Here is a 72,089-nt window from a genome sequence, read left to right as displayed (position 1 = left end):
CAGCTACCCACAAAGGGTTTCCCGGCGGTTTGGTCTTGGTGGATACTAGTACCCAGTACAGAGCGGAACCTATGTGCTAACACTTTGAATACCAGCTTGTAATCCATGTTAAGCAAAGAAATCGGGCACCAGTTCTGAAGAGATGTTTCATCTCCTTTCTTATAAAGGAGGTTGAGGAGTCCTAAGGAAAAATTTGTGGTAAATGTATCATGCTCAAAACTATGTGCAATCATGTCCATAAAATCTTTACAAAGCACACCCCAAAACGTTTTATAAAACTCCCACGGTAACCCATCCAAACCAGGACTAGAGCCCCTGGGTGCAGCTCCCAAAGCTGCGAGAAAGTCTTCTCCATCAAAAGGTTCCCCCAAAACCTTTATTTGTTCATCAGTAAGACGTTCTGGAAGTGCTTCGCAGTATAACTCTATGTCTTCTTTGGAAGGAGAAGTGCTTGGAGAGGCATATAACGCTTATTAGAATGTGTAGGCCACTTGTTTGCATTGTTCTACGCCTGTCACCTTTGTCATTTAAAAGCGTAGTGAGAAGTTTATGAGATGTTGCTGCTTTGCGGGGATAAAAACGCTGTACACTTTTCATCTTCTTGATAATGTTTCATTGTACAGTTATTGGCAAAAAAACATTCTCAACCAAAGGCCCTGCAAAGCATTATGGGATGAGATAAGCAGTGGGCAGTAAATATTATATAGTATCCAATATCATAACAATTCTACAAAGAGCTGCAGTTCAACTGGTGGTTACTAGATGTCCCTCACGAGTCAAATACAAATGCTTGATGAAAGGGTTTCAATGGTTTTGCATTTGACTCGTGAGGGACATCTAGTAACGACTAGTGGAACTGCAGCTTGATATAAGAATAATTTCAATGCTTTGCATTTTACTCGTGAGGGACATCTAGTAACGACTAAGTGAACTGCAGCTCTTTGCAGAATTATTTTGATAGTGGATGCTATAATATTCATTGCCCACTGCTAATCTTGTCCCATAATACTTTGCAGGGCCCCCCTCAAGCGCCTTGAGACCCTCTGGGTGAGTTGTGCGCTATACAAATTTTTACTTGACTTGACTTGACTTTTTTTTGCCAATGACTGTGCTTGGGGTGGCCCTAAGAGGATGGGAGCACCACTGAAGTTCAACAAAATGTGTTTATGCTCTTTGTGTTCAAGGCATCTGCTTGGCCCTCCCCCTAGGTTAGGGGGGACCCCAAAATCATCAGCTCTCTCATTGTCTAAGGTTTTCATTGTAAAAGTTAACTTTTGTGAATTAGTTAATGCTTATATGTATGTATAATTGCATTTTCAAAGCATTTAAGGTTTTAGTACATGCTACATGCAATTTCCAAACTTTGAATTCTCCAAAGAGTAGTATTATGCCCAGAATTAAATACAATACAGCAAAGGGATGATTTTTTCTGAGAGAGGAAGTGAAATTTGACTTCTCCTTGTCAGAGCACAGCTGTGTCAATAACAAATGGCTATTCTTACCCTTAAAGTTACAGATTAAGCCATGGGAAACATTGTAAGAAGGTGCAATAGAGACTGCTGATTTTAAAAGTTAGAAAAGACAGTTTCATTATTTTGGATAACAGAGACAAAAATAAAAGTAGGGATTTCATTCTTGTTGCCTTTTTACATAAGCACATCTGTGGTTCTGATGTTAAATAATTATTGTCCGTTAACCCCTCCCATGATCATGACGGGCTGAGCTCATCATGAACGTTGGAACACTCGCATGCGGGGCTAATTCCCCTGATGTGCTGAGCGTTCCATTAAACGGGCGTGGTCGTGACGATCTGAGCTCATCATGAGCACACGAGAACCGTAGCTCACGACGAGCTGAGCTCGTACTGAGCACCAGGGCGCTGTGCGCGCCCCCTCCCCCCAGCACAGCAGGGGAATGTGCTCTGCAGCCAAGGGGTTAAAAGTAATGCAGATTTTTCATGTTTCAGTAAAGCCTCTGGGGCAGATTTACAATAACTGGCGCATCCCCGGGGATGCGCCAGTTATTGTGCGCCGCAGCTCCGCCACCCATGGTGCGCCGCATTTACAATGCGGAGCACCATGGGGCAAAAACGGCACAGATGCGTGACGCAGCATTGGCCTAAAAGTGACTGAGTGAAATCTTGTAGATTTCACTCAGCCACTTTTAGGAGGCGTTCCTGCGCCGGAACGCCCCCCCCCCCCCTCTGCGCCGGAACACCTTCTTATGGTGCAGGGCTTTACAACGTGACGCATCACTTAGATGCGACACGTTGTAAATACCCCGCACCATGGCGCATCTTTTGCACTGCCGCTGCGTCACAAAAGTGATGCAAAGGTGGCGTTAAAGAGGCGCAAGGGGCTTGTAAATCTGCCCCTCTGTGCATAGGGTTATAAATGAATACATTTAAAGATGAAAGGGAAGGAATGAGGCTTGCTTTTCATATGTGGAACCATCAAAAGGGTTGGTGTTATTAAAAAAAAGGGAATTTTGACTATATGAAAAAAGTTTATTTAAAATAATTACACAAAAATCGTTTTTTGATCTCTATAATGTCTAATAATCATACTGTGAACTACTAGCACCTTTTTTATAAGGGTATACCTTATACATGTCTGATCCCCCATCCCTGAGATATCTAGAGGAGACCCTGGAGGTCCCTAATATGCCAAAACATTGTAGGTTATCCATTTTAAGTGCCCCTAGCACCAAAGTCGAATTTGGACAACATTTACTTTTTAAAAGTAGTTCTGCCAATCAGGAAAGTTTTCAAACTGATCTCAGGCTTCAGTAATGCACGGGGAACATACTTTTCAATGCGGATGTTACCCCGCAGTGCTTTTACGACGTGTCCTTTACAACGCAAGTCATAACCACGACTTGCGCTGGAGGGCGCTAAAGGATAAAGAATAGTATATTTACTATTCCAGCACCTTCCCTAGTATCCACGGGGACTGGTGTTAGAATAGTAAATTATACTATTTACTATCCGCGCCCAACAACGCAAGTCGTTGTAATGACTTGCGTTGTTAAAGACGCATTGTAAAGGCACGCGTTGAAACGGTACGCGTTGTACCATCATACTTCCGTAATGCACAAATGCAAGTATAGAACAAACAGCTGACCTCTATACTGCTAGAAAGCACACAAATGAAAATAAGTGTAAAGTGAACAGCAGAAGTTATTCTCCTACCTTTAAATGATTGACAAACAGGAACGGAAAAGGGCTGCCTTTCAGCTGTCAGTCTCCAGAGTTACTTTGAATAGGAAAAACTGCATGGAAAAGACTAGCACAAAATAGGACAACTGGTAAGGGTTAGAGGTTACGTTCTGCATTTAGCAGCCTAGCAGTGCTACGGGCAAGGTTTGCTTTGACACTTCAACCTCTGAAAAATTGTGAAAGACAAGATGAAAGCACAGGGAGAGAAAGAAAAGCTTTGCTTACTATTACAACAACAGTGGTACCATGCATAAATAATTTAAAGAGAACAATAAATATAAACACAATGGATACTATATTTGGTTATGACATGTCCAGCCGGACAGAGGTCCCAATCTTTTACTTTTTGAAAAAATCACGGAAAATACCTTCAGCCTGTACCCTACCACATACAGATTGGCATGGTGAAGAATTCACAGACAAACAGAACAGGGCTTTTAGGCAAAAGCTACGGATTTCTGTGATTAGAACTGTAACAGAAATTCAATGCACACCATTACAAGCATATAACACAAGGTATACTTTTTAAGTATATGGTGCTTAGAAAAGTCGATGGCGTTTCGATCCCTTTATAAAATCAGGGGGATCATCATCAGGGCAAAAATAATGCCTAAAAGTAATAAGCCTCAAAAGCCGGTTAGTTTGTTTTGTGTAAACAAGGGAAACCCCACAAAGTAGAACCTGGGGTGGAATGATATTTTTGGAACAATGGTTCAGGTTAGGCCTAATTAGGTCCTGAGAAAAGGGTAGAGTAGCGATTATTTAATAAACGCGGGGGAGCAAGAACTGTATGTACAGGTAGGAATTTTATTTTACTCTTTCTTTTTTATAGATATACATAAATATATATACTGTATTTCAGGTGCTCAAGCGAATAGTATGGTGCAGGACGTGACATAAGTGAACAAAGTGAACGGACTGTCACACAACAACAACAAGGTTAAAAACACAACAGTTATATACAATAGAGTGAGTAGAAATCCTTGGGTAGGTCGACGGCGTTTCGATCTATATAGCTTTAGATCATCATCAGGACTGATGAGCTTCCTGAAACTACAAGATTATTGTATTTTAGTTGTACGTTATTTTCCTACATGTATACTTGAACTTACATCGGTTGTGTGCTCCCCGGGATTGGTGACTTTTCATGCACATGTTTGTGTATTTTTACACGCGCATTTAATTGAATTTTTTGAGATCTAAAGGAGGCACATGATTTCCTCACCTCGGTATGCAGCATATATTAAGCAAAACGGTTTAGCCATATATAAACACAAAAGCCGGTTAAGCCCGAACCTTGGACAGGATAGTTGAGGGCATTTGACCTGGGGGGTGATTGCCCTATCCTGAAAGAAAGACTTTTTCTTATCAAACTGGGCCAATATTTTCTTTTCCTGAGTTGCGAGTTGTGCAGATCCACCGTGGGAACAACAAGAGCCTGCCTGTGATGCTCAAATGGACACAGGGAGAAGACTTCCCTCTGGCTGGGTGTACAGCGGCTTCAATTACCCAAGGACTTTTTTTTGTTAGTAATGTACCCTTTTGGTTATCCCATTTTTGAGGAGGAGCCACCCTTTGCGTCTCCTCGTCCTAATTCTCATGGGCCTGTGTGGTCCTCCTGGTCCCCTGCAGCCAAGATCGTTTTTTTAACAATATGTCTGACTGCTTTAATATTTACATTTGGAATAATGTTTATTCCGCAAGATAAACGTTCTTCTGAGCAGTTGACAAATGTTACTTTGCCGGTTCCTTGAGTATATTGATTGATACTCTAGCCCTCATAAAAGGAACACTGGAAAAGTCAATTGAAAATGTTTTTATTAGCTGTGAGCTGTTTACTATTCTGAAACTGAAATAGATATTCACTGAAATACATCAGAGCCCCAAAACATAGAATTGGACTGGATGGTTCTAGGATTTGCTTTCTGCTTGGGGTTGAAAAATATTGATAGTTCTGTTTGTAATAATAGCGATTACTCTCTCCTGCTATCTGTATGACCCAACGCTCTGTTCCCTTTGTACTTCTGTCTATACCTTATATATGACCGCTTAACAATATTTAGAATGTAAATGTCCACCTGGTAATAGATAGGATATTGATGAATTTATGAGAATAAACTTGCAGAATATTTTCTATGTTCCTTCTAGATCATAGCGGATGTCTTCAGCTAAGGCTAAAACAGCCGTCTCTGGAAACTAGCTGCAATGGCTGTTAGCCTCTGCCGAAGCCATTTGTTTTGTGGCAGCCATTATAGTTAGCCATGCTTTCTCCCTCTTCCAGAGCCTTGCACATGCTCATAAAGGCCTAGCTGGTAGAATGAACCAGCTCCTAGTGTAGAACTGCCAGGCTATTCCTACTGAGATAAGCAGTTTAGACCCTCCTCCCACTCTGTTGACTAAGCAGTTCTTATGCATCCATATATGTATCTGTGTGCACACTTGTACTGCCTCCTTTTGAGTCTTCATGCTAACTCAGCAATAAACTGGCCATAAAAGGCCCCTGTTCTCTGTACTCCTTAGACTTTCTCATACAGCTGCCTGTGGGTACTGTATGATGCAGTCTCCCTCATGTGAGGTTATTAAGAATGTTCCTTTCATATTACAGCTTTCGTGCCAATCTCTTCTTTGTTGGTTTAAGGATCAGTGAACCCCTTAGAAGGTTTCTATTTCTTCAGAACCATGAGCTGGTTTAGAGTACTGGTGGTGGCCCTCCCATTCCACCACTAACATTCACTGAATGGGAGGAGAAGGTGCTTGCCACACTGCACCCAGAGAGTCTCACAGGAATACCTGGTGGAGTGGAGGCTGGTAAGTACCAACACATGTCTCCCATTAGACTGCTATGTACTGTCTTGCACAACTAGAAAGCTACACTTCCTAGACCCAAATGCACTTATGCACAACACACTCTTCCCAACAAGTCTCACAGATCTAACATTTCCTTCCTCTGATTCACCTTAAAGGTAGCTAGCAATATTTCCATGGAGGCATGTGGACAGACAGCCATCACTACAACTCCCAGCAGGCCCCCTTCTCCCACAGGATGGAGCACTTCTCCCACCCACAACCATGTGGCAGTCATTGCATTACTCACCTCAAACTCACTGATAGGTAGCCATCTTAACAGGGAGGGGTATTTGTGGGTGGGAAGCCAGCACTACAACTCCCACCAGCCCTACTTGTCCCACAACTGAGCAGGATGGAGCACTCCCCCAACCCACAACCTTGTGGTAGGCATTGCATTGCTCACCTCCAACTCACTGGTAGGTAGCCATCTTAACAGGGAGGGGTGTTTGTGGGTAGGAAGCTAGCACTACACCTTGCACCAGGCCCCCTCGTCCCTCAGCTGACCGGGATGGTACACTCCTCCCACTCGTCATCGTGTGGCAGCCATTTCTCTCCACTGTGTCACTGAACAGGTAGGAAGACAGTGCATGGACCCAGCAATCCTTCTCAAAATGCATGGAGCTATTTTTTTTAATCAAATCGTATTTTAAACCCCTGTTACAAATAATAGTTTTTAATTATTGTTCTAGCTGTAATATGATGAGCATTTTTTACTGTATGATTTTAATTAATTTTACAGTTAATAAAAAAAAATGCATGGAGCTATATGACCACAACAGCCCTCACATGTCATCAAACTGGGCACAGAACCAAAAGCCACATCCAGTGTGCAGAAAGCTAAGTGTACGTAACTGTCAACTTTGACTCACCAAGTCACATGTGGAAGAAATTCAGGGCCCAATCATGCACAGCACAGAATGCAATGTGTAAATGCCATGGTGTGGGAGCATGAAGGCTGATATGAACACAAACATGCATGGTCAATCAGACAAACAAAGTAAAGTAAATGATATGAAAAAGGTATGTATAACATTACAATGGCTAGTTCTTAAAACTGCTGAAAGTGATTCCATGCAGAGCAAACCAAAAAGAAGCATCACATAAAGTTGATGTGCCGCAAGTCGTTAGATGACAACATGTCCTTGTAATCACACAATCTGTACGTGGCACATGGTTTCTTTTTACATGTCACACAATGTCTCTGTGCACTGCTGTTACTCAGCAAAGCTCCCAGCTCTGGCCCCTGTAATGGTTGCTCCCTGCTATGCTGGCTACTTCTTGTTGTGTTGACTGTGCTGTCGTCGCTTCACATCTGCTTTGCTAGTGCCATGCTCAGGCACCCTATAATCTGTGCCCTCGATGCTATTAGCCACGTCAATGCAGGGAGGCGGGCAGAGAGAAATGGAGGGAGCACTCTGTGTTAAACATAGAAGGGGCACGTGAGGGCAGAATAATGTGTAAGAGGATGATAACCATGTTTGAGGAGCAGGAGTTATACTGGGGGCATAACGGCTACCTCTGCAGGGACTAGTGCATGAGGGTTGTAAAACCCCAGCCCCTCCACCCACAACGCCCCAGTCGGGCCTCAGTTCTATACTGTACACTATGGTTAATGCTTAGAGCTCTGAGTCCACAAATTTAAAGAAACACTTCCTGAATCAAGCATTGGTAAACTAAGGAACAGAACATTTCTAATTGGAAAGTAAGGATAGTAATTAAAAAACACACATTAGCTTCTTTAACAAGTGTGAACTGCTCCAGTATGCAAAATACTTCAAACGGAAATATTTTAGTAAGATTTTAGAAACAGAGCCAGAGCAGAACTTCTCATTCTGACAAGACCGTGATTGATGGCTCCCATTCAGGAGGCTACATACTGAGCCGTACCTGATTTTAGAAGCGGGAGAGAGAAGAGGGAGCACGCACACAGAATACATTTAAATATGTCTAAGGGCTATAGGAATAAAACACGTACAATGCAAATTAAAGAGGGCTTGGCCAGCAATCCATTGAGATGGCTGAAAATCTGTAAGCTGCTCGCTGGCTGCCTTACAGCTCCAAACATCCTATCTAGTCAAGCGGCCTCTGGCATTAAGGGAGAGACAGCAGCAGAGACAGTGGGCCCGATTCACAGAATGAACTTAAGACTCAATCCTAAACTTACTACTATTTTGGTATTCACAGAATGCATTTACTACTTTTGGCATTCATAGAATGAACTTACTACTTATGGTATTCACAGAAGTTAGGATGTTGTCTTAAGTGTGTCTTAAGTCTGTCTTAAATTTGTCTTAAGACAAACTTAAGACAAAATCCTAACTTCTGTGAATACCAAAAGTAGTAAGTTCATTCTGTGAATATCAAAATAGTAGTAATGTAGTGTAGTTCCTATTTTCCCAATAGGCCCTGCGCATTGGAATAACATAAACAGTAGTATCTACGTAGAAGTGCGGATCTTCCAGGCCTCTACTGACTATGCTAAACTTAATTGGGTTTGTTACCAACTAGCTCAGAGGTCACTGGAAACTTTCTTGACTGAATAGGAAGTGATCAGCTTCCCTGGCACAGCCAAGAAGGGATTCAGTTTTTCAACAACCGTGCAACATGACAACTGTGCTCCTCAGATAAGAGTCAATCTCTAGAGTTGTGTGAAACAATACTCAGTCAGTTGTTGTGCAGATTACTTTCACAATATGTAGAGAATAGAGAGACGGGCGTTTTCAATAAAAGGTAACATTTATTGAACAGTATTTCTTCTCATACAAGAGAAATGAATTGCCACAATTGCCAGACTTGTTATTATAAAAAGTACGTACATTAAAATGAGTATTGCGAAGTAATACTGTAAAAGCATTGATATGGTTTCTTAGCCATACAATGGTTTAAAATGAATAAAAAATATATACATTCATATATACATTTGACTAACGTACTCAACTGGTGCTTCTAACTACGCCTACCCCAGTGTACCTGACCTAAGCCTAATACTTGGAAGGGGAGTAAGTAAGTAGCTTTAGTTAAGTTGGTTTTGCCAAGGTTTGCTTCAAGAATTCTCTCTAAGGGTTTAGTCAACACCATACCTCTGAAATAGAATGTTGGAGGTCTGGTATCTCCTTCCAGGGACTCGATATCCCAGTCACTCGCAAGAGTAGGCTGGAAACGCCGGAGCTGGATTTCTCGGCAGGAGAAAAGACAGCGTCTCTCTCAGCGCATCGAGGAAGAGGAGGGGCAGCGTCCGCGGGCGGCTTGCATCTGCTGGGCTCTTGCAGGGGACAGCTGTTCAGCTCCTAAGTTCACCACACCATCGTTCGCTTGTTAGCAGCGATAGCAGTAGCGATAGTAGCATCAGCGATGGTATCATCAGCAGCAGCTTCAGCGTTTGCTTAAGGCATCGTTTGTAATATTTATGCCTGAAAGGTGCCTTGTTTGATGTAAGTTTTTGGACATAAGACGTCAATAAAGATGTCACTAGGAAGTGATCGTCTATCAGTGCTCATTAGAGTTCTATTACTAATCAAAACATAGCAAGTGGGGCTTTCCCAGGTTGCTGAGTTTTTATCTTGTTGAATAACTCGGAGTGTTAATCTAGGAATCTTAGATAGTGTCTTCTGCTGTGTCATTTGCACTAATGAGCTGCAAAGGAAGTTGCAGAGGAAGCGATTCTGAAATGTGGCTCTGTTTGTGTGAGGCTAGAGATGAGTTTCTGAATATTGCATTTGATCGGTTATGCCAATATAGGGGTACAAGGGGATTATAGCCGTATAGGGGTATAAGGTCACAGTATTGATCAGGGTCCTAGATTAGAACGCAACACCCACTCCACGAATTTATGTCCATCAAATTACTAAAACTAGAGCAATAAGATGCATGTGTAACATTGCCCACCCCAAAATACATATTTGCATTTGAAATAGGCGTATTTGAAATACGTGAAAATATAGGTACTGTACGTCTTTAAGCATAGAAATCATTCAAAATTATAGCAGATGTAATCAATGAACGATTGTGCGAAAAAATTACACATGAAATATCTCTCAATACAGAAAAGAAGGGCGAGATAATTTCATCACATATAAATACATTTGTTGTAAAATGAGCTAGAGGCTGGTGTTAATTTATCATGTCTCCAGATTTACCTAAATAGAAGTAGAAGCTTCTGTTCTTTATGAATAGGTCTACTTTAAGCAAAGAATTTTCGTGCCAGAAAAAGGTGAATATCTTTTTTTTTTTAAAGTGTTCAATTCAAAAGAATTCTTGTTGAACGGGGGAATAGAGTTCCAACACTTTTAGCAGTTTTTGTTGTTCAAAACTGAAGGCCGAATTCAGAGTTCCTGGGAACGCTGTGTGTCGGAATGCTTCTCTATAGTTATTGTTTCTGTTCGGGTGAGAACATCTTATCAGACAGGCTCTCAAAGAATTGGTCTACAAAATCAGGTGACAGTTCGACCAAATTCGATAGTGCTGTAACTTGGCAGGTGTGAGAATGATTGCTGTCATCAAAGTCTGGATCAGCAATGCTCACAGAAGGTCGTACCTGGGTGATGTTGCTTTTGTCACTTGCTCCACTGTTACCACCTAGTCGTAGTACAGGAGTCTCAACGAATGCCGTCATCAGAATTGGTAGCCGCTGGGGACAACACAATGCGTGAGCCGTTATAGGACTGAGCAAAGTATCGATATCCATTGGTACTGCTGATGGAAGTGAAAGACAGGTGTCCAACACACATTCATCTCCGCATAGCATACATCGAAGCACAGGTAAGATGCAGGATTGCCATATCGGTCTGAATGAAAGGAACCAGGTCATGTTTAGATCTCTCAGCCTGGCCAATCCAAGGACTCTAGTTATTCTGTCCCGGTAGCGGATTACTAGGATTGTTTCTTCCATCCTCGTAGGAGTCATGTCTGAGCTTTGGCTTGCCATAACGGAGCAGGAGGGTCAAAAATAAAATGCCTGCTACAAGTCCCAAAAATAGGGGTATGCCACCAAAGACTGAATGGATAAAATTGGGAATGATTCCCAGAATTGCTTGAAATGGTGTTAGCAGTCCCGTAAAAATCGTCTTAAATATGCCTGGGATGCCTATGGCACTAGACATGTTAAGAAGTTGGCTAAGCATTTCTGTGAAATGCACGGGGCAATTTGTTGATAAAAGGTCATGAATCTCTGTAGCTGTCATTGCAACTAGGAGATCATACGTCTCTTTTGATGACGTGATGGGCACTGTTGTCTGCAAAAGCACAGGCTTCATTCTGCTTAAAGTATCAATTCGTATAGAAGAGAAATTCAGACGAGGCCAGATGGGAGTCTCTATGTCTCCAGGCCCGCTCAGAAACAATGCTTGCATACAGCATTTGACCATGGAAGTTACGCTTATGAGATAGGTTTTCCCTGGCAAAAGGCCACAACAGCTGTGATCCGTTATTAGAATGTAACTCCCATTTGCGAGTTGCATAAAGAAAGGCTCTATCTGCGTTGCAGGTGTGACAAGTTGGTGGCATGAAAGGTTGTTAGAATTACCTTCACAGGCTCCGTGTAAATTAATACCCTGGCACAAAAGTATACCGCTTAGTGAACGTTTACAGTTTTCACCACTAAGAAATACATTTTTGTTGCTTTCACTATAGCATGAATGTTTGTATGGTAATTTCCATGTTGACTTAACGTATCCTTTACCCAATCGTTCATACTGGACAGTAGGTATGTATTCAAGGCAATTTTTAAATTGGAAAGTTGTTATCGGAATTGTGATAATCCCGTGTATTATCCATTCAATGACAGGACTTTCTGACATTGTCAAAGGTAATCTCTCAAGTTTTTCGATGCTCAGGATTGTATAGTCTGCTCCTTTCTGTGCCAAGCTGATTTGTTTATCAGTAAGGTTAAAAATGGAAAACAATGACGTTGTGTTGATTAAACGCCAAGGCACATAGCCTGAACGAAGATTTTGCAGCGTCCAGCCTAACTGTACAATAGAACGTAATTGTGACTGGCCATGCTGTAACATTAGCAAGTCTCTGTCTATTATATCAAAGGCAGATGATACAATATTGTCCAATGAATATATTCTGGAGGACAGAGTCATTAACCCATTGTCCACTACAGAAAGTGATTTTTCCAAATTAATACGATCAACTCGTATTTTTTCAGCTGTTTCAATTTGTGTGACTTTCCAAGCCTCGTTGTATACCGCATAGATACTGGTCGCTATGAAACGCTTTTGACGCTGTTTGCGTGGTCCCATAATAAAATCGCGCAAATCAGCACCATCTTTAAGTAAAGACAAGTGTTGCTTAATTTCAGCCAGTGTGGATGATCCTAGCCATTCGAGGCAGAGTTTCCCTACACTGTATGTTGTTACTATCCCTGGATGTTGTCTCTGGGAGTATCTAGGGTCTTGTCTGGTCATAGTTAACCCCTGTGTTTTATTCAGGAATCTATCTTGACAGTTGTTTGTGTCAGTAGGCCAGATTAACCACTTTTTCCAATCAGGTTGCGTTCTGTTTAAATGTAAAATTTTAGTTACGTCTATCTCAATATCTGTTGTTGCATTCTCAGGTATTGGCTTCGGAATAGACGGTTTGTTAAGGTCTTTAATCTTAGCTAGGCCAAGACAGGATGTTTGGTGAATTGTGTCATTTAAAAACATCATTTGTTCTGGTATCATGCAGGTTCTGAATAATGCTTCTAGGCCTTGTACCTGCCACTCTTTTGTACCCCAGATGGTTTTTGTTTCAATGTTATTTTTCCAATAATCTAAACCAAATGACATCATTTTTTCATAAAATGCTTCTGAATATATCAATTTAGTATTTGTCAGCATTGTTTTCAATCCTGTTTTATCTAACAGTTTGTAATAAAACGTTTCTGCATCACTGGTGTTAAACCCTGAGAAGTACTTGAATTTCTCAAAGAATGTTTTAGAACTGCTTTTAGGTGGTGTAGCACAATGTTCCCATTGGTTATACTTAAAAACATTTCTAGGCTGTGCAGATTTATGCAAGTAATGGTCACCATAATGTGTGAAGCAGAACATCTGTTCATAACTAGACAAACCTTGTAAATAATCATGATCTGTGAATCTAGCTGACATTACCAAATCAGACATCATATTATTAATATTTTCAAAGTCCCAATCATCAGAGAATGTACTAGGTTTTACAAAGTCACTTAATGAAACCTTGAATTGATGAGGATACTTCAGGATCTCGACCGGACCATAGATCTCATAGTCAGTTTTCTCCCATACTACCCCACCGGGTATTGGAATGGCTGTGACATTTACTGTTGACAGTTCTTTTTTCTTCACGTGGGATGATCTGTGTGGTTTGAGGACTAAGTTGATGTTCTGACTTGCTGTGCCCATTGTATTGTAATAAACCTTCCTGAAATTAAAACTAAAATTAGGCATAGTAGGAGTATGAATACCCCTGAAATAATCCAATGCTCAATCAATGGTGCATCCAGATATACTTCTTTGATTTGATGAAAGAGTTCTGTTGCTTTTTCTTTAAAAGTCTTTTTTGTTTCTGGCATCACTTCGGGGTTGCTTTGATCCTCGGAAAAGTTGTCGAAGTTGATGAAGTAGCCAGAGGTAGTTCTGTCAATTGTTGGAATTGTTCTTTCAATTTGTCTTTCGGTAGCACATTCAGATGCCACATTGTAATTGTAATTGTAATTGTAATTGTAACAGTTTTTATTGAGCGCGGTTGCTGCCCGCAGGCGTCCAAGCGCTGGATAGAGGGAAAGTGACTGAAGGAGCTTAAGGTACATAGGATTGAACAAACAACAGTGTCTTTAGGTTTTTCCGGAATGCAAGAAGGTCAGAGTTGGAGCGGAGTGTGATGGGAAGAGCATTCCATAGCCTAGCGGTGTTCAAGGAAAACAGCCTGCCTCCAGACCTAGCTCGCTTCACCCTAGGCACAACGGCCAGGAAAGCCTCCGAAGACCGAAGGTTCCTTTTAGGGTGGTAGGGGGTAACCAGGCCAGTGTTTATGGCAGGTCCTGTCTTCCAAAGGTGCGATGTGCCAGGCATAGCGCCTTGAAGGACACTCTCTGCTTCACTGGCAGCCAGTGGAGGCTCTTCAGAGCAGGTCTGGCCGACTGGGTCCGTGGAATTTTCAGCAAAGTGCGTGCTGCACAGTTCTGAACAATTTGCAGTTTCCTGAGGGTCATCTCCGGGGCCCCCAAGTATAAAGCATTATTTGAGTCCAGGCGAGATTGAATCAGACCTTGGACTGCCACCTTTTTGGCCTATAGGGGAAGTAACGGGAGCACCTTCCTCAGAATTCTGAGTAGGCCAAAGCAGGTGGCGGACAACTTTTTGGCCTGGGTGGAAAAGGAAAGTTTGTTATCTAGCCATACTCCCAGGCTTTTAACACTTTCTTTGCGAGTGGGTGGGGGACCCAGGGCACTGGGCCATAGGGAGGTGAAAGACACAGGAGAGGTTGGGCCCAGGAGCATGAGCTCCGTCTTTTCTCCATTCAGCTTAAGGGAGGAGTTGGTCCTCCATCCCTTCACGTCCACTAGGCAGTTTAACAGGTCTGCTGAGGAGTGAGTATTGTTCTCCGTTGCCAGCGAGACCACAAGCTGGGTGTCTTCGGCATATGACACGATTTTAATGCCATATGGTTCGACAACACCCGCCAGTGGCCTCATGTAGACGTTGAACAATACAGGGCTCAAGGAAGAGCCCTGTGGCACTCCGCAGCTCAAGGGTTTCCTGGAGGACACTGTCTTTCCATCAAAGATCTGAAACGACCTCCCAGACAGAAAGGACTCGAACCACCTTAAAGCGCCACCTGAAACTCCGATGTTATAGAGACGGTCTAGCAAGGTGGTATAGCTGACCGTATCGAAGGCGGCACTTAGGTCAAGGAGGATCACTGCCACCGATACTCTCTGGTCTAGTATCCTTCTAGTTTCTTCGGTGACTGCTAATAAGGCGGTTTCAGTACCATGCTTTGGTCTGAAGCCTGTCTGGGAAGTATGTAGTAGAGAGTGGTCCTCCAGGAACTGGACCAGCTGCGCGTTTATGTGTTTCTCCAGCACTTTGCTCACCCAAGGGAGAAGTGAAATGGGGCGATAACTGGAGTGGTCGTCTGGGTCTAGGCTGGGTTTTTTTAACAGTGCCCGCACCATGGCCTGTTTCCAAGCCATGGGGACTGAACAAGCAGATATGGAGGTGTTGAGGAGGTCTAGAATTGCGGGCAGGGTGGTTTTGCTGGCTCGCATAAGGATCTCTGGGGGGGCAGGATCACAGGGGGAGCCCGACTTGACTTGTTGAGCCACCTTGCTTAAGGTGTCCAGATCCAGAGGATGGAAGTGCTCAAGGGAGGGCTGGTCTGGGTGAAGGGGTGGTCTAGGGGGAAGTGAGTTGCTCGAGTCCAGGGATGTGGCTGCGATAGGGAATGTAGAGTAGATTTTTTGAACCTTTTCGTAGAAGAAGTCCGCGAGCTCGTTGCATTGGTCCTGGGTTTTAATAGGTGGAGGGACCGTATTGATATTCGAGCACTGTTTTATAATATGAAAGATTTCTTTTGGCTTGGATTTTGCTTCTAATATTTTCTCGGAGTAATGGGTTGCCTGGGCTGACCTGAGTGCTTCTTCGTAGGATCTGATCGCCTCTTTATAGGCAGCCTTCTTATCTGGGAGGAAGTCTAGGCGCCAAGCTCTCTCTCGTTGTCTGCAAATGCGTTTTAATTGTCTTAGAAAGTCGGAAAACCAGGGAGCGGATTTCTGTAATCTCTTCGCGGAGGACCTACGATGCGGAAGGATCGCGTCTAGCGAATGAGTGATCCAGCTCTCATAGTGGGTGTTTGCCACGTTAGGGTCTGGACAGGGTAGCAGGCGAGTGGAGTCTAGGTTGTTCATCCAGAGCTCTAGTGGGAGTTTTGACCAGTTCCTCCTAGTGGTGGTTTGGGGAGGTAGCTGGGAGGTCTTATGTTTTACCCAGGAAAAAGGAATTAAGAAATGGTCTGACCATGGGAGGGGGATGGGTGGATCCACAGTTAGATTCAGACAATTACTTAATATAGGGTCAAGTAAATTGCCTTTATCATGGGTCTGGGCAGCAACCAGTTGGAGCAGTTGGAGAGCTTCCAGGTCCTCTTGTAGTTCATGAGCAATGTGGTCAGAGGGGGAGTTAAAGTGAAGGTTGAAATCACCCAAGATTGTATGATTGGCAGAGGAAAGGATTCTTTGCGCTGTAATTTCTGGAAGAGACCTGTGAAACTCTTTTGCAGGCTCGGGGGCGATAGATTAGGGTGCCAGAAAAAGTGCTGTTGGCATGAAACTCTATACAGAATTCTGCACTCTCGCACTCAGGGATGGTTCCTGCTGTAAAACGGCATCGGTACTGGTCTTTTAAGATGATCATTGTAGACTGGTGTTTCTTGACGAACTGTTTCAATCTGTGTTTCAAGAGGCACGAGTTCCATGGCATTATTGCATAGTCCCTCTCTGTGCACTGCAGGCTGATCAAATATGATTAGTTTTTCAGTTTGAACCTCTTGGATTGTTGCAAGTTTGGGTATTCTGTTGTTTCTTGGGAGTCCACTGGGCCTACTGTTGATTATAGGCCACATGCTTGTGGTTTTACCAGGTCGATTGATACAACTCTGTTCTCCTTTTTACCAGCAAGGGGCGGTAGTACTACTGATCTTGTTCCGTTGATTGCCAAGACAGGTACTGCTTTTCTGTAAGAAGGCCCAAATTCCTTCTTCACCGCTATTTTTTCTCTGACTAGATCCCCAATCTTTGGAATCCAGACAGGCCTTGCTGGGGCTGGTGCTGGTGGTGCCTCGTCAGTGGTAGCTGGCTGTTGCTTTAACTTTATGTTGCTTAAGGATTTTCTTATTTCATTCAAGTCCTGTAAAACAGCCAAACGATCTTTGATGTCAAAGTCTGTTTTCTTATCTTATACCACTGATACCTGACTATGTAAGTCCTGAATTCGCTTTCTAGTTCCGAACAATAGTTCGTATGGGCTGAAACCTTTTAGAGAATTTCTTGGCAAATTGTTAAGACTGATCTGGACACTTATTAAATGTTTGACCCACCCAACACCGGAACCTAATACCTTCGCTGTTATAGATCGCTTTATGTCCCGGTTTTTTCTTTCTACCACACTGTTCCCTTCGGGGTGTGATGGACAAGAATACCGCAACCCAACTCCCATACTGGCCATGGCCTCCTTATAAGCTCGAGAGCTGAAAGCAGGACCCTGGTCAGAATGGAACATGGCAATTGCGTATGTGCCGATAAAGACTCGCAGATCTTTTATAACCGTTCTGGCATCAGCCGAGCCCTGGGGCCACATTTTTAAGTGTGTTTAGCCTTAATGATTAATAGGACGCAGGATGGCATGTAGACAGCGTTACGCTGTTCCTGATTGGTAGCCGGTAGCGTAGTTCACTACTGCGAACCCTGTCACAGTCGGGACAGTTCTTTACATATATTTGATGTTGCACGCTCATTCCCGGCCACCAGTATACTGATTGTAATTCAGTCAGAGATTCCTTGATATTTTTATGCCTAGGACCCAATCCCATGTGTGCGTCTGCTATTAAAAAGTATTCTCCTGTTCATGTTTGGAATTACCCTATCCCCCACTCCAGGGATTCGAGCAAAAGGAACGGAGTTTGCATCGATTACGTATGCATAATTGAGTGGATAGTTCACGGGTAGTGCTGCACAGTCGCCTTTTACGGACATTTTTACTGCCAGCAATGTTTCCCCGTCTATGTATTTTTCGGCACGCTTTTTTGTGACTACGGAAGCCGGTTTAGTTGCTTCTGCTGTGGCTGTATTAGCCAATGAATTCCCTGCAACGTGAACGCCATCACGTTGAAGACTCTGTGCGTGTATCACGTGAGTCTTTTGTAGTTCTTTCTGAAAAAGAGCTACCTGTTTCCAGAGCACTTTATGCTTTATTGTGGCACCTGTGTCATCTTTGTAATCGTTTTTAATCCAGCTCTGCAACATATTATTGTTAGAGTTGACGCAAAAATGAGAATCGCACACGATTAGTGTTGGGAATTCACGTTCTGCATTTTCAAGCGCCATCTTTAAAGATCTGATTTCAGCTCTCTGAGCCGAACAGTTTCTTACTGATTCAGTTTTTGTTATTTTCGGTCTGAATTTACCGCACAGCCAACGACCTTTAACAATCGCACAGGCTGCATCGTAGGATTTGTTCTCTACGTTGAAATGCTGTACAAATCTATCTGTATAGATTATACAGGCGTACTGTGGGAGAGGCAGAAGTTCGATTGGCAGAGGATATTCTTCTTCATATTCTAAATCATTCAGTTTTTTGAATTGCGGGGCGAAATGGTATTTCACATTTTCAGCTCCTAGAGAATCTACACACTGTATCCATTTCGGATCCAGTGACACTGTAGGCAGGTTTACTGGGCTGAATAGCACCTCGAAGGCGGATTCCGCTGTGAGGATATTAATCCTTTTGCCGTGTGTTAGTTCTCGTTCATTTGCTATTGCAGTTTGCACTGCTTTCACGGTATTTTCTGTGTGACTGAATGTTTTTTCCGCTTGTGTGTACAAGTGAGATTTGATTGAAATTGGTACCTTTTCTCCCTCATTTGAGGTCAGGTACATGAATCTGCATCTTCCTAGGATGACTCGGATTACAAGATCGCGTGTGTTGTCACGTGTATCTAATTTTGTTTTTGCTAACATGTCTGTTTGCAGTGATCTCAAAATTTCTGTGTGTTTTTGAGTCCAATTGATTTGTTTAAAATCAGGTTTGATTAGTTCGTAGAGAGGTTTAACCCTCTCCGCGTAATTTAGAATGTAAGTTCTACCGAAATTCAGGAAGCCTAGAATCGATTGTAAATTCTTCAGCGTTTTTGGAGCTTGGAGTACAGCGCACTTCTCTAAGAAGTTGTTCGCTAGGCTTTTTCCTTCACTTGATAATTCGTATCCTAAAAATAATACTGTCAGATGGGCAATTCGAGATTTTTTAAAGTTGAATTTGTGACGCTCTGCTGCGAACCCAAGTAAAATGGTGTTCAATCTTTTCAAGTGAGTCTCCAAGTCGTCGTCTGTGAGATAGATATCATCTACGTATGATAATGCCTCATCATCATATATTTGTAGTAACTCTGTTACTCTAGCTGAGAATAGTCCTGGGCTATTCTTGAACCCCTGTGGGAGCCTACAGAAATTTTTCTGAGACCCCATTACTGAGAAAGCGGTAAAGTATCTGCTTTCTGGTGCAATGTTTTGACAAAAGAAACCATTAGATATATCTAATGTCGTTTTATATTTTTTCCTAACTATGTTATTCATTAGAGCAGCACTATGCAAATTTTGTACTGCAAAAGTTTTGCAACATGCATTAAGGTGTCTGTAGTCCAAAACTAGACGATATGAATTGTCTGGCTTGGAGACAGGAAACAAAGGATTGTTCATTTGAGAGGTGCATGTTTCAATCACCCCCTGGTATTCAAGTTGATCTAAAATCTCCCTGACTTGTTTTTTAGCTTCTTGCTTAATGGGATACTGCCTTTGGGCAGTCGGATGACTTTTTACCTGGATTTTGTGAGGAGGAGAGTCCTCATCCCATCCTACATGATTTTTATATAATGCCGGTGCCTGGGCTACTGCCCATTTCCTTGCATAAGTATATTTTTTGTGAATCGGAATGTGATTCGAGAAGGCAGGCATAATCATTTCTTCGCCACGAGGGCACTCCCTGACAAACTCTGGGGGCCAATCTTTTTCAGCTAACAGGATATCATAGCCTTTTGAGAGTTTATCCTAAAATAGACCCCTTATTTTCCTAGTCTTATCACCCTCTATACGCAATGTTATTTCGTATATCTTATGGGGCTCGCTAAGTCTGGTGTCAGCAGTTTCAACCTGAATGTATTCATTCGTGCCCACTGTCTCCAGATGACTCATCAGGATCTTGCGGGCTATAGTGATTTCTGCTGCACTGTCTAGCATTGTCTGTGCCCACTCCCCGTTTTTAAACTGTGTCCACAGTATTCTCGGCATGGTTGATTACTCTAATACTGGCTACCTTCTTTTTCGGAAATTGAGATTTTTTACTCTGAGCAGGTTCCTTGTCTTTGGACTTAGTGTGCTCTCCTGGGTCTGACCGTCCTCTTCTTTCCGATTTCTGCGAAAAAGATCGAGAGGGACGTGTATCAATACTTTGATATCTATCAGGCTTCTTCAAATTATCCCTATTTCTAAGGTTATATCTTTTCTCAGAGGGCTCCCTCTGGGGAGACTGGTGTTCTCGAGTCGGAGTTCTTTCCCTCCGTCGAGGAGACCTTCCTCTGGACTGGAAAACTTTTTCCTTGAGAGTGGATTGTTTATTTCCATCCCAGCTCTTTTTAGGAGTGTTAGAATTATTTTTAATAAATAATTTTTCAGGATTTTCGAGCAGTTGGGGCTTTACTGGTTTTCCACCCAAGCTGTCTCTACCTAGTTCTTCATAGCATTTTTCTATGATTCTGGCAAGCTCAATTGGTTGATCTGTTATATCTGTTTCCTTCAACTTCTGGCGGATCCCCACAGATGCTGCTTCTCCTTTTATATTGGAAGCAAAGTGTCACAGTCCTCTATGTGTGGTGCGACCCCCATTGGAAGGCAGATGGTCAGGATCCTATGTTTCTCAATAGGGGTAGTATTCGGAAATACTGCCTCTATTTGAGTGATTTTCTGCACTAACTAGGAAGGAATTTGTTCCCGTTTTATGGGTGTTTTACCAAGACATGACTGTATGTTCTGTGGTGTAATTTTATTAGTGTTCCCCTGATGAGGGGTCAGCTGTGGTACATTAACAGCTGTTTGGACTGTAGCAGTCCGCATTACATATTAGACTAATTGCCTATGTATTTTAATTCATGTTTTTAGCTGTGCTAAAAGTTCTTCTCTAGACATTTTTTCAATGTCTGGATGTGGTGTGTAGCTGGCTAGAACCGGCCACGTTGCTCCTGGTCTACCTAGTGGACCGAGCCTGGTAATATGATCATTATGTTTTAGGGCGCCATTAAACCAGAGCAGGTGCTCTTGGAATTTTAATGGGATTTCAATCTCCTCGAAAGGAGCATACTCTCCCAGTGGATCCTCTATTTTATAATAGTGGAACTCATGTGTTGCAGCGCTTGACGCTGGAAATTTTATCCATGAATAGCATACCTCTGTCTGCCGATATTCGTGTGCCTCTATCACGAAGACGACTTTGCCACCTTGTGCGGTCAGTCCATTTTCTATAAGTTTTGACGTTATAGATTTTCTTAAATGTGCCGGGATGATTATCACACCCGGGTCAGTAGTCCCATTGGGACCCTGCTGAGTCGCATCTACTGCGACATCAGTTCCGTTGTTTTCTACTGACATTTTATAAATGCAGGTTTTGCAGAGCAGGTCTCCAAGGAGACAAAGATTAGGTGCACAATATTTTGGAACACTGTATCCTTCAACATTGAATAAACCAGAGCTTTACATAGGAATCTCTTCCTACTAAGGTCGGGCGGATTTTAACCTTTCACCCACTCCAGACGTCTATTGGAGTATTTACGGAAGAAAGGGGTCTTTGTGAAAAATGCACGACTGAGTTACTCTAACGTCATGCATTAGTTTATCGCCTTACCAAACGTTTGGGCGCCATGTAGTGTAGTTCCTATTTTCCGAATAAGCCCTGCACATTGGAATAAAATAAACAGTAGTATCGACGTAGAAGTGGGGATCTTCCAGGCCTCTACTGACTACGCTAAACTTAATTGGGTTTGTTACCAACTAGCTCAGAGGTCAATGGAAACTTTCTTGACTGAATAGGAAGTGATCAGCTTCCCTGGCACAGCCAAGAAGGGATTCAGTTTTCCAACAACCGTGCAACATGACAACTTTGCTCCTCGAATAAGAGTCAATCTCTAGAGTCGTGTGAAACAATAGACAGTTATTTTACTCAGTCAGTTGTTGTGCAGATTACTTTCACAATATGTAGAGAATAGAGAGACGGGCGTTTTCAATAAAAGGTAACATTTATTGAACAGTCTTTCTTCTCATACAAGAGAAATGAATTGCCACAATTGCAAGACTTGTTATTATAAAAAGTACGTACAGTAAAATGAGTATTGCGAAATAATACTGTAAAAGCATTGATATGGTTTCTTAGCCATACAATGGTTTAAAATGAATGAAACATATATACATTCATATATACATTTGACTAACGTACTCAACTGGTGCTTCTAACTACGCCTACCCCAGTGTACCTGACCTAAGCCTAATACTTGGAAAGGGAGTAAGTAAGTAGCTTTAGTTAAGTTGGTTTTGCCAATGTTTGCTTCAAGAATTCTCTCTAAGGGTTTAGTCAACACCATACCTCTGAAATAGAATGTTGGAGGTCTGGTATCTCCTTCCAGGGACTCGATATCCCAGTCACTCGCAAGAGTAGGCTGGAAACGCCGGAGCAGGATTTCTCGGCAGGAGAAAAGACAGCGTCTCTCTCAGCGCGTCGAGGAAGAGGAGGGGCAGCGTCCGCGGGCAGCTTGCATCTGCTGGGCTCTTGCAGGGGGACAGCTGTTCAGCTCCTAAGTTCACCACACCATCGTTCGCTCGTTAGCAGCGATAGTAGCATCAGCGATGGCATCATCAGCAGCAGCTTCAGCGTGTGCTCATTAGAGTTCTATTACTAATCAAAGCATAGCAAGCAGGGCTTTCCCAGGTTGCTGAGTTTTTATCTTGTTGAAGAACTTGGAGTGTTAATCTAGGAATCTTAGATAGTAACTTCTGCTGTGTCATTTGCACTAATGAGCTGCAAAGGAAGTTGCAGAGGAAGCGATTCTGAAATGTGGCTCTGTTCGTGTGAGGCCAGAGATGAGTTTCTGAATATTGCATTTGATCGGTTATGCCAATATAGGGGTACAAGGGGATTATAGCCGTATAGGGGCATAAGGTCACAGTATCGATCAGGGTCCTAGATTAGAACGCAACAGTAAGTTTAGGATTAAGTCTTAAGTTCATTCTGTGAATCGGGCCGAGTGTATGTGAGGGATAGGTGGCTGAGTGCGCACGCACAGAGACAGAAGTCCTGAACCGAGCAAGTTTCCGGGGCACAACAGGCAATGTGGAGGAGTTGTAGAGCGAGGTCTGCAGCCTGTGGGGCCTGATGGGATTCCGGGTAGAGCTCAACAATCCAGCCATGAAAGTCGGGGCCACGCCACTCTAAGGGCCATATTATCAAGACCGGCGATAACATTATCGCTGCTTTAGCGGAAGGAAACTGCTGCTAAAGCGGCGATAAGGGGCTTGATAATATGCCCTTGAGACTTCGCATAGAAGTCCAGGTTCTGGTGTGAACCTGGGCTTCTATGAGAATTCACAAGGGCATATTATCAAGCCCCTTATCGCCGCTTTAGCAGCAGTTTCCTGCCCCTAAAGCAGCGATAATGTTATCGCCGGTCCTGATAATATGGCACTAAACCTTTAAGTGAGCTGCCGTAAGTAAACGCTGCTGAGGAGATAGTATCTATAGTACACGAAATGTGTCTGCTTTTTTATTCAGAAAAGTTGTGTCTGTCAGTAAAACTGGACATTAATTTCAGAAATACCTACCCGAGATCTGGTGCTGCACACTTTACGACACGCTCCTGCTTCAAATTATAGTGCCAGACTGCGTTGCCAGTGCGTGTGTGCTTCCTGATGATGAGGCGAGCTGGTGGCGGGCGGTGGAATTTTAAAAATGTTACGCACGCTGCCGACCCGCCTGTCGCAGCCACACATGACCAAATCTAGCCCAATCAGAGGCCCCCACCCCCGCAGCACAAAATGAAGGCATGGATTTATAAGTGGCTTAGCTCTTCACGGGGAGACAGAATGAGAGTGCGGATCTTATGAACATTGAACATTCGATTTTGTTCATTTTTTGATGCACGCTGTTGATGAGAGTTGGCAGGGGCAATCTGGTATAGATCCGGCCCTGATAAATAAGTGCTGGTGCTAAGCACCAGAAAGCACTGGCACAAATTAAGCCCTGGTCACACCATGGACAAGTAATGTATGTACCTCAACTTCATGTCATGATGCTCAGTATCGTGCAGCCATACCAAGTGATTGCAATGTAAAGTGTATGGTGTATCACATGTATAGGCTTTCCTGTTTTCAGTTTCGATTTTTGGTAACTTTTCAGGTGGTGTTTTTTCAGTGTTTTCCAGTGATTTCAATACCTCAAAAAACTGTGGCGCATATTTACAAGGATGGCGTTAAAATTATTGCTGCTTTAGCAGCAGGAAACTGCCGCTAAATCAGCGATAATGGGCTTGAAAATAGGCTCTTGAGAATTCCAGAGAATTCCATTAGAAGCCCATGTTCTAGTGTAAACCTCGGCTTCTATTGAAATTCTCAAGAGCCTATTATCAAGCCCATTATCACCGTTTTAGCGGCAGTTTCCTGCTGCGAAAGCGGCGATAATTTTAACGCCGTTATTGTAAATATACCCCTGAGCTTTTCAGTGGTTACTCATTTTCGCGCTATAAAAAACAACTGAAACCATGTTTTACCGGTGTTTATGGAATGCTTTGCTTTTATTATTGCTTGCGTTCTTCATTGATGCATGGTATATAGATAGTGTATATACAGTGTACATGACGTCCAAATACTTTTTTAATTATTGTAGTACACCATACAATATTTCTTCAGTGATTCTTTGGTCATTCGTGCTCTCTCTTTCCTTCCCATGTACACTTTTATTTGTGAAAGGGCCCTCTTGATATTGGCACTTGAGACAGGTACCGCCAAAACAGCCAGTACACAATTTGCAAACTCTGGCCACTGACATAGCTTCCCATGCCAATACTGGTGCACCTCAAGGTTGACATTCTCTGGGACAGGTTTTGCAACATATGCGTTGAATTGGGTGCATATGCCCTCAGAGGTATTAAAGCGGTAAAAAAATGAAGCTGTACTTTTCAAAGTCTTGAGAAAATTCTCCTTTACGGAAGGGATCTAACACTTGTGCAGAGTACCAAAGTGAGGCTTAATTGACTCCCAACGCCATGGCTGGTGAAGGGACATTTGTATGCATCATAGCTAGCCATTTCTCATGCATTGTAAAATTTAATTTCCTGACTTGGTCCTCAACACTTCTCTGCTTACCAAGTGGCAAGCATTCTAGCAGGGAACATGTTGCAGTGCCAAAGTCACTAAAAGTGTCGCCTAGCCTACTCTCGATGCTGAACACTTGGTAGACCAGGGTGTTTTCTGACTCTAGTTTTTTTAATATGTCCACTACAGCAGTCATGTTTTCCTGTAAAAATTTAAGAATGCAGTACAAAGTACTTTTTTTGACATCACTATCAATATGCACCCGAAGATCCTCACATTTATTGCCTTTTGCATCATCACTAAGCAAAAATTCAGTAAACGGTCGCAACATAGATAATATTAGAACATCGGCTAAACCAGCGTTGAGGAAACTTCATTGGCTCCCCGTGAGGGAAAGAGTCGCATTCAAAGCCCTTTGCTTGGCCCACAAGACCCTGCACAACGCTGGCCCTCCCATTCTGAGCACATGGATCACCCCATACAAACCACCGAGAGCGCTCCGGTCTGAACAGGGAAACCTTATTGTGGTCCCCAGGGTGAAGAAAACCCGCGTTGGCGGCCGCAGATTCTCTGTGAACACAGCCAGAAAATGGAACGCACTTCCCCCGAACCTCAGAGCGGAACCAAACCTTTTAAGATTTAGGAAATCCCTCAAAACCCTCCTCTTTCCTTGATCTACTCGAAGTCTTCCTTGCCCCCCCCCTTTAGGAGTACGAGGTTCAGCGCTGGGATACTCAAGGGTGACTATGCGCTCCATAAAAACCTAAAATAAAATAAAAATAAAAATTGCATTCACTGCCTCTAGGACGGATAACCACCGACTAAATGACACAGTTGAGATGACTTTCTTTGCTGCCACACAAAACACAAAATGAGAAATGGATCACTGAAATAATATAGACTGCCAAAATATCGACCTGCAAAAATATCGTTGACAAAATATCGACAGACAAAATATCGACTTTCTATCTACAAACAGGTAAGTACAAAAATATCGAGTACAAAATATCGTTAACAATAATATAGATGTAAAAAATATCGACTTTATTAAAAACAGTGTTAAATTAAATTAATATTAAATTTTAATGACTAAAATATACTTAAAAATACTTAAATTAAATTATAATAATTAAATAATAAATGAAAATAATTTAAAAAAAAATGTACAATCTTATTTGTTGACCCTGAACCCTAAAATATACCCCTTTACCCAAAAACCCAAAACTGACCCTGAACCCTAAAAATACCCCTTTACCCAAAAACTAAAAACTGACCCTGAACCCTAAAAATGCCCCTTTACCCAAAAACTGAAAACTGACCCTGAACCCTAAAAATGCCCCTTTACCCAAAAACTGAAAACTGACCTTGAACCCTAAAAATGCCCCTTTACCCAAAAAACTGAAAACTGACCCTGAACCCTAAAAATGCCCCTTTACCCAAAAACTGAAAACTGACCCTGAACCCTAAAAATGCCCCTTTACCCAAAAACTGAAAACTGACCCTGAACCCTAAAAATGCCCCTTTACCCAAAAACTGAAAACTGACCCTGAACCCTAAAAATGCCCCTTTACCCAAAAACTGAAAACTGACCCTGAACCCTAAAAATGCCCCTTTACCCAAAAACTAAAAACTGACCCTGAACCCTAAAAATACTCCTTTACCCAAAATGTATCAATATTATTTAATTACCAATTAATTATTAATTAACAATAACAATAAAAGAAATATATTAGCACATTAGCTGTAATTATTTTATTAATTAATATTATTTTTCCCAATTAATTACTTAACAATAACACAAAATTATATATATTAAAATGTACTCTAATTAATGTAATTAACTAATTACAATTAATCGATTACCAATTAATTACTAATTCAAAATATGTACACAATTATATTAATTAATTAACTAATTATTATTAATTATCAATTAATTATTAATTATAAATATTTACAAACATATATTAATTAATTAATTATTATTAAATTACTTCCCACCCTATTCCCCTATAAACCCACAACCCGCTACAGAATTACATAACGCAATTATTAAAAAAACAAATTCCATTTAATAAAATATTTTATTACATTAATACACACTTTTCACACATATTATTACATAAAAATACACTATAAAATATTATATATTATTAAAAATTCGATATTTTTGCTATCTATATTTTAAACAGTCGATATTACTTCACTTACCTGAAAAACAATATTTTTGTAGTCGATATTATGTCCAGTCGATATTTTGTCCAGTCTATATTTCAAACTCGATATTATGTCCAGTCGATATTTTGGAGTCGATATTTTGTCTGTTCACCATGAGAAATATGTGCCTTTTAGTTTACACACCAAACGAAACAGTGCACCTAAATGGACTACAAAATCAATAGCATTCTTCAGTAGCTCAGAAGGTTTGAAAGATATTTTCAGCATACCATCTAGCAAGTGGCAACCATCTCTTATAAGGAAACACTTCAGCTCAGGTATTGCTTTTGACAGTTCATCACATAACTTTTCATATACATAGCTGAATCGCTGCAAATACAAACAATATCACTCCAATCTTTGTTAAACTTGGTAAGAACTCTCTGCAGCAGCATTCCAAGTGACACTGCATTGCATGTTCCCAGTACATCTAGACCTGCCATGATGATACGTCTGTACCATCCATTTTTTGCATCACAAAATGTGATTAGCACTGCCACTGCTGGGTCACCACGCATCTCTGGAGTTTCATCAATTGTAGCAGAGATCTTTACATCATCTTGGAGTAACTCTGAAATATGTTCAATATCTGCTAGGAACACCTCTGGTAGATATTTTTCATAGATTTGTGTTGCTTTTGGTAATGTTTTGCATGCTGGTGCATGCTTGCGGAACAGATTCCCAATCTGTCCATCGGCTTGGTGTAAACTGGTTCCAGATTGCATTAGGGCACGTTCAGATTAATGTGCCACATCTTTTTTCTTCCTCACATTTTTTGAAGACTGTCATAGTCTCAGCAAAAGACATCTAGCATAGGCTGTTGCTATTAGGTGGCTCTGTCAATTTCAAGTGGGTCTTGGTGGCAAGATATTCCGCAATTCGGCTTGCAGTCTTCCCAGTTACTATTGGGACATTCACTCTGCAAAACCTGCAAATTAACATCTTTAGCTCACGCGCTTCTTCAACCATGAAATCTTTGTTTTCCAGCACATAATCTTCTGCTGTCTTTATTCTGCGGGCATGTTGTTCTGTGCAAACTAGATCAATAAAAATAAACACTTAGAAAACGGTTGCGTACTGTTGAGAAAATAATGAGAAAGACAACATTTTCATTTTCATGCTGTGCAAATAGGTAAGAGCGCACTTGTGTTGCAATGAGTAACGGAAACAAGTTCTGGTCACGGGAGCTAATAGGCTAAAAGCACCCAACGGCAGGGGCGCAAGGCCTTGATGTCTGTAAGGTTAAGTCAGCACTTTTGGAAATTTGCCTGAAAAGGGAGGCTCTGTGCAAGGCACGCATCTTGAACTGCGGGGTACAGAGAGAACTTTTTGGAATCACACGTTTTGTGACTCTGTTGTAAATGAATCTCGGACCCTAGTGTAATTTTCCCGATTCATGCCTTTCTATAGGTATAAATTACCCGACCCTTATATAGGCATAGAAATCATTACCATATTTAGACTGAGCCTATGCAGCCCAAATACGGCATGGCTACTTCCACTAAGTTTTGAGAATCAACAACGATTTCTTAGAAAAACCCGCCTTCAGCAGCTAGGTACTTCCCCTCGCCTTTATTAAGTCCAATCATACGTCAAACTCGGCACCTTCAAAGTATAAATATGCCTACATTTGCCCAGACAAACACACGGTGGTTTGGAGCAGATCGAATAACTACTTGCCCGATGCCCTGCAGCAGCAAGTGCCGAAGGAAGCCGACCCTCCAGCTGACGCATTGAGAGACGCTGTCTTTTCTCCAGCCGAGAAATCCAGCTCCAGTGTTTCCAGGCTACCATTGCGGGATGCTGGGAAATCGAGTCCTGAGAGAGAGATACAAGACCTCCTTCATTCTAAAACCAAGGTACGGAGCTGATTAGACCCTTTGAGAATTCTTGGATAGATCCTTGGCAGAGAAATACTAAACTTAGGCTACTCCTCACTTACTTCTTCCCTTGAACTAGACTTAGGTTAGGTACACTGGGGTAGGCGTATTTTAGAAGCACCAGTTGAGTACTTTTAGTCATTATTTTATCACTGTATGTATTTTATACGTTATAGGCAATTTATGGCTTAGAAACAATATCAGGCTTTTACAATACTACTTTATAATACTTTCCGTATTATATACCTTGTACTTTATAACCAGTATTACGATTGTAGCAGTACATTTCTTATGCTTGAGGAAGAAGACTGTTCAATAAATACTTTTTATTGAAAACGCCCGTCTCTCTATTTTCTCAGCACCTCTGGTGAAACGAAGCATGCACAATTGACTGAGTAAAATAGTTATCTATTGTTCCCGCGACTCTAGAGATTGATTTCTTATTCTTGGGAAACAAAGTTGTCATGTTTATGCGGTTGTCAGAAACTAATCCCTTCTTGTGAATTCGAGAACGTTTCTAATGACCTCTGAGCTAGCTGGCACTCACAATTAAGTTTAATATATACGATAGAGACCTAGTCGACCTCAGTCCTACGTCTAAACTATAGTATATGTTATTCCAATGCGCAGAGCCTATTGGGAATATAGGAAATACACTACAACTCTCCAGATATGGGTAATTCATGAGAGATTTCTGGGGGTGTTGGGTGTTGTAGACAAGGCATACTGTTCTCATAGTTCATTTAGAATCAATGTGTTGTCATTTGAAAAAAGTGATCGCTGGGTGACATGTTCATGGTTTTGGGCACTCCTCACAAATCACGTAGCATGATGGCACGGCTCTAAGTAAAGCTAGGCTGATTTTCACTATTGTTTTTTTCCCCTCAGAGATTTCTATACTGCTAACTCGACCTGAAGTGTTACTCAAGGGCACATTCATTTTTGTTAGGGACGGGTAGATTAAGTGATTTGCCCAGAATCACTGGATGTTGAGTGTCATTTGATCTGAATTTAATCCATCATCATTATTTAGCTCACTCCACCACCACAGTTCATTCATGGCCATATGCAAATCAGTCTGATGTTGTGCCTCATGGGAACAGTACAGCCCAAACTGCCAAGCCATGTCTTCCTTGGACTAGAAACAATCATCCTGGGACCGTTTTGGGTACATAACCCTCATCAGCCAGGCTATCTTGAATCCAGTGGCAAAGTGAGCCAGGGACCCACGACTGGGCATTCCCTGCCAGCTTAGGGTGAACAAAGCAAAAACCAAAGAGGATGATGGAAGGAGTGTTGAACATTTCAAGCACTCACCCCCAGTCAACTAATCTGGGTTTAATCTATCATCATTCTTTAGCTCAATCGCCACCCCAGTTCAGACAGGGCCATATGCAAATCAGTCTGACCCTGTGCCTCCTGGGAACAGTCCAGCCCGAACTGCCAAGCCATGTCTTCCCTGGACCAGAAATAAGCATCCTGAGACCGGTTTCAGGTTCATAACCCTCATCAGTCAGGCTATCTTGAATCGAGTGACAAAGTGAGCAAGGGACCTACGTCTGGGCATAACCTGCCAACTTAGGGCGAACAAAGCAAAACCAAAGGGGATGATGAACGGTTTTTCTTTAAATGTCAACAAAGGCATGACAAAGAAATGAAATAGACTGAGTATAATTTGCGCAATAGGTCTCTCAAAGATGTTGTTTATGACTAGTGCAAATATATGATGCTACTTTTTTAGAGCAGATTGCGGAGAAAGGCAGACCAACATTAAAATAAAGTTTTTTTGCTAAAGGTCTCCTCTCTATATTTTATGTTCAGATGTTGCTTAATAGCTATGCTTTCTATATTTCAAAAGATTAGACAATCTGGCATCAAAGAGAATCACAGTGGAAAATGGCTGTTTCGGAATTAGATGTATCAAGGAAATTGATCTTTCTTCTAAAGGTTGTGCACTGCATATTACAGTGTTTACTAAGATGTTATTGCTCCAAGTAAAAGTTGCAAGAAAACTATGAAACTGTGAGATTCAAAGTGCATTATAACATCTGGTACGAAATGAGAAAGACAGTTGCTGGAATTTAGGGGCATATTACCAAGGGTGGCGATAGGCAATTATCGACGGTTTAGCAGCCGTTTTGGCCGCTAAGCGGCGATAATTCTATCGCTCTATTAGCAAGCTGTCACTAACTGATGTTAGCGACAGCTTTTAGGCAATAGCGAGCGGTTTGGGGCCCGCTTTGCATGTCAGCGATGTTTATCGCTAATGACATGCAAAGTGGTCGTACCCAACCAGTAAGCAACTGAAAGCAGTCGCTAACGTCGCTATCGCCTATTAGCAAGGCAGGCGTAGCGTTGGAAATTTTCGGGCTAAGCGCGAATATCTCCAAATACTAACACCTACCCAGACCAGTTCTTAGCCATGTTATCCAATGGGAGGTGGATAACATGGCTAAGAGCATTTTGTCGCTAATGCGTGAATACGCTGTATTCTCAGCGATATTCACGCATTTAGCCGCTATCGCTGGATATTTTAGCCCAATGGAGAAAAACGTTGCTAATAGCATGTTTTTCTCCGCAAACATATCCAGCGATAAAAAAATAGTTGTTAAGCCTATTTAGCGATAAATATCGCTACTTGTTGGTAATATGCCCCTTAATCTGTTGTAAAATACAAACATTAAACAACATCGTATGGTGATGCTTGAATGCCCTTTGCAGGGTCTCTAGAACAAAGCCTCATTGAGTAAATGGTCTTTTTAAACACCTGTGATTTAATTGGGTGCGGCAACAGGCAGACAAACGGAACAGCTCCTCTCCCCCACGTTAGCAAGGCAGAGGGCCCATGCTCATGGGCCGCATTAAGCAATACAAGAACAGTTCCATATAAGCAGATTCAGATCCATGCACAAAAAATTATGAGAATTAATTAGAAAATTGTTCTGATTTGCTTAAATATCAACAGAGGCAGGGGGCCTGGTGTTGGTCTGGCCCTTGCTCACAGGCGGCATTATGCACATTTGAAAACCCAAGCAACAAACTTGAGCTTGCCGCCTCTTTCCCCGGTGCCCACTGCCACGTTAGCCAGGCAGGGGGCCTTGTGTTGCTCTGGCCCTTGCTCGCATTTCAAGCACAATCCTTTATTAATTTGCTGCCTACTTATCTTGGGTGAGCTGGACGCAACATCGTATGCAGCACAAACTTCAGCGTGCCGCCTCTTTCCCCAGTGCCCAACATCATGTTAGCCAGGCAGGAGGCCTGCTGTTGCTCTGGCTCTTGCTCACGGGCTGCATTATGCACATTTAAAAACCCAAGCTACAAACTTTGAGCGTGCCGCCTCTTTCCCCGTTGCTCACCCCAACATTAGCCAGGCAGGGGGCCTAGTGTTGCTCTGGCACTTGCTCTCGGGCCGAACTATGCACATTTAAAAACCCAAGCAACAAACTTGAGCGTGCCGCCTCTTTCCCCGGGGCCCACCCCATGTTAGCCAGGGAGGAGGCCTGGAGTTGTTCTGGCCCTTGCTCACATTTCAAGCACAATCCTTTTTTAATTTCCTGCCTACTTATCTTGAGTGAGCTGGACACAACATCGTATGCAGGGGCTCTATGAAGGGATGCAAGAACAAAGCCTTGTTAAGTAACTGGTATTTTTAAAGTCCTGCAAATTAATCGGGTATGGCTGCATGCAGAAAAACGGCAGACAACAACAGTACCTAGCCAGACAGGGGGCCCTTGCTCACCCGCTGCGTTAAGCACATTTAAAAACCCAAGCAACATTGAGACGGCCCTAAATTGCAGTTTGGTCTGCAATGCTTTGGCTCCATCAAGTGGCCAAGTGGTGCAACAGCAATGAAAATCAGTGACACTTGGTTTAAACCGGGTCAGTTGATTTTCATCCGGTGGGGTACTGTCGGGCAGAGTCGGTTTTAGCCAATTTCCGGACAGCCTACACATTTAACATCAAACACCAAGCATGTGGAGTGCACTTCAATGACCATTTGACCTATGTTCAACAGAAGATCCACAAGAAACTGCAGCAGAATAGAACACCAACCTACATGCAAAGTTTCCCCACCGGAACATGAACTTTCAGATGCTGACTCTCTATATTTCTCGTATGAGGAGCAACAAGCGTGCCCATCCGGACTGCCAGGGCGCACCACGTCTCAGGCCCTCATTGTCCCCACCACCACCACAGCAACAGCGCTGACACCCTGCTACAACGACCTGTGTGGCCTCAACTACCACCATCACCACTGCTGCCTGTAACACTCTCCCTGCCTCAGTGGTTACCAACGCCACAACACAATCAGAAGAGGCCAGGGAGAGTTTGTGGGTGCGTCAAGTGCCAACACCACAGGTCTGGGTCAGCAGGGCAGGTGGGAGGGCAACTGGCATACAAATACAGGAGGACACTGGGACTGAAGCCCTGCCACCATCACCAGAGTCCTTGGGGCATATGAGCAGACCCAGGGACAGATGGGCCAGGTTGTGGAAGAACTATGTGAGCTCCGCCTGCTGCTGAGGTCCTTGGGCACGCGTATGGGCCAACTTGTGGACCTCATGGGCCAGCTTGTGGGTGTTCTGAGGGACAGACATGCAGCCCATTTCCAGCTCAACCCCCCTCCAGTGGCCTGCATGCTGATACTCCCACCATCTCAGCTACGGCCACAGAGAGGGGTGAACTGCAACAAAATGACTTCTCAGACACTGCTGAGCCCGCAGTAGAGGCCCCCCTGCCAAACACACAAGGGGCCATTGAGAAACACCAGGGGAGGATCACATGGCAACGCACCATCCAAATGCTAATGAGCCAGCGATGATGGTACATGTGTTCCACTTGACATTGACTTTATTTACTATCCTTACCCACATTGCCATGTTGATGGCAGGAGTCCGTTGGACCGTGTGAATATGTCAATGTGGTGACTAGTCTATTTGTCTCATTTACCATCACTGACAACTAATAATTTCACTTTGTACAATTTCGCAAATAGTCACTTCTCTGTCACAAACACTTATTGTAAATAAACATTCTTTACACACCTATGTCTTTGTGTCAGCTCCATTTTTATCACAGTATGTACAATGTCAACTCAGATTCGAATATACCACCAGCTCTTATTGTGATGAGGCATTGAGAGGGTGAAGAGACCTAGAAAGAAACAAGAGTATGAGATTTACTTGTCCAGTGATGCCATTAAAGCCAGGACACACCACTAGTCATTAACGTATACAAACCAGCACACATAACAATGAGCAACAACATCAACATAGACATGACGTACCTGGATACAAATACCCTGTGCCACACACATCAGCCATTAGCACAGAGCCAGCAGTCAAAAAGATCATCTATGCCTTGTCACTACCATCAAAGACAACAGACAACAGACAATGTCACTGTTGTTCAATGTCACTTACACTCAAGGGAAGTGTTTGTCGATGAACTGTTGACCCAGGTCAACACCTTCCTCTTCTCCCCTATTGTCGTCATTGGGCATGTGTGGGTTTGCAGGGGGGGCATCTGCTGCTTATCATCGTCGAGGAGCAAGGGGAAGTCTTTGTGCAAGGCCAGGTTGTGGGGCATGTAGCATGCAACTATGATCTAACACACCTTTTGGGAAGAGTAGAGTAGTGCAGCTCTGCTCTTGTCCAGACACCGGAATCTAGACTTCAGAAGCCCAAAAGTATGCTCACCACACGGCATTTCCTTCCATTCGCATCATTGTAGCGACTTCACCTGGGGTCCTTTGATTCCTCAGTGGGCTCAGCAACCAAGGCCGGTTGGGATGCGCAGAGTCCCCTAGGTGTGAGATACACAGACCAATTTTGTAATATATACAGGAGCTGAGAACAGCATGTCACACATACAGCACACTACTTGACTCTGCATACTCACCAACAAACCACGCACACTCCAGATGCATATTTGCCATCTATTGTGGGATGATGCTGTTACGCAGTATGTAGGAGCCATGTGCAGAACCGGAGAATTTGGCACAGACATGGGAGATAATCATATCCGCTTGGCACACCACATGCACATTAATGGAATGGAAATGTTTCCTGTTCTGGTAGATGTGCTCATGTGTCTATGGTGGAACTAGGCCAACATGTGTGCAGTCAATGGCGCCAACAAAATTAGGTATGTGTTTAAGATCATAGAAATCACTCTACACACCTGCCAATTCATGTCTCCTAGGGGACTGGATGTTACGATCCTTGTATGTCATCATTTCAGACAGGACATCACGTAGCACCATGCTAAACATAGCTTGAGACATCCCACCCGTGATGGCCACCGTGTACTGAAACAAACCAGTTGCAAAGAAATGCAGGGCTGCCATCACCTTAACTGTTGGTGTCAAAGCAGTCAGATAGGTTCTGTGAGGCCTCAGATGGGGCTCCAACTAACCACATAGGTCTTGAACGGTAAGGCGATCCAGACGAAATTTCCTTATGATGTCCTCATCCTTCTTGTGTGCCAGCACTGGTAACGGATAATGCACATTTGGTCATCGCCTACATAATATGAAAGGGGACACATGTACATTTAATTCCCCTATGAGATGTGTCAAACATCTTATATATTGACTGACACAGCGCCAACAATGCACAAGTCACATACAGAGACACCTTGATCTCATGTGCATGTGGTCAGTATATGTACATACCGACTACCTCCAAAAGGGATTCTATGTGACTGGTACAATCCTACATCTTGTGTCACCAGCTCTGGGTATAGGTGACACAGCATATTTTGAAAGCAGAAAAACTGCTGACTTCTACGTAGCTGCTGTACCTGCCACACCTTCTTGCGTAAGTCGCACAGAGCACAACTTTTCTACACAATGAGCGCAGTGTGTTTAAGCTGATTAACTGTCAAAATAAACACAGCAATGTACACAGTGAAATAGGCACCTTATGGTCAGGCCATCATTACTGTGTGTTGATTAGCCATTTCACACATTGACATGTGCATAAATATGAGACTCCATTACACACCAAATCTGTGTACATGCACATAAATATCATAGGTGAAATGTGAGTTAGTACATGCAAAATCATGTAATCATGTGCATGGACATGGCATGTGTAGGCATCGGTGAGTTGAATATATCACTAGCATTCAATTGTCAAAAGAGGAACCACGATTGCCGTAGTAAACTACACTTTTGAAACCCGCAGTAGGCGGGCTCTGCTACCACGGGCCCAGTCATTGGTTACAATTGGAAAATGTCAAATCGCAGTAGCGACCGCGTGGCCCCCGCGGTGTGCCACCGCCAATGCCAGTAGGCGTGGTCAGCTACCGCGGGCCTGATCTTTGGTTCCAATTGAAAAATGACAAATCGGGGTAGGGAACGCCTGGCCCCCGCAGTGTGCCACCGCCAATGCCCATGTCATTGCAGCCAATGGGAACCGCGATCCCGGTAGTGAATTACAATTTTGAAAACCCGCGGTGGGCATGCTCCACTACAGCGGGCCTGGTTATTGGCTACAATTGGAAAATGCCAATTCGCGGTAGCTACCACCTGGCCCCGCATTGTGACACCGCCAATGCCCATGCGATTGCAGCCAATGCAAACCGCGATTGCAGTAGTGAAATACAATTTTGAAACCTGCAGTAGGCATGCACCTCCACTGCGGCCCGGTTATTTGTTACATTTAAAAAATGCAAACCAGGAAGACCTATTGCACCAGCAGAGTACTACTGAAACAAACCCAGGGGCCTATATAACTCTGTGAGAGAGCCACATATTTCACTTGGATTCAGACACTGCAGTCTGCTATTCCTCACCACCAACTGCTGCTGTTCCTGTGTCTGGACCCAGTGAATGCAAGAACTGAGAACATCAGGGTCAGTCACTTCACCACAGAGGAGCTGGAGGTCCTGGTGGACGAGGTCCATGCACAATATGGGAGGCTGTATGGTTCTCCAGATGTACTGGTAGGTGTTTCAGAGTAAAAGTTTGAGAGTGCTCAGAATGCTCACATGATTTTGCTCTGCAGTTGTGTGTGCCTGTGAGTGTAAATCAATGTGCATGCATCCTTATTTTTCATATACCATGCTCCATACATGGCCTAGTAAGAATTGCACTTGAGTATTTGAGGAGGATGGCAACATTGACAATTCTACAGCCCTTCTTCAGCAAAAAGAAACAAAAGTTGGTCTGAGACTGGGTAATGTAAAGGTGTGATACACTGCCTAGCATGCAGACTTCATTTCAATGGGGTGGGTAACCTTATTTCCACAAATCCATGGCTGCATTGAAGGATGGGAGTGACATGCAGTGTTTTTGCAGCCATACAGTTACACTGCTGGTTTGAGACACTCGAAGTCTGAACAAACATTGCCTGTGCTATGTGATGTCATAGTCCATTAAGTCTTCATATGCTCATTTGTGACATTACAAATGTATTTTGTCCAGAGGGCACTGAAGAATGTGTGTACAGTTTTCAAATTACCCCTATGGTGATGTGTGCATTATGCACAAGAGTGCAATGCCTGAGTGTAACACTCTTGGTGGTAATCCACCTATGACACAGCAGATACATGTAGATTTGAGATATAATCCTTCTATTGATTTCAGTATGTGTTCAGTCTTGCATGTGTTGGCACTGTTTGCCCTCTCATATTGTACATGCATGTGATTTCTCAGATGACCCACATTTAACCTCAGTGTGAGTCCCACTGGCCTGCACAGAAACTGCCCGATTTTACAAGGACCCATCACTACATGGACTGAGTGAAACATATGAGCTATCCACAACCCTATTTCTCAATGAGCTATCTTAGGCCTGAGGATTGCACGAGACAGGGCTACACCTTGTGACAAGAGTGTGTAAATTGTAAGATAATGGCCCTAAATGTGACCACCATGACATATGAAGCCATTCACTGGCCAAGGACATGGAGGGGTGTGTAGTGTTGGACACAGTGAGTCTGCCCCGACACATCATTTCAAATGTATTGTATGTATTGCTCACTCACATACTGAATCACAGATGAGGGTCTTTTTCACATTGGTTTCTGTGCTGGCACTCTGAGATGGCTATGTACTGTGTGTACTGTGTCCATCATTATACATGTATATTTATTATTATTTATTTATTGAATTTTTATACCAGCAGACAGACAAGGCAATAAATACCCAAATGATTACACTATTGCTTCATAAGTCATGAAACAAAAACAGCAAAAGGCTCAAAGATAAATGCACAAATATAGCCAACAAAATCCTTACTGCCCCATCCAATTCACAATTGGTAACCATAATTTATACCCAAACATTTTCCGTCTAATACCTTTTAGTTTGTACAAAGAAGACTCAAGATGGTATAATGACAGTATTTTAGCTTGCCATTTTACAAAATTTGGTGGTTCCGGGTCTATCCATTGCGAAGTAATACAAAATCTATATACAGACATACATAAAAAAACAAGAGCTTCTTCTGCTGTCGACCATTTGTGCAATATACTTTCTTCCACTCCAAATATAACCAATTGTGCAGTTAATTTTATCCCGATGCCCAGACTTTCCTTAATATATCTCGCAATATCTCCTATAAATTTAGAAAGTTTTGGACATAGGAAAAATATATGAAAAGTATCTGCAGCACTTAGATTACAACGGCTACAATAGGTCCCCCGATCAGACTTCCATTTTGTTAATTTAGCTGGCGTGTAGTACAAATCGAACACTGACATATAATGTTGGGATTGGAGAGAGCCATTTAATAATACACTGGTGGCTATCTCCAAACTTCTTTCCAGCATAATTCCCTCCGCACCCAGCTTCTCTTGCCATTTCTTTTCTATAGCCAAAAGATCATCTTCCTACGTTGCCAAGAGGGGTTGATACAGAGGATCCATTTTAAGCCTTCCTTTAATTGCTTCGATAATCTCTATTTTATCTAAAAAAACATATTTCTAGACAGCTTTTCTTCGCAGAAGCTCCGAAGCTGGAGATATTTGAAGAAGTCAGCATGCTGCAATTTATACTTGCCCATTAAAAAGTCAAAGGAGGCAAAGCTCTTCCCCTGAAACAGATCTCCCAGGTCCCGCACTCCCCGCTCTTCCCATCTTAACATCACCTGATCTTTAAATATTTCAGGGAAGAGAGGGCACTTCTGAAATGGTGTATACAATGTTAACTTGCTAGAAATTCCAAATTTGTTCTTAATTATCCTCCAGACATAGGGGCCTATTACGATTGCGGTTTTTCCGGATCCTCCTGGCCGGCGGAAGCCACCGCCGGCCCGGAGGATGTGGAAAAACTGCAGCGGACCCACCAAAGACCCACCGCCACATTAGGATGGCAGGTGGGTCCTGGTTTCTGTCCTCAGCTTTTCCGCCACGGGTGGCTTCAACCGCGGCGGAAAAGCTCTAATATGGTGACGGTGTCTCTCAGACACCGTCAGCCACATTAGGATGGGCTGTTTAAAATGCTTTTCCGCGGCAGGTTTTCCGCCGTGGAAAAGCATGTGTAACTTCACTGCGGGGGCCTGTTGCGGGCCCCCTGGGTGAAGGGGGGGTGGGGGGTGCACATGGGAGGTACCTATGGTACCCCCCTGCATTTGTATGCAGAAATCGGCAGGCACCGCACGGTGCCTGTTGCTTTCTGCATACAAATGCAATGTATGCATTTTTACCATTGCGGCGGATGCAGCTTGAAGCCGCACCCACCGCAATGATAAAAATAGAGGATGTGACCGCCAGGGTGGTGGTCACATCCTAATTGCACAGGAGGGAACTCCGCAGCCCATGCGGAGGTTCCCTCCTTCTCTATGGTGGTGGACGGACTTAGGTCCGTCCGCCATCATAATCGGCCCTTAAGTAAGCAGTGTAGAATATTTTAATTGTAGGGGCAGATTTATGTCGGACTTGCGCCACGTTTACGCCGCCGTTGCATGACGCAACGGCGCGGAAATGTGGCACATCCCTGCCACATATTTATAACGTGACGCATCTAGGCAGATTCGTCACGTTGTAAAGCCCTGCGCCACATGGAACCTGCGTCAGGTTTCATGTGGGCCTTCTGTCGCAGGGTGGGCATTCCCTCGTAGGAAATCCCCGTAAAACTGACGCTGTGAAATCTAGAAGATTTCACTGAGTCAGTTTTACGACGCTACTGCGTCAAATACTTACGCCTGCTTGAAGCAGGCGTAAGGAGTGACGCACCATGTTATCTATGGGTCGCCTCTGTACATTGCAGGAGTTGCGTCGACGCTACTCCAGCAATGCGTCGCCCGTACACCACAAGATGCATCACGCATCTGCCCTTCCTTGCACCATGGTGCGCCGCATTGTAAATGCGGCGCATCTGTGGTGCCGCAAGGAGGGAATTGCGTGACGCATCAGTTCTGGCGCATCCCTGCTGATTTTCAGAGATGCACCAGAACTCATAAATCTGCCCCGTAGTCTTTTTATAATAGCTTGGTTCCACAATTCAATTCAGACATTGTTTAGCCTCTTCACCCAAAAGCATCTCGTAGATGGAAGGGGCAGAAAATTCTTCAAAAGGGTCATCTGGTAAGACCAGCACCCCCATATGTTGGAATAATGCTATCCAACGATAAAATTGAAAATTGGGAATGCCTCAGCCTCCTCTCTCCCTTGATAAAATACATTTTTTAAAAGACCTCCTTGCTCTGTGATATCCCCATATAAATCTTGAACATATTCTATCTATTCGGGCAAAATAATGAGAGGGTATTAAGAAAGGTATAGCTCGAAATATATATAAAAATTTTGGAAAAATAAGCATGTTCAATATATTAGTACCTCCTACCAACACAAATTTTAAATTGTTTAATCTCTCTAATGTTTTATTCGAGGAAACAATTATTGGATCCAGATTAGCTGCAATAATGTTATCAACGTTAGCCGTAAGCTTTACACCCAGGTACGTGGCCTCATAATCACAATTGATATTTTCTGGTCGACCAGCTACTGAATGTATAATTTGGGTCTTGGCTACATTTAACTTATACCCAGAAATCCGACCAAACGTCGCTGCAGCTTCTATAATAATAGGAAGGGAACTTGCAATATCATTTGAAAAAACTGCAATGTCATCTGCATAAGCGCAAATTTTGGACTCGGAATTTTGAAACTGGACGGGTTTAATAGCACAGTTTCTCTCTAATGACAAAATAAAAGGATCTATATATAAAGCAAAAAAGAAGGGGGGAGCAGGGAGAACCCTGCCTCGTCCCTCTTTCTATCTATACCTTCCCTGATAATTTCCCAGCTATCTTTATAAATGCAGCTGGTTCTTTATATAATGCCTTTATTGGTTTAATTAAAACACCTGGAAACCCCTTCTTCACCAAAACCTGCCACAAAAAGCTCCACGAGACCCTGTCAAACGCTTTTTCAGCTTCCAACAGGGCCACTCCAACAGGAGAGTTCTCTCCCTACGCCCAATCCAACATTGAAATAATTTGTCTTATGTGGTCCGTGGTTTAGCTATGTTGTATAAAGCCATGTTGTCTTAATGAAACCATCTTTGAGTAAATTTCATTATCCGAATTCAATAAAGATATTGGTCTATATGACCCCATCTCTATATCTTTTTTGCCCTTCTTTTTTAAAACTACTATTATAGCATTAGACCAAGACTAGGGTGGATTCCCTTTGAAAGCTTCTTGACAAATTTCAACCAACTCTGTACTCATACTGTGCCTAAAAAAACGGTAAAATTCTAGGGGGATGTTATCTGGGCCCATTGCTTTCACCAGGGCAAGTCCTAATATAGCACTCTCCATTTACCCCATCCTGATGGCTCTTATAATCTATTATTTTGCATTTCAGTCAATTTAGTTGGGATTACTTCATTTAGATATTCTTCAGATGAAACCTCTCCAACGTTCTCCATGTAGAGGTCCTGGTAGTATCCTTGAAAGGCGGTCAACACGCCTTCCTTGGTCTCTTGAAGCACCCCCTGCAAATCTTTTACTTTAGAAATGTCTGTATAGGAAGCTTTTTCCCTAACCCTTTTGGCTAATACTCGACCCGTTTTGTTCCCAAATTCATATGCTTCCTCCTTATGTAAAACAAATTGTGCTGCTATATCGTCAGCTATAGTTGCATAAGCCCTAGACCTAAGAATAGAAAGCTCTTACTGGATTAAATTAAGAACAGCTACTTCCGCCCCGACCCTGATCACCTCAGCCAGCTTTTTCTCAGCCATAAACACTTTATCAAAATCCTGTCGATGTTTTAACAAGGTCTGTTTCCGTTTAAATTTGGAAAAACTTAAAGTTTCACCACGGACCACAGATTTAAATGTATCCCAAACAATCGGTATGGGGCAGTGCCTTTATTTATCTCAAAAAATTCCTTTATCTAATTGGCCATAATCCGACGGTACTCACCGTCCAACAATAATTTTCGATCAAACGACCACTGTTGAGGTTCCTCCCTTTCTCCCTGGTCGCGATCTAACACAAGTATCATCGGATTATGGTCGGAAACCAGCTTGGGTTGGATCTCAATATTAGCACTTGTCAAAAATACGGTTGTAGTAAAAATATAATCCAGTCGTACAAATTTTGCATGGGGAGCAGAATAAAAGGTAAAGCCATCATCCTCTGGGAATTTTGCATTCCAGACATCGTATAAGCCATGGTCCAGAATGGTTCCATGATGAAATATCGTTTACAAAAACATCGACCTACAAAAATATCGTCACAAATACATTGTCTACAAAAACATTGTCACCATATACTTAAACAAGTATTTACACAAATATCGATATTTTTTTATCGACTACTCTAATATCGTTAACAATTATATCGACTATATAAATATCGACTACTACATTATTGACAATCTTTAAAATAACATTGCCTTCTACAATAATATCGACAACACTAATATCGACTACCTCTCTACTTATATAAATATACAAAAAATATCGCCAATTTTTTTATAACCTTATATACACAATACCTTTCAGTTATTCACTTTTTCAGAGTTATTTAAATTAAAATAAACCTTTTCTAACATATATGTATATACAATATGTATTATTTATTTATATATAATAATAAAAAATACATTAGTAATATAAACATTACCAAACACTATCATACACTCTTATCGGATTACTTTAAATCACTTTTCACTATTTTTACATTGTAATAATTATTTACCATTAAAATAAAAGACATATAATACATTTTGTAATATAAAATCGAAAACAATTATTAATGCTACAAACTCTTTACAAAATAACGGCTTTCAAATTCAAACTAATGTTCTAAGCCAATGAATTTAAAATATATTTAATTGAACCAATCAAATACAACCATTAATTAACTCACTACTATAAATACAATTACAGACTTAACTTAAATTACCATTTTTGGCCCAAACTTGGAGAAAAATGGTTACCTTGCTGAAGAGAAGAGAATACACACCTACTACAACGACTACAACACAGCATACTACAACTCAAGTAAGTGAAGTCCCATTTCATGTATCATACAAACCTGTCGAAAACTAGCTAAACTCCGTAAACTTAAAACATGGCCTTTATTGTTTTTTAAAATATAACTACAACATCCTATCAACAACCACCGCTAGATAATAATTAAATGAAATTATCAACTGCCTTATCCATGTATACTTAGAAAGCTTTTAAATAAATAAAAAAGTAGCAAATTAAGTTGCAAAAGACTTGATATGTTATTACCTAATAATATATCTTAATACAATAAATAACACAAATTAACTTTCTTTTACAGCATATACAAACTTCATTTACCAATCTACAACTACACTAACAACATCTTCTACTACATTAAGTAAGTATACCCACTGTGTCTATTAATAATCAGAAAGTAAAAACAAACAACTTTAAAACTAAATCATTTTTTTGTATTATTCTTTACCACAACTACAGAACATTAAAGAGGGAAACTCTACATAGAGGAACAGAAATCATATAATTAGCAGGAAAACAACATTGTAAGTACGTTTTAGCACTTTTTCCTTTTAACATACACGTCTCAAGAAATGTTTATCACTTTTACTAAAAAAACATATATATGTCTTCACAGATCTACCTTAGACATGGCAACAGGATCTACTTTTATTACTTCTCAAAAAGGGAAAATAATGCTGAGCTACATGGGTTACACCTACACCCAAGAAAGAATCAAAAGGAATAAAAACCCATTGGAAATGTAGTCAATATTACTCAACTGCATAATATGGTAGAGCAACTACTGTTGATAACAATGTTGTAAATGTACGTGAGCATAACCATCCACCCAATGTAACAGAAGTCGAAGTAAGAGAAGCACTAGAGACATTGAGAGAAGCTAGTACAGGCTCACAAGAAACAAGCACCAGTATTTTGAAAAATGTTTTAAGCAAGGTGCCAGAACATGTAACAGGACAGTTATCTTCAATCCCCAACTTAAAAAGATTAATAGCTAAAACAAAACGAGCTTCTGATCCAACTCCACCAGCACCTAAAACTTTTCAAGACATTAAAATATATCCTGAATATACTATTACACACAATGAAGATAAATGCTTAATGTATGATAATCACAGTCATGATAAAATAATTTTACCTTTTGCAACAAATAGCAATTTGCAAAAACTAAAATCGTGTAAATCCTGGATGATGGACGGAACTTTTAAAGTATGCCCCAAACCTTTCTATCAACTTTACACCATCCATGGTGAATACCAAGAAACAAATATCCCTTTGATTTATACACTGCTGCCAAATAAAACAAATGCTACCTACATAGAAATTTTAACAACTATCAAAGATTTTACTGATAATTACAAAGAATCATAATGGACTTTGAAATAGCCATGATTCAAGCTATACTTAAAATATATCCTCACACCTCAATACAAGGGTGTTATTATCACTACAACCAAAGTATATGGAGGCACTTACAAAAATCTACTTTACAGTAACTTTGCTTATCAGATTAAAAAGTTAATTGCATTGGCATATGTGCCAACAACAGAAGTTGCTAACTATTACAATTTACTACTTGACAGCCCTTTCTACCGCACCAATGAGAAAAAATTAACTCCCTTCTTAGACTATTTCGAAGATACCTGGGTGGGAAGATTACATCGTTCTGGCCACCGCAGACAACCTAAATTCCAAATTCCATGGTGGAATGTGTATGCTAGTACTATAGCACAGAAAGCCAAAACTAACAACGCGGTCGAAGGATGGCATAATGCCTTCCAAGCCACAATAGGAAGAACACAACCCACACTTCATAAACTAATCCAAAGCATCAAAAAAGAGCAAAGCTACCAAGAACTAAGAATAGAGCAATCTCTATCCAAAATCGGTCCTAAACTAAGTAAACAAACATTAAATATGTACGAATACCTACAGCAAAAAAGCAGAATGTACCCAAGTATCGAAGGTCTTGAATACTTAGACCTAATAGCAAAATCTATCCTTTAACAAGCAACACATAAAAAAGTTTCAAACAATAAATAAAACAGACCTTTTAATTTTAATGTAGTTAAATTATGTCATGTAATAATAAATGTAATCTATTATTACAAAACATAATACAATGACATTGAACAAAATTTAACAAAATAGCACAATCCACCCCAAACAAAAAAATATTAATAACTTACGGTTCTGCAGCTGTAGAATGTGTTCCAAGAAGATGGTTTCCACGCGAATAGAACCAAAATCAATCCACATGGTTTAAAAAAATCCCCACAAAATGCAAAAAATACAACTGTTTTATAAGGGTCCCACGTAGCAATCCTCTGGAGAACGGAACCATAAAAAACCCGAAAAATAATCACGATAAAAAAGCTCCAAAATCCTGAAAAATCAGAAAATGTAGTTAAACATTAACCTGTATTTCACAAAAAATACGAGATAAAATCCATCTGCTCACCAAAACGAACACCTGTAAATACATACAAACAAAACCCACCCACAATAAATACGAAAGCCACAAAGCCTAAACATAACATATAAAACATAGGATTACACCTGAACTAATTCATTTATACAATACATAAACCTTAATTTCATAAGAAATATCTCACAAAGTACGTTATCAATAACGACCTTAAATAACACGTACTTTTCTCATAAACTGTAAAGTACAACACATAGCAACACGTACACACTACAACTACCTCTATAATGTCTTAAAATGTAGTTAAAATTATTGTAAAATAAACTTACCTTCACCAACACGAAGCAGCTCCCAACCGCGAGGTTCCGTTTTCTGAAATGACCCAAACAACAATGTCGATAGACTAAAAAGTGAAGTTGCAAAAACAAAATGGCAGCAGAATAAAAACAAAAATAGGACTAAATCCCCATTATTAAAAAAAATTGTGATAAATAGCATTATTTTTTCCATGTTCTGTAATAATTTTCTTATTATTTAGAATAAACATATGATTTATGTAAAATATACAATAATGTTTTTAATATAATTATATATTAATTGATTATTGTATATTAAAAATATGTTTATGATTGTTAAATAATTTCTTTATATGTATAAAAATAAGCACTATTTTATGTATATACTTTTGAAAAATACAATTACATGTAAATTAATTAACATATTAAATTTTAAAAAATATATTTAAAAATTATTATACTTATTAATGTAATATAACAATGTGTATATGACTAAAATTGCAATGTACAATGTAAACAAATAATTGAAAAATGTATATTAAAATTATGTAAATGTTTACATCAACAAATGAAAGAATGAATTAAAAAAATGTGCACAAAACTATATTACTATTGTACTTAATAAATGTTGAAACTTGTGATATGTATGTAAAAATGTTGAAATTATTAATATTTGTTTATTTTTAAAAATAATATTGCAACATTATATATAATAATGATTCTAAAATTTAAAGAATTTTTTTATATAAATAATTTTTTTCATTAAAAAACATTTGTAAAAATAAAAAAAATATAAAACATAACTCATAGAAAACACTTAACAGTGAGCAACAATAAATCACTATTTTAACTCAAATCCAACATAGCTCAGAGAAAGTGCTGGACATTAAACCATAATAATTTACTATTCTAAATCCAAATCTAACATTATTCATGGAAAGTGCTGGACAGTAAACCATAATAAATTACTATTTTAACTCCAATCCAACAAAACTCAGGGAAATTGCTGGACAGTAAACCATAATTATATACTATTCTAACTCCAATCCAACATAAGTCAGGGAAAGTGCTGGACAGTAAACCATAATAATTTACTATTCTAACTCCAATCCAACATAAGTCAGGGAAAGTGCTGGACAGTAAACCATAATAAATTACTATTCTAACTCCAATCCAACAAAACTCAGGGAAAGTGCAGGACAGTAAACCATAATAATGTACTATTCTAACTCCAATCCAACATAAGTCAAAGAAAGTGCTGGACAGTAAACCTTAATAATTTACTATTCTAACTCCAATCCAACATAAGTCAAGGAAAGTGCTGGACAGTAAACCATAATAATTTATTATTCTAACTCCAATCCAACATAAGTCAGGGAAAGTGCTGGACAGTAAACCATAATATTTACTATTCTAACTCCAAATATAACATTACTCAGGGAAAGTGTTGGACAGTAAACCATAATAATTTACTATTCTAACTCCAATCCAACATAAGTCAGGGAAAGTGCTGGACAGTAAACCATAATAAATTACTATTCTAACTCCAAATATAACATTACTCAGGGAAAGTGCTGGACAGTAAACCATAATAATTTACTATTCTAACTCCAAATATAACATTACTCAGGAAAAGTGCTGGACAGTAAACCATAATAATTTAATATTCTAACTCCAATCCAACATAAGTCAAGGAAAGTGCTGGACAGTAAACCATAATAATTTACTATTCTAACTCCAAATATAACATTACTCATGGAACGTGCTGGACAGTAAACCATAATAATTTACTATTCCAACTCCAAATATAACATTACTCAGGGAAAGTGCTGGACAGTAAACCATAATAATTTACTATTCTAACTCCAATCCAACATAAGTCAGATAAAGTGCTGGACAGTAAACCATAATATTTTACTATTCTAACATCAATCCAACAAAACTCAGGAAAAGTGCTGGACAGTAAACCATAATAATTTACTATTCTAACTCCAATCCAACAATACTCAGGGAAAGTGCTGGACAGTAAACCCATAATAATTTACTATTCTAACTCCAATGTAACATAACTCAGGGAAATTGCTGGACAGTAAACCATAATAAATTACTATTCTAACTCCAATCCAACATAAGTCAGGGAAAGTGCTGGACAGTAAACCATAATATTTTACTATTCTAACTCCAATCCAACAAAACTCAGGGAAAGTGCTGGAAAGTTAACCAAAACCATTTACTATTCTAACTCCAATCCAACATAAGTCATGGAAAGTGCTGGGCAGTAGACCATAATAATTTACTATTCTAACTCCCATCCAACAAAAATCAGGGAAAGTGCTGGACAGTAAACCAGAATAATTTACTATTCTAACTCCAATCCAACATAAGTCAGGGAAAGTGCTGGACAGTAAGCCATAATAATGTACTATTCTAACTCCAATACAACATAACTCATAGAAAGTGCTGGACAGTAAACCAGAATAATTTACTATTCTAACTCCAATCCAACATAAGTCAGGGAAAGTGCTGGACAGTAAACCATAATAATTTACTATTCTAACTCCAATACAACAAAACTCAGGGAAAGTGCTGGACAGTAAACCAGAATAATTTACTATTCTAACACCAATCCAACATAAGTCTGGGAAAGTGCTGGACAGTAAACCATAATAATTTACAATTCTAACTCCAATCCAACAAAAATCAGGGAAAGTGCTGGACAGTAAACCATACTAATTTATTATTCTAACTCCAATCCAACATAAGTCAGGTAAAGTGCTGGACAGTAAACCATAATAAATAACTATTCTAACTCCAATCCTACATAAGTCAGGGAAAGTGCTGGACAGTAAACCATAATATTTGTGATATTATAATACATAAACATCACTTTAGATATATTACTAACCACTCTTATCTATGATAATACAAAATAGACTATTAAATTACAATCACACAATATTATATTTTTAACATAACAATAAAACATTTTTTAACAACATTTTTTTTTCAATTTTCGATTTTTTTACAAAATTTTACACATTTTCACAAATGTATACTTATTAACACCATTTTTTTAGTCATTCTTAGCATATATTATAAAAAAACACAGACATAAAATATTACACACTTGACTTATTCTAATGTGAATTAAAAATTTACTTTCTAATTTAAAATTTAAAATTTAAATATTGAAATTTTGAATTTCATTTTTTTAATACCAATTATTTTTTTTCCAAACACTATATACAATAAACCACATACTTAATAACAAATTTATTATATAATACATTAAATTTCAATTAAATAAAAAAAAATCGTATTAAAATTTATAATTATTTGAAATTAAATTAAAATTTTATTAAACATATTTTAATATACTACCCACCCTTATCCCCTATATCACCAACAACCCACTACTAAATATTTAAAACAATTCATTAAATAATTTATTCTGTAATTTAAAAAAAACAAATTTCGCCATTCAAATTAAAATTTATAATTACATTTCTATTTTTTTATCATTCTATACAAATTATTTACACCACTTTTTTAAATTACTACCCACCCTTATCCCCTATAATACCAATAACCCGCTCCTAAAATATTTACAAATATTTTTTTTTTTCATTTTGATCCCTATAATAATAAAAATTGACATTTAATTATTAATATTTATACATAAAACATTATTTTCTAAACTTATATAACACATTCTATTTTTTTGTCGATATTATATACAACGATATTTCTCTAAACGATATTCTATACAACAATATTTTTTTTGACGATATTTTTGTCATTCTACAAAATCGATATTTACAACAACGATATTTACTTCAACAATATTTTTTTAAGTCAATATTCTTACCTCGATATTTATGCTAGTCGATATCCCGTCGATATTCCTGCTTTATACTGTCCAGAATCAAAGCCTGAAGGGATTTAGACACCAGCCTCTTTCTACCCTCATATACGTAGTTAGATCTAACATCCGCAGTTGCTTCCAGGTTGATATTTATATCTCCACATAATACCATAGGGACAGTCCATTGGACTAGTTCTAAGTTTAAGCAATTAAATAGCTCAGCATCGTCTAGATTTGGTCCATACACATTACAAAGCATAAACCTCATTTGGCCTACTTTAAACCCTGAAATGGCCCAACCACCCCATTTATCAGCTACTATATTAAGTGTACTTCCAAACCCTTGTCTTTTCAAAATCGCTACTCCTCTTTTCATACCCGTTTGTTTGGAGCACACTATCAGTTCCATGCCCATTGATTTTAGATACCCTCTATTGTGCCATGGAATATGTGTTTCTTGTAGACATAATATGTCTACCTGTAAAATCTGCATAAGTTTCCCCAGGACCTGTCGCTTTTTAGGATCGTTAAGGCCACAAATATTTAAAGAACACATTTTTAATTTTCCTAGATGGTGACATAACTAATAATTATTTCAGCTATGAACTGTCTCTGCTGTTGGTTCATGTCACAAACAAAAAAGACATCACATAAGATTTGTACCACTTTTATAGATATGTCTAACATACTTTCTTGCTGTTTTGTTTCTTTCTCCATTAGCTGCCTCCTGTCTGTTGTTTTGTTCCCCACCCCCCACCACCACACCCCCGTGACCCCCCCTATCCTCCCACCCTGATACACACCTACCCACCCCCCCCCCCCCCTCCCGCTCCATCCTATGAGGCCCAGGGACCATCACTCCCTGTTTACAATAGTTTACTGGGCTCCTCTCCCCCAGTTCCAAAGGCCAAAACACACAAGCTTATTTATAAACAATAAAAGGAGAAATAGAAAGAAAAGTAGCGGTACTGAATCCAAGGAAGAAAAAAAAAAAATTGGAGAATTCAATAAATTCTCCCCCCCGGAGCAATACCAACGCCTGAGTGGCCCCTAAAAAATAGGAAAGAAGAGAAAACTCAAATCAGAAGATTTGTTCAATCTCGCAAGGAATACCAATAACTCAACACTTTATCATCCCAATGTGTCCAATAAGTCTTTAGCCTGTACTTCAGACACAAAAAATGTTGTCTGGCCCTTAAACACAACCTTTAATTTAGCCGGGTTCTGTAAAAAAAAAACACAGCCCCCTTTTTCTGAAAGTCTGGGATCAGTTGACAAAGGTGCCATCGCTTGGAGACTGTGGCTTGACAGAAATCGGGTCTGACTAAGAAGCTACAGTCTTTAGCTGAGGCTTTCTTATCTGGTCGTGCAAGTACAGAAATATCCTCACGAGCTCGAAAGTTGTTAAGACAAACCAATATAGCCCTCGGGAGGATTTTCTCCTCTTGGCGGGGGTTTTTAGTTTTAAACGGGAACCGATGGGCCCTTTGGACCTCCTTAGACCAATCCCAGGCAGTCAGGTCGGGAAATGCTTCTTCCAATAGTTCCACAATAAACTTACGAACATCAGTCCCTTCTTTCTTTTCTGGGATCTCCAAAAAACGTAGATTATTTCTACAGGCATGATTTTCCATTTCAGACAACTTGTGGCTCAAATCATCCCTATGCGCCTTTATTGCTCCTCGCTCCGTTTTTTGTATGGTCGCTTGATCTTCAAGAGCAGACATACGAGCCTCTGCCTCCGTAACCCTTTCGGCTGTTTCAGTCCCAATTTTAATTGCTTGTCTCACGGCATTTTTAACTTTACTGCATGTTGCCTGCATACGTGCGTTCTCCGGCTTGCTCTCACTTCTATGATTCATCATAGTCTCATATATTGTCACTAGAGTGATTTCCTGTGGTGGATCAATTGTTAGCTGCGTCACTGTTGCCTGTAGATGGATACCATTAGCCCCTTTTTCAAACCCGGTTATAGCTTCTACCACATTCAAATTCTCCCCCGGAGGGGTAAGATTTTCTTACTGAGATTTTTTCTTCTTCCTTCAACGTTTAACAGTGGTAGCCGTCACATTTGGAGAATTCATGCTTGCTCTTGAGTCACCTTCGGAGCTACTCACTACACTATCATCATCTGAGTTATTAGTAGCATTCGACTCCTCTTCCTGCGAGGCCTCAGACAACGAGTAAAAATGTTCACCAATTTCATTTAGGACTGCGCCATCCTGCAACTGATTACATATATCAGAAGAGTCCCTCTCAGGAATTAGATTATATTGGTGCTCTCTAATAGTTTCATCTGTACCCATGAGGGCTCCAACCTCCATGATTTGCATCTCGTGTGCTAACTCGGACCAATCAGAACTCTGTAGCTCCGAATCTATATTCATATCTTTTAATTGAGCCATCTCTCCTAATGTTTCAGCCGTAAGCTCCTCTGCTAGTATCAAGGCATTTGGGGGGGCGACTGCAGTAGACACAGTGCTTTCTTTTTCTCCCTCAGGTAGCTCACTCAATGGTGCAGATACAATGTTGCGAGCGTTCTGCCGCTCGAACATAGCAGGGAGAGTCTGTACCCCTGGCCCGGCATCGCCTCCTTGCCTAACTGCTCGCACTCTAGGTACCATTTTAGCCCGGCTGTCTCCACCTTTTTTAACATTTATTATTGCAGCATTATTAACTTCAATATTATCAAGAGTCTCACCAGTCAATGTGGGGTCCAGGGGTGAAACAACAACCGGGTTCTCAAAACCTTCAGTAGCCGGTTGTTCTCTGCTCTTCCCACTCCGCGTGGTAACTTTCGGCGTATCAGTCGGCTTGGCTGGACCCTTCGGCTGCATTTTCCCCCGTCTTGCGGCACCCCCACGAACCACCGGAAATCTGCGGCAAAAGTGAAATATGGGCAGCCACCGAAGACTTTCTTTGTTGTGCAGTAAAAACAGCGGTCCAAACATTGGGGTACAAGAATGACGACCAAGTCCCACGAAGATGCCGAACACTGCTGCCAAACGCTGCTCAGACACAGCGCTCTTGTGGGAGCGCCCTCACTCAGGTGCAGCAATAATGAAATACGATACTGCTTTTCTCCCCCCCTTTTGATTCAGAGCTTAGCCACTATTCCGGGACAAGGTGCTTCCATTCTCCCTTCACCAGTGTCCGGTTCCTTCCAGGGAGAAGTTATAATCCATTCCGAAAGATGCTTGTTCAGTCAGCCTCACAAATGTTACCAAAACCGCTGCTGAGCATTACTCACACACGGCTCAGTCAGGTTCACGGCTCAGTCAGGTTCACGCCCTCGCTCAGGTGCAGCGAGGACCGCTATGCGCCACCCCAAACAGGCAGTCCAGCCATAAGGAAAAAGCCGTTACTGCCTTTTTTTTCTTTTCCTTCGGTACAAAGCTTTTCCCACAGCGCCGAAAGAAGGCGATTACATTCTTCGTACACTTTTACGGGAAAGACGCTGTTAACCGCTCTGACCCGATAACGTTGCTTGACCTAAAGGAAACCGGGAGAGTGGACAGAGCTGCTCACACCGCCCACACCACGGCCGCCATCTTTCCTCTAAAAATGATACATGTATACATTTCAATGAGATTATTTGATGCAAGTGTACAATGTGCCATGCTGCATGTCCTCTGCTCAACATTTCTGTGTGCTATGTTTTTCATGCTCCTGTACTGACACACAGTGGTACACAATAGAGTGTCACTGAAAGTTCCTCTTCTTGTCTCCCGTGCCTGAAGCTATGCTCCCTCGGAGTGGCAGGTTGGCGCGCAGGAGCATGACACCACTAATGGCCTGCATCTTGGGAGTGACACAGCCGGACCAGGATGGACGCTTGAGGGCCCATCAGCAACAAGTTGGGGGTGAGTATTCAGCTAAGTATGACTTTGGGTGTGAGTGACTGCATGAATCCCAACCCTGAGCCAGTGGGAAGCTTTGTGATGACTCTAGTGTGATGCAATGGCTTCTAAGTGGCCTCAGTGTGAGTGCAGCTGTTCTGCATTTGTATAACATATGGATTCTCATGTGTTTAAAACCATGACCTTTGTCAATGACAGATGAGATGTGGGCTTGTGACATATGCTGCAGTATGAGTGTCATAGACATCACCTGGCAATGAATAGCAGTGAGCATCCTGTTAGTGTGCATTTATTGATGTGTGCTGTGCAGAACATAAAATGTGTGACAATTACACAGATGACATCAGTGTGCAACTGTAGTTGTGCTTCAATTCAAAGCACAACACGGTGGATCTCAGGAGTTTATAGCCGTTGCAAAAGGACATTTGGGAGTTTGTATATGTGGTGTTCCCTTAAAGGGACTCCCTATGTGACAGGGACAACATGTTTAAATGTATATCTGTCTCACTTACAGGCACGTAGGTATGCTTACAGAGAATAGTATGTAAGGTTACAAGGAGGCACTGGCCCAGCTACTTAGCTGTGTAAACACCACATGGGGCATTATTATCAACTATGCATGTTTCCATGCATCTTCTGATGATTGCATAAATGTAGCACATGCTGACTGCACATGGAAGAGGCCAACATGGGAGTATCATTTTCAAGTTTTGTGCTTTGATTGCATATGATGTTTGTGAGTATGATACTATACTGAACCTATGTCTCTGTCTCTTGCAGCATCTACCGAGGGCAAGGAAGGACAGAGGACGGGCACCAGTGGAGAAGCTTCTGGCATGACTGCTACACATGAGCTCACTGATGTGACCAGCGCCTCAAAGGGGAACAGGACTGCCCTGGATGAATAACGCCCGGAAACACCACCCTCCACATTCTCAGATTCCAGCAATGACTCAATGTTGGCTGGCACACGAAGTTCAAAATCTGCCTCTTCTACCACCACACATTGTGCAGTGCCCACCCGCCCGGTTGCTCCCACAAGTGCTGTTTGTGCCCTCAACCCTAGGAAGTATAGTGTCTCCTTCCCCCCAGGCACCACTGCCCCTGCCCCTGTCTCCCCTACTGCCCTGAGAATGGAGGCGGTAGACCTTTTGCTCCAGCTGTGTGTGGGTCAGACTGCTCTGCTGAATGTCTTCCAGGATCATGACAAGAAATTCGCACAGGCAGTTGCCTTCATCCAGGGCATTCATTCTGATATGGGTGGCCTACACTGAACTGTCAAGTCTTTGTCCTCCACAGTGATGGCAGCCATTCAGCAGTCCCAGGCACCCAGTACAGCTTCTGTCCCTTCAGCAACCACCCTGCCAGTGGCACCCCCTGGCGAGAGGGCCCTCATGCCAGGGGCCTCCGGCACCAAGTTCTCCACACGCAACACACAACAGCAGCACTCGAAACAGACCAGACCACAGACACCATTCACACAACACAAAACAGGCATGCAAGAGCGCAAAACCAAAAGCCCATCACGTGACACTCATGGGCATTAGGCCGAGAAGCAGGCATCAAATCACATTCATCAAAATCACCCCCATCCAAGGGTACTCCCATCCCTACTTCTTCTCCCGAAGACAAACAAACACATGCCCTGTCTGCTGTGAACCTGGTCCCTACCATGACCAAGCCCAAACACATTTCAAAGACAGATTCACCCATAACGTCAACTCCCACCCACACCCCTGTGAATCAGGGACAAGAGAGCACAGTGGGGTGTTTGCCTGAATATCAGGAGATGCAGGGGAAGAGGCAAGGCCCAAGCGTACCAACATATCCAGCAAATCCCCATGGGAAGAGCCATTTGCACCTGATACACCTTTGTTGGAGAGTGAGGCTGTTGTGCCCACCTCACTTTCCACTCCAGCCAAGACACTTGTGGGCTATCGTATCCCCAAGCAGTTGAGACCCAGCTATCAACATTCACCCTCACACACTGTGCGTCCAGGCAGCATGTCTCCACCTGCCCGTGCCACTACTCCATCTGGTCCAAGCAGCCCTCAGGCTCCCACAGCCACGGATGCCTCTACCTCAGCTGTGTCTCTCTCTCCCAGGTCCAGTCCTCCAACTGGCCCGACAATCAGCCCCCTCCCAGTTCAACTTCCAGCCAAATTTGAAGCCAAGTGCCCCTCCCCACACCATTTCTACCACAGTGGTACCTGTGGACTGCCCATATGTAGCCCCTGAGCTGTTATGATTCCCATGGGAGTGGACAATGTTACCCATGTCCTGTGCAGTTTCTCATACACACATATGCGGACTAGAAATATAGGCTGGCCAATGGCCTTGCTGTTTGTTACTATTGAAGCCCATTTCCTGTGCAGTTTGTCATGCACACATTTGCATACTGGGAATTTGTTTTGGCCAATGGCCTTCCTATTTTGCACTTTTGATGCCTATCTGGGTATTATGTAATAACAACGGTTACTCATGTTGTCTGCTTTGTCAATACCCTTGCTAAATAAAAGGTTTTTTGTATGGGTATCGGTTCATGTGACACATGCTCTGTATGCCACTTGCACATTGGCAATTACTTGTTTTACTTTTTAGAGGTTTCTTGAGGTAACAGCCACTTTTTGCTTGTTGAGTCTGAGGCTTGAGGGTACAATGATGGTTGTTTGTGATGATCTACTCTTATCCTATTCATTCTATGCTCAGGTTTGCTAAATTGTACACATGTCATGTTAGGATGCAATACCAGAACAGGGGTGAATGCTATCCACAGGATTACTTGCAGGGTGGCCAGGGTCAGTCATATCTGTGGGCTCTTTCTTGATGTGTGTACAGCACTGTTGATGTGTAATCATCTTGTGTAGGCCTGTCTTCATAGTCACATGGGTACATTTGAATTTGTGCACTTGAGTAGTCATATAGTGTGATTGGCCTGTCATTGTCAGTAGGGTTGACATGTATGTGCCCCTGCACATGCCAACTACACACATGTGTGATCCAGCTAATGTGTGCTTGTTAGGTTACAATGTCAGATATGTGCTTCAGATTGTGGTTATATGTAGGAGTTATAGTTTGAGCACTGTGCAGTGCGTCGGTGTGTCCTTGCACTCCTGGGCTACACCTACTTGTGGTCGCTGTCAGTTGTGAGTATGCAGAGAGTGTCAATGCAAAGTCTGTGTTGTGTTTAGTTGAACAGCCATGTGTCTTGCTTAAGTTTGTGCTCACTGTGCTGACCTGCTCAGCCACACTGACATTATTTGTGAGTTTTCTCATGCATTACTGTCACTTGACACATTTTTGGGTCGAGTATAGTATATGGCATGAGGAGTCATACCATCCCCTATAGGTGCTTCTGATGCCTACACAATGTGAGTTACTCCTCTATATGTTTGTGGGCTGTACACTCCTCACCTGTCCAAAGCGGATGTACACACCACTTCAATCTCATGTCTTCTACTTCATGCCTTGCCAGTGTGTGACTCAACCACCACTTCATTGTGTGCCACTATACTGTGGGCGAATGATCTGTGTATACGACCAATGTGCCCTCAGGACAGTTTCACAATTAGTTGTGTGTTATTTTCTTCTACTTGTTTGCAGTCATGGTTGCTCATGTGCAGTGCATATGTTTGAGCAGCACAGGCATTCCTGTTTGCATCTGTGTTTTCCTAAGTTGTACAGCTGTGGGTAATGGCTAAGCTGTATGTCTGTTTTCTGCAGTACTGCTACCCTTCCTAAGTGTAATTTAATCTGTGTGCTGTGATAATTTGTGTTGTGGGTGTTCATGGTGTGTCACTCAGATATGTGTGCTACTGCTTTGGTTGGTGTTCACACACTGCTTACTGTGCATTCAGTGCTGTCAGTGTATGTTGCCTTGTACTTACCTGGTGTGCATCCCCTGATGTCCAGCTGAGTTGGCTATGTGATAAATTGATATGTGCATCTGTTGTGTTTTTGTTGTAGATGGATGCAGTGTTTGGCCTGTGTTGGCTCTTCCTACTGACAGGTGCAATGTGTGGGATTTTCTATTTGCTTGACATTGTGTGTGAGTTGTTTGTGCATTGTAATACATTCAGATGTGTGTTGCATGTGTAGTGTGCATTTCTTGTGTGTATGTCACATGCAGCAATATGGATTCTTGTTCATGAGCGTGTTTTGAGTGCACAAGCTCAAGGGGGGGTGGGGGGGACCCCTGAATCGTTCCAACCCTTTCCTTAGGGTGCTTAAGGGCTTACCTGTGGGTGAATCCTTAGATTCGTCGTGGGACAAGATTCAGACCACATATCACTTGAACTTCGACTGTCTAGGCACTCTGGAGCTCGTTGGACTTTGCGTTGGAAACTGAGACTGCAACAGGGAAGACTCCTGTTCTTGTCGTCCTGCAAGTCTGCTGCAACATCTGTGCCTGTGCTCCATACAATTTCTACACAGGGCCTGTGGACAACCAAGACACCAGAAGGAATCTCTCCTTGAGTGAAGGAGTCACTCCCCTGCATCTGCAGGCACCACAAGGCTGCTGACCAGTCTTGTCATTCTGGGCTTCCATGGACTCTAAAAGGCTCAGCAATACAGGTGGTGGTTCTACAACTTCCACGAGGCCTGCACTGTCTTCTCACCGAGTTTGAAGCCAGTATCCCTCGTCATAACAGTTGGAACAGAACTCCTGTGCACCTCATCAACTTGCCGTTGCCAAGGCTTGTTGACTGTCTCCTCCAGAGATCTTCGGGCTCCAAGAAGCTCCAACTTCAAGCATCTCCTGCAGCCAAGATCTTTTCCTGCATCTCATCTTTTGCACCGTGGGCCTCCATCCTTTGGTGAGCTTCTCACGGTCCTCTTGCGTCTCCTGTGCCTTTGGCCTGTGGGTCCTCCTGAGGGTCTTCTTTGGCTTCAGTAGACTCCTCTTTTTGCTCGAGGCTGGTCTGACTTACCTGCTGGTGGTGAGTCACTTGGACCTTTCTGGTCCTTACACTATACCTTTTTCTTCATTTACGTTGGTTGCCTTTGCCAAGGCTTGTTATTGCCCATGCCGGACGTATACCCCTTGGCTCTTGACATCCGATGGGGGACAGCTTGTGCATGGCTTCTGGTCCTCATCTGCATTGCCTGATCCGTACAGCTGCAACTTTTAGGGCACTGTCAACTCTCCTGCATCTCCGGCATCAGTGGGCATTCGTCTTCTGTGCCTCCTAGTCACTCCTGAGTGGCATATATTCTGTCCACTCTGCTTGCAAGTATCTCTCACCTTGAATCTACTTTTAGGTTTCACCGGACACTTTCACCTTCTTTGCCAGTGGAATCTTTTCCGAAGTCCTTCATTGTGATCTACGGCGGTTTCCGACGTCCCTTCACACCTATGCACCCGGTTTACCTGGTGTAGGTATCCTGGTTACTGGGGTATCTGTGGGAGGGGTGACTCTCCAACTTCCATCTTCCACTGGATTTCTTCGGGGTCCACTGGGAAGGGTCCTTCTTCTACAAAATTCCAACTGCGACTTAAATATTCACTAATATTGAGCACGCAGTTGTGTTCCCACTCTGCACATGGCCTCAGTGGGATTCCTAGATACTCACCTTGGGTCCCCGGCTCTTCTAAATCTTCTGGGTACATTCTCAGCATAGGTCGTGGTTCGCATTCTACTATTTTAGTTTATGGTTTGGTCTCCTCCTAGGGACCACTGTGTATTCTCTGCCATTTACGAATTCTATTGACAACGTATTATGTGTATTGTGTTATATTTCCAGGTAGGAGATAATACATTGTGTTAGTGAGTATTAATTTTAAATATCTATTTTTATAACTACACTGTGTGGTTCTTTTTCACTTAACCTATAACATAAGATTAAGTACTGATAAAAACAAGCTGCTTTACACTCCTTCTGGACTAAGCCTCAAGGCTGCTCTCCACTGCTGTCACTTAGAGAGCTTTCTATGGTTGTCTGAGACCAATAAAATCACCATAAGGGTTCACTAGATTAGTGCAGGGTGCTACACTTACATATGTGAGCACCATATACTAAGCCAGCCTCTCACATTGGTGTGCAGTAGTTGGGATTCAAGCCTGCATTGTTTTACCAGCTAATCTAGGTGTGGATTAATTGAAAAACTATTACTAGCATTAGGCACATGTAATACTATAGAAAAAGTACGTTCTACTGAACTTTTAGATTGGCTGTTAAGGGTCTAGCACAACCATTTCTCCAATCTTAGGAAGTTTAGTTTTACACTAGGTTAGTTAGGTGCAACACCACACTACACCTAGGGCCTCATTTATGAAAAGTGACGCATCGCTGCGTGAAAACAGCAGTGCGTCACTTTTCATTGTGCCTTCCTTGTGACACCAATGATGTGTCATATTTACAGTATGACGCATCATGTCGCAAGGAGTTACAGATACGTCAGTATTTCTGACGTATCTGCAGGTGCAAAAGTGATGCATTACTGGAGTGTGTCACAAAAGTGACGCAACTCCACCAATTTGTCCTTTCACATGGGGCAAGCCCCATGTGAAAGGGCCTGCATCAATCTTATGCCTGCTGTGAGGCACTTCCATGACCCTTTCTTACGTCAATACGCCCCCCTTGCATACATTATACCTGGCGCAGGTATAATGTGGCGCAGCGTTTTACAAAGTGATGCATCTACCTAGATGCGTCACTTTGTAAATATGGCGCAACAAGGCGCATTTTTTACGCCACTGGTGGTCACAAAAAGTAATGCACCGGTTGCGTAAAAGTGACAAACCGACTCATAAATGAGGCCCCCAGTGACCATGGGGCATATTGCCAAGGCAGGCGAAATGAAATTGCAAAGCTGCGATAATTTCATCGCCCTATCAGCAAGCTGTCGTTAACATCAGTTAGCAACAGCTTTTAGGTGATAGCGAGCGGTTTGGGGCCCGCTTTGCATGTCAGCGATATTTATCTCTAATGACATGGAATGTGGGCGTACCCAACCTGTTAGCTACTGAAGCCGTCGCTAACATCGCTATCGCCTATTATCAACGTAGGCTTAGCGATTAAAAAATTTGTGTTAAGCGCGAATATCGCTGAAAACTAACGCCTGCTCAAACCACTTCTTAACCTGTATATCCAATGGGAGTTGGATATTCAGGTTAAGACCCTATTGGCGTTAATGCCTGAATATCGCTGGATTCCCAGTGATATTCACGTCTTTCGTCGCCATTGCCGAATATTTTGTCAAATTGGAGATAAACGTTGCTAACAGCACGTCATCTCTACGATAAAATGCGGCGATGCGCGGCGATATAAAAAATGTCCCTAAGCCTATTTAGCGATAAATATCGCTAGTTGTTGATAATATGCCCCACGTCTTTAGTTGTGGATACTAGCGTACCTCTGTCTACTAAGTGCATTGGCCTGACGTTCCAGGTTCTCTGGGCCCTGTGTAGCCTTAGAAGAATAAAGGCAGGTAAAAACCCCACTACTAAGCTACTCTTAGAGCTTCTTCATGAGGATGATAAGAATCCCGGAGGGGCAGAAGAACAGGACAATGTGGGTGGGTATGCTCCTGAAGAGGGGGCACCAGGAGTTCCCCATGTGACCTCAATCCAGAGTATGGCCAAGGGGAGTCTAATGACACCACATTGGCAAACTCAGATCCCCCAGGGAATAGTGCAGATGGCTTAGAGGGTGTCCCCTTTATTCCTCCTGGGAGGGTTCAGAGTTGGCAGAGGAGGTCTAGAGCTCCTTCTGTTGAGTCCAGTGCTTCAGACACTTCTGTAGAGACATCCATATCTAGTAAGAGGAAGAACTCCTTGGAAATGGAGGACCTGCAGGATCAAACTTAACAGCTCAGAATTAAGCTCAAGCGAGATCAGTTGGTCCTCGAAGGAGACCCTGGAAGTACAGAACGCCAGGAAAAGAGTGAGACTAGAGTCTCACGCTCGCAACAATAGTGTCCCTAGAATCAGGGAAACATCCTTTGATACTAGAAACCTGAGCAGGATAGTCCCTATTTACCAGGAGGGGGATGACACCCAAAAATGAATCACTGCTTTGGAGAGGGCCTGAAAAGTTCAGAGGATCCTGCATTGGCAGTGGGCAGCTATCCACTGGCTCTCCTTTGCTAACAAAGGTAGAGATAAGCTCCTCACTGTTAGAGAAGAGAATGCAGACACTTATTCAGTCCTTAAGAGTGCCCTCATAGATGGGTTTGGTTTTCATACTGAGCAGTACAGGATTACGTTCCCCACCCAGAAGGTACACACCCAGGACTGGGTAGGTTTAATTTATATTGATATTAAGGCTCTGGAAGGCTGGCTTCGAGGAAGCAAGGTACAGGACTATGAAGGATTATACAGTTTGTTAATGAGGGAGCACATCCTTAAGAACTGTCAGAACCAAATTTTGAACCAATACCTGGTGGACTCTGATTTGACCTCTCCCCAAGAATTGGGAAAGAATGCAGACAAATGGGTCCGCACCAGGGTAAAGCAGAAAAACCATGGTGGTTGAGGTGGCCAGAAGAAGCAAGATTCTTCTAAACCGCAGGAGAAGGGTGGGGAGAAGGACAAGGACAAAAAAGAGTCTTCTCAAGGGCCCCCAAAAACCTGCATCTGGGGGTGAGTAGCAAAACACCAAGGGCCCCTTTAGATGCCGGGCGGATCGCCAACGCCATGCGGACAGTGGCGATCTGCCGGACATCCTTCCCTGGCCGCCAAAGACCGTCTGCCGCTTTTCCGCCCGGTCAAGGAGTTGACCGGGCAGAAAAGGGTTTCATATGGGGGCGGTGTCTGTTAGACACCGCCATCCATATTAGGGTGAAGGAGGGGGCATGCCGCCACGGAAAGGCATGCAGGAATGTCTTGTGGGGGCCAGTTATGGGCCCCCAGGGACTCCGGGGTGTGGGGGGTGCACATGGGGGGGTACCTATGGTATCCCCCTGCACTTCACTGTACAACGTGACAGGCACTACTCGTATTGAAGTGCACAATGTTCATTTTTAGCATTGCTTTCAGCACTGCCTGCCGCAATGTGAAAAAATGCGGGATGCACCCACCAGTGTGGCGGGCGCATCCTAATGGCCCCCACGGGACCACCGCCCTAACGGTGGGGGTCCCGTTTTATGTCAGGATGACGGGCGGACAAAGTCCACTCGCCATCCTAATGGGCCCCCAAGAAAGGCAAAAAAAAACCTTGGTGTTACTTATGTAAAGTAAAGACCTATTGGACAAGAGATGCTGATTGTCCAAAGGTCAAGGAACCTACTACCACTTCCCATTATGCAACTGTGTCCCCTCGTACCAGTACAAGTGGTGACACAGCAACCAAGGGATTAGTTGGGTTAACCTTGGGATCGGAGATGGGCTCTGACTTAGTCATAACTTCAACTCACGCGGTTGGAGTCTGTGATGGTGGAATTGATCTTGTCACCATACTAGTAAGTCCCACTAACTTGGGCAAGTACAGGCAACAGCCTTTAATCAATGGCCAGGAAGCAATAGCTTACAGGGACACAGGGGCCAGTGTCACCATGGTGACAGAGAAACTTGTGTACCCTGAACAACCCATTATTATTATTATTATTACATTTCTTATATAGCGCCAGAATCGACCCCCGAAGGGGTATCTCCGCGCTTGCCTTGGGAACCCGTCCTGGTTTTTCCCTGTGAGATAGCCCCTACAGGGCATCCCCAAGGTGAAAGCCAGGCATCCCGCCGCAGGGGGGCCGTTGTGGAGATTAAGCAAGCTTAATGCCCAGAGTTGCAGAGTGTGAACCCATGATTAGGTCAGGCACCGAAGCGAGAATTATCGAGTCCGTGGACATTTGAGCTTAACACCCTGCTGCGTCGGGAATCGAACCCTGGTCCCGGGTCTGACCTCTGCTTCAGGGTCTGCCTGCTCTAACCAGTGAGCCACACTTCTCCATACTTGGACAGATGTATCAAGTCACCAACGCTAGCAATGTCAGGACTGATCATCTCAACTGGGGAGCGGTAACTGGACCTAAGAGGGTTGTGGTATCTCCAGACTTACCTGCAGATTTTCTGTTGGGCAATGACTTCAGCCTGGTATGAAGTAGAGTTCAGGACTCATGCAGAGATTATGGGGATCTCTGCCAGTGTCTTTGCTGTTACCAGGGCTCAGGTCAAGCAGCTTAGCACTGAGGGAGCACTGGGTCATGGCAAAAGGTACCATCTGACTCCTGAGAGAAGTAGGAAAGGTAAGGAATTGTTCTCCTCCCAAACTATCAGTGAGGATCAGTCTACTGTGTGAGATGATTCTAGTCCTTGTGAAGGAACTGTCCTGTAGAATGTGGCATTATTTTGTTCCTGAGTACACCAAATCCTCCAAATTCATAATGGCTGATTTTCCAGCAGGGAGGTAGGAGCTGGCTAAACAACACACCCCTAGGATGGCTAATTTTTATAAACTCTCCCCGTTGCATCTGCCTATTCCTTCCATAAGCCTAGCTCTGGCTGAGGTGAAATGTTTAGAGTTGTAAATGAGACTAATACCTCCTCTTCTCTTTGAAGACCATGGTTTGCGACTCCTCCCCCTGCTCTGGTATTCCTGTGTAGCAGCACACCACCCTCACATCAGAGTGTGTTAACCCCAGGGGCTCTTTATCACCTCTTCAAGGCAGCCTGGCTAATCTACTTAACTCTGACCAATCAGGACAGGCCACTGGAAGGCTGAATCTGCACTTACAAACAAGAACGTCTTATAACTTCTTGTATGTACACTTTAGGAGAAATTCAACCATATCATACTTTTGAGTTTATTAATGTCATTCTGGGGAAGTCTTTGAATAGTAGTTCTAGCCCTCTCCTATCAGGAGTTATTAGTTAATAACTTCCTGCTATGTTAACCTATGTGGCAGGGGATTTGCAATAGGAAAAATGACTTGGGCCATATTTCCAGCACCACTACTTACAAAAATGTATTTTATAGGTATTTTGCTTATATCTAAAGTACCCACATCCCATGGGACAACTAGGGGAGACTTTAGGGGTACTGAATCTGTATAGATATTGCAGATCCTTCCTCCACAGTACTCCTAGCATCAAAGTCAAATTTGGGCATCACTCAATCACTGCGGTTCCCAAAGTGCGCCGCAGCACCCCAGTGGGCCGTGATGAGCAGCCAGGGACGCCGCGCCGCCACGCAGGATGTGGGTGATTTAAATTGCAGCCGAACATGCTGGGGGGGTTTAAAATGCCACCTTCAGAATGGTTTTGCCCAGCATACTGCCGCCATACGCTTCCGAGAATACGTACGCACGCACGCGTCGTACTTAAGCTGCGTAGGCTCACCATTACTGCCTTACCAAGCTTGGAGCGTCAGACGAACGTTGCTGGTGACCCCCGTGTTGTGCCCTGCCCGGCCCTGCCCTGCCCTGCTGTGCCTCGCCTTGCCTCGTGGGACCCTGTTCAACTAAAATCGGTAAGTAAGCGTAGTCGCAACCTAATTAAGGAATGTCTAATGCTGTACCCTTCTTCAATTATTTGAAATAGTAGCAAGTGTAGTGGCGCGCCTCCGATGTACAATTTCACTGGCCTCCACATGAAAGTCCTTCGGTGTTTGATTTTGCTGGTAATGTGAGATTTTGCCAAGCCTAAAAAGCGAGCCAGATTATCAAACCCTTCAAAACTAATAATTACGTTAATTTATGAACTGCAATACCATTTTTCAAAACTAAGATTGGACGGTTTCATGCTGCCTGGATTTTTTTTTCCCCTGTTACTTACACCTTGAACCCCTGTGCTGATCAGTTGTCCTTACTCTGGAGTGGACTGGTGTTTGTTGAGCAGCAGAATGACTGTTTGTCCGAATCTAGGGGCATATTATCAAGAAAGGGCGTTACATTATCGCTGCTTTTATCGGCAGGAAACTGCCGATAAAACAGCGATAATGGGCTTAATAATATGCTCTATGAATTCCAATCGAAGCCCATGTTAGATGTGAAGATATCTAACATGGGCTTCAATTGGAATTCATAGAGCATGTTATCAAGCCCATTATCGCCGCTTTATCAGCAGTTTCCTGCCGATAAATGTGGCAATAATGTAACGCCCCTTCTTGATATTATGCCCCCTAGAGTCTATCATAATTACCCAGTAAAGCACTATATCGCAAGCAAATGTTTTTCTTCAGTGTTCTATCCTAAGATTCTAGCCTGTGGTTCCTGGAGCAGCGTGCATATTTATATTTTATTGAAAATATTTCTGCATAGTCTGACAGAAATCAGGTAAAATGTCTATACTCGAATACGACTGCAAGTTTAAAGCAAAATTGCAATTTTTGTTCTCTAGTATACAGATGTTAGATTATGACTGAGTTTCAATTAAATATTTCACACAATTTGCTTCTAGCCTAAGCACAGTTTGACCTATCTGAACAAAATCTGACATACAACTGTAATTTTTCTTTATCGCTTCTATTTTTTCTTCGTCTTGTTTTTGTGCAGATTTGGCAATGCCGGTGACACGGGAAATCTTGGATCTGCTAATAACATTGGCACAGTTTGATCAATTTGCACGGAACTTACATAGTATTAGGGCAATTGGTTCACTTGAGTGTTTACTTATTTAAGTCCAACAGGAATTTTTGGGTGCGAGGAGGGGCATTTCTACAAACCTAACTTTGCACTGGCTGTGGTCCTGTGCAGCTGTTTTGATGAATTGTGAGAAAGGAAGGCAGCTGGACCAGAGGCCATGCCATATTCCTAGACCCTATTGTGAATGACCTAAGTTGTCTTTATGTATATGGTCCACAGCAGTCAGTCACTATAAGAGCTGGACATAGTGAGGTATGTTACCATGCCATGAGCCTTGTAACATCTGTACATGCAGAACCCAATGCCCAGTGTGCTGTGTAAGCTTTTTCTTTTTTTTTGGTTAATGGAAAAGAGCCCTGTCAGCAAAAGCAAATGTTAAGTTACATGAGGCAGTAATGTGAGCAAACAAAATACAAGAGGTAGCAAAAGGTACATTACAGGGGGAAAAAGTGACATGTGTGCAAGTTACAAAAACATACAAACTACAAGTAGAGGTATAATACTGCAATAAATGGCAGACACTCAAGCACAAGAACACATGTTATGTAGGCAATGGTGGCACGTGTGCAAGTATCTAAAGCAAACAAAATGTAAGAGGTAGCAAACAGTGTTACAAGAGAAAAGTGACGTGTGCATGTTACAAAAGAGTACCAAACACAGGTAGAAGGATAATACTGAAATAAATGGCAGGCACTCAAACCACAAGAACACACTGGGAAGGCACTTCCATAGTCATGGAGAATAAAATTATCTGTACAGGAATGTCTTCCTTCAGATAAGCGGGAGAGGGTTAAATTTGGAAGTGTCTTTGAAGGAGGAGAACTTTGAGGTCAGTTTTGAAGGCCTGGAAGGAGGTGGTGGCTCCTGAACACATGCAGGCAAAATGGGTTTTCTCTGAGAAAAAGGTCCCCAAGCAGGGCGAGTTTGTCACTCCCTGGTGAAACTAGTGACTGGTAAACGGAGTGTGGCTGATCCAGGGGTCACCATGTTCCGGGGCGACTACGTGCAGCAATACTTTGATGAACATGCTCTCTGTTCATGGCTCCAGTCTATCTGCGGCTCAAAGCTGTATTGCTGCACTCCCATTGTTGCTTTATGGCAGGTGCCAGGCACAGTGTCTGAAAGCTCTTTATTACAGATGGTATTTAGTTTTTGCACTAATGCAAGTGTTCTGTACTTGGCCCTTGATGCCCTGTTTTGGTGCTGACTGCTGTGTTGTAAGCACGTGGTTTTACCAAATGCCGTTCGTTCCTTTGCAGTCTATCTATCCCACACATCTCTTCACTCAATTTCAGTGGGGATGGCTCAAGCCCCCTCCAGCAGTGAGAGGGAGGGTGTGAATGGAACCATAAATGCGGTGGGGGTATTCAGACTATCCACTCCTGTCTCTCACTCCCTTTCACACACATGCTCACACACACTCATCTGCATGCACACGTTTGACGGATTTTTGCACTTCCATGTAGCTGCCTGCCCTGGTTCACTCCAGCTCCTCTCTTGCTAGTGGTGAATGAGTTATGAAGTCAGGCACATAGCTTTCTACACATAGACCTGCGGGGCGCAGCGTCAAGCCTTTGAGCAGGTACTGAGACGCATAGTCCTGCACCTAGATGCGTGACTTACATGTGCTCTACTGCACTTTTGAAGTGGTGTGTTTGTGCTCCACAGCATTTGCTGAATTGGTGCGGGTGTTGTAGTTACATTTGCTGTGATGGTGTGTAAGTGTGTGCAGAGCTGTGTTTTCAGCATTTTTAATGTATTTTTGTGTGAATGGTAGTGTATCTGTGGTGCTGTCTTGTGTTTGCTTCAATGACTTGAATGTGCTCTGTTGCATTTGCTACTAAGCTAGTTGGATGCCTGTTTAGCTTTTGCAGAAATTATTCGTGCTTTGCAACATTTGCCTCTCATCCCAGCACAGTTCACCCCATTGCATCCTGGTAAATGCAGTGTGCTTACTTTCAAAGTTGCTGTAGTCTTTCACCAAAGTTGATGCAGGTAGTGATGTTATCTCTAGACATGTGTTTTTGGGTTTAGCCCGTCATCAGTAGAGAGCAAATAGTATTAAGGAGCAGAAAAAAGTCATCAGGGGTTGCTGTAATGTCAGTCAAACTACTGCCATGATTTGGTTTAAAAACGATATGTCCTTTCTATAGCGTACTCTGTACTACTGTGATATGTCCTTGGCTGGGCCTAGGAATTGTTGAAGTGTGGTCTTTGGTGTTACACATCATAGTTTGATGTACACATTAGTTGCAATTTGGCTTTCTTCATTGTTTGCAAAAATGTGGCATCTAAGATTTCATTACAAAACTGAATGCTCTTTCTATCTGTGTGGGGTACCAATAAGAATAATTAATCCAAATGGTCACCATCATCACGGGCTGCTATCGGAAACTAACAGAAATAATAGATCCATCATTAAAAAGAGGATAACTTTTGTTCTTCTTATACTTGTCTTACCTGGATGTTTTATACTTCAGACTTATACCGTGGAGACTGGATGAGACCCGGAAGGAACCTGGAAATACTTGAGCAAAGGAAAAGAAAAGAAGACCAGGAACTTTAAAGATAGAAAGACCCCTTAATCTGAATAATTCAGACGCGTGGAACTGATTTCCATCTTTCTGATTGACAATGAAGAGATTTCTAATGCCAAGTTCAAGTTCATCTGCGCAAAGTGAAGTTGCAGGTTCTACTGACAAAGCGGACGGGAAACGAAAGGCCAAGTACAGAAAGTACGATGACAGGTATCTGGATTATGGTTTCACGTGTGTTCAGGTTAATATTGAGCACCGCCCTCAATGTGCAATCTGTTTGAAAGTTTTGGCTCTGGAATCCATGCTTCCAAGTAAAGTTGAGCGGCATCTTGAAAGTCTTAACCCAAATGGGGTCGGAAAGCCAAGGCAATTTTTTGTAAGAAAAGTTGCAGAAGCGAAACTACAAAAGTCCACTTTCTCTAAACAAACCAAAATTAATAGTACTGCCCTCCTGTCTTCATATCAAGTGGCCTATCTAGTTGCACAGAGTAAAAAAAAACACACAATTGCAGAAGAGCTGATTTTGTCGGCTACTGTTAAAATGGTAACATCATGCTCGGCAAAGATGCACATAAACAGCTGCTGAAAGTGCCTCTTCCTAATAATACTATCAGCCGGTAGCCTCCAGACCCAAGGACATATGGGCTCCCTTCCTTACCTGGGCACGTGCCTACAGGTCTAATGACCAAAAAGAGAGACATTAGGTTTAAGGGTGTTGGGGTATTTTATAGAGCAAGGGTGGGTTATGATTATGGGGTGCAGGGGTATTTAAAGTAGGGGTGGGCGGAATTGGCGCAAACTTGGTACAATAAATCTGCAATATTTCGTTCTGTCAGATTTCCAATTATTAAAACAGAAACCTCATATATTCAAGGTAAAATAACAAGTATTTTTACATGCTAAAATGCATATAGTCATTTCACAAAAGTGAAATTAGCTTCCAGCAAGCCGTGAGAGAGGTGATGATTTTGAGATCAAGCCCCTGCAAACCATTATGGGACGAGATTAGCAGTGGGAAGTGAATAATATATTATCCAAATAATTCTACAAAGCGCTGCAGTTCACCTGGTTCTCCCCAGTTGTCCCCAAGAGGCAAATGCAATAGCATTTAAAATATTATACATCAAGCTGCAGTTCACCTCATGGTCCCTAGATGTCCCTGATGAGGCAAATGCAATAGCATTTAAAATATTACACATCAAGCTGCAGTTCACCTCATGTCCCTAGATGTCCCTAATGATGCAAATGCAATAGCATTTAAAATATTATATATCAAGCTGCAGTTCACCTCGCCGTCCCTAGATGTCCCTGATGAGGCAAATGCATTCGCATTTAAAATCTATTCTACTATTATAAAGAGAGAACTTGCCCCTTTTGGCCAGGTAAACTCGGGAACCACAGCACCAATCACAACACCCAATACAGCGTTGGAAAGGGCAGTTGCAGCAGAAGGACATAGGCTATGCAGACGCCCACCATATACATTTAAAATGTAAAAGAACCGTGCCAGCAAAGTAGTCCCTTGTGGGCGTGTCTGCATTGTGCTGTGGGTGTGTGCTGGGGGCGTGACAATCGCTGGGGGCATTCCGTTTTTTGTAAGAAAAGTTGCAGAAGCGAAACTACAAAAGTCCACTTTCTCTAAACAAACCAAAATTAATAGTACTGCCCTCCTGTCTTCATATCAAGTGGCCTATCTAGTTGCACAGAGTAAAAAAAAACACACAATTGCAGAAGAGCTGATTTTGTCGGCTACTGTTAAAATGGTAACATTCATGCTCGGCAAAAATGTGCATAAACAGCTGCTGAAAGTGCCTCTTTCTAATAATACTATCAGCCGGTAGCCTCCAGACCCAAGGACATATGGGCTCCCTTCCTTACCTGGGCACGTGCCTACAGGTCCAATGACCAAAAAGAGAGACATTAGGAACATAGGAATGTTAAGTCTATCCCCGTATATACCATACAAAGCTCTGTAAAGTTCCCCAACGACTTTTACATCTTAATAGTTGACTGGTGTACAATATCATAGTAATAAACTAGCAGCCCGTCCCGACGTTGTCCGGGTATGAATTGCTGCCGGCCAGTAGTATATTGTTTTGTAGGATTTCGTTTTGATAGCATTTCTTATCTGTGACAGGCCTGTGAAACGCTCCCATTCACAGTGCACTGCTGATGCACTTAAGAGTGCGCATTCAGTAGTGTGTGAACTCGTGTTTCCCTACTTTATTTTCTTTACAATATTATATAGCGCGAACTCGACAACATGGCATGAGCACAATTTACATTACAGAAGAACACATTGATTTGTGGTAGGCACATGGAGAAAAAAGCGATTTGCCTGGAATCACAGGATGTTGAGCTGATGCCGAGATTCTAACGTAGCTCCCCATCTCTAAAGTTCGCAATTCTAGAACTTGTGGTGGGAGGTGTGTCTAAAAGTGAATGTCGGTGCTGGGCATCAATGAGAGAGACCTGTGCATTTTTCCAATTGGTGGTGAAAAAATATGAGTATGTTGCTGGAGATGTGGGTTGCCGTGCCACCAATGTACTTACGGGGGAGGGTAAACACCCATTATTCCGCAAATTTCTTTCCGCACACCATCACTCTGCATACTTTCATTACGAAAGTACCATGACTCCGCAATGCCATTATAACGCATGGCATTACATTTTATATGCTTTTACCACGCATACATTTACAACGAAATTTGTTGTAAATCCATGAATGGTAAAAGCATGTTTTTTAAAAATGTTTGGATAAGGCAAGTATGGGTATAGGGGTATATGTTTTGGGGTACTGAGGTATATGTTTTGGGGTGTTTGGGTATTTTAATGGTTCAGATATAGTTTTGGGTTATGGGGTACAGGGGTATTTTTAGG

This window comes from Lissotriton vulgaris, chromosome 8 (assembly GCF_964263255.1).
Source record: "Lissotriton vulgaris chromosome 8, aLisVul1.2, whole genome shotgun sequence".
In the NCBI taxonomy this organism is placed as follows: domain Eukaryota; kingdom Metazoa; phylum Chordata; class Amphibia; order Caudata; family Salamandridae; genus Lissotriton; species Lissotriton vulgaris.
Note: the sequence above shows the minus strand (reverse complement) of the source record.